This window comes from Herpailurus yagouaroundi, unplaced genomic scaffold (assembly GCF_014898765.1).
Source record: "Herpailurus yagouaroundi ecotype Mexico unplaced genomic scaffold, PumYag 197, whole genome shotgun sequence".
Classification (NCBI taxonomy): Eukaryota; Metazoa; Chordata; class Mammalia; order Carnivora; family Felidae; genus Herpailurus; species Herpailurus yagouaroundi.
In genome coordinates, this window is record NW_024412428.1 from 1952844 (window position 1) to 2024932 (window position 72089).

General features: G+C 44.6%; 1 long non-coding RNA gene across 1 annotated transcript; it reads left to right on the forward strand.

Annotated features, from left to right (window-relative positions):
• Nucleotides 1-17237: 17237 nt before the first annotated feature.
• On the forward strand, nt 17238-58323 carry LOC121012733 (uncharacterized). Its single transcript, XR_005782261.1, has 4 exons — nt 17238-17780; nt 47235-47334; nt 48203-48241; nt 57921-58323. It is a non-coding gene; the product is annotated as an uncharacterized LOC121012733 (long non-coding RNA).
• Nucleotides 58324-72089: the final 13766 nt, after the last annotated feature.

Below are 72089 nucleotides of genomic sequence, written 5' to 3' on the forward strand. Positions count from 1 at the left end.
ATTCTGTTTACCCCCTTTGTTGGCTTACGAGCTGTAAGTTTTGTTTATTATTTTGTGGTTGGTTTGGGATACATAGTCTACTTTCAAGTAATATACCATGTTGTGTGTAGGATAAGAACTTTATAACAATATATGTCCATTCTTCTCTTTTTGGTCTTTGTGTTATTGTTGTCATACATTTTACTTATGTTATCAGCTCCATAGTGCATTGTCATTATTTTTGTTTTGACCAGTTAGTTTTTAAAGAGATGTTAAAAATGAGAAAAAAATATCTTGTATTTCTCATATTTTATTTTTGGTGCTCTTAATTTTTTTGTTTAGGTTCATATTTCCATCTTCTATCATTTTCCTTTTGATTGAAGGACTTAAAATGTTTTTTACTGTGCAAGTCTGCTGGTGATGACTTATTTCAGCTTTTGTATATTTGAAAAATACTTTATTTCTCTTAATTTTTGGAACATCTTTTTGTTTGGTATAGAATTCCAGGTTGGTGGTCTTCTTTTCTCATATTTTCACTTTCAGAGGTTTGATGTGGATCTTTAAAAAAAAACTCCCATGTTGCTATTTAACATACAAATCTTTTAGTTTCCTGAACATATAGAATACAGCTAAGTCACTGTTTTAATGTCTGTACTAATCTGAACACTTCTAAGTTTGTTTCTACTGATCGTTTTCTAACCATGGGTTCTTGGCATGCCTGGTAATTTTTGATTAGATATTAGGCATTGTAAGTTTTATCCATTGGAATGATCAATATAGTTGTATTTCTATAAATATTCTTGAGATTCATTCTGGCTATGGAACAATTATGTAGAAGTGTCTTGATGTTTTTAGGGCTTGCTTTAAAAGTTTTTAAAACATGACTAGAGCCATCCTTCAATATAGGATTAGTTTTTCCCTCTGCTGAGGAAATGCTCCACTGAGTATGTGACCTGATAATTCATGAATTATGAGGTTTTCCATTCTGGCTAATGGGAACACAAATTATTTATGAGTCTGTGTAAGCCCCAGGGATGGTTCTCTCTGCTCCTTTTGGGTAGTTATTTCCTTAGTCAAGGTAGTTTGCTCACATGCATGTTATTTTTTTAATGTTTATTTATTTATTTTTGAGAGAGAGAGAGAGAGAGAGAGAGAGAGAGAGAGAACACAAGCAGGGAAGAGGCAGAGGAAGAGGGAGAGACAGAATCCTAAGCAGGCTCCATGACCAGTGCAGAGACCAATGTGGGGCTTGATCCCACCACCATGAGATCATAACTTGAGCTGAAATCAAGAGTTGGTTGCTTAACCAACCGAGTCACCAGGTGCCCCTCCTCATATGCATGTTCTTGTCAGAACTTAGCTGAACGAAGAAGGCTCCAGGGATTTCCCTCTGTTCAGCCCTCTCCTCTCCAGCACTTTGCTTGGCAAGCTCTAGCTGCCTTGGTTTTCCTGGACTTATAGCTCCATGTCCTCAGCTCAGGGAGACTTCATGGTGCTGCCTGCATTCCTTATCAGTGCATTGTGGCCTCGAAACCCTCTTGAGACAGTAAGCTTGCCTCATATTTCCTCTTTCAGGAATCACTGACTTGTGCTGTCTGATGTTTAATTTGTGAAGACTCTTTTTCATTTATTTTGTTTAGTTTTTAGTAGTTTCTGGTGGGAGGGTTAACCTGATCCTTGTTAGTCTATTTTTGCTAGTAATGGGATTTTTATTACCATATATTATTATGATTATTATTTATTTTTATTTTTATTTCAGCTTTTTTGACATATACTTGACATAAAGAATTGTAAGATATTTGAAGTGTATGCCATAGTGGTTAATATACATATATACATTGTGAAAGGATTTCCCTCCTTTTGTGAGAATATGTAAGCTCTACTCTTGTAGTAAATTTCAATTTTACGATACAGTGTTATCAACTAAACTCACCATGTTTACATTAGGTCCTCAGACCTTGTCTTATAGATGAAAGTTTGTATACTTTTACCAAACTCCCCTTATTTCCTCTACCCCCCAAACCCTTGCAGACACTTTTCTACTTTCTATTTCTATGGGTTTGACTTTTGTTTTATTTATTTTTTTTATTATTTTTTTAAAAACTTTTTTTTAATGTTTTTATTTATTTTTGAGAGAGAGAGAGAGAGACAGAATATGCGTGGGGTAGGGGCAGAGAGAGAGGGAGGCACAGAATCTGAAGCAGGCTCCAGGCTCTGAGCCGTCAGCACAGAGCCCAACGCGGGGCTCGAACTCATGAACCGTGAGATCATGACCTGAGCTGAAGTCGGACGCTCAACCGACTGAGCCACCCAGGCACCCCTTGACTTTTGTTTTAGATTCCACCTATGAGTGATACCACGCAGCATTTGTCTTTCTTTGGATTATTTTTCCTGGGATACTGCTCTCAAGGGACATTACTTAGGATAATGAGCTCAAGGATAAAGGCAAGATTTCCTTTTTTCCCCTCATGGCTGAAAGGTATTCCACTGTGTGTAGATGCCACATCTTTATCCACGCATCCATCAATTGATAGGCATTTAGGCTGTTCGATCTCTTGGCTATTATGAATAATGCTTCAGTGAATATGGGAGTGAAGATATCTGTTCAATATCCTGTTTTGCTTTCCTTTGGATATAAACCCAGACGTGGGACTGCTGGATCATACAGTAGTCCTAGTTTTAATTTTTTTTGAGAAACCACCATACTGTTCTCCAGAGTGGCTGCATCAGTTTGCATTCCCACCAACAATGCAAAAGAGATGCTCTTTCTCCGCATCCTTGCCAACACTTGTTATCTCTTTGTGATGATAGCTATGCTAACAGGTGTGAGGTGATATCTCATGGTTCTGATACACACTGATGATTAGTGATGCTGAGCCCCTTTTCTATTGTCTTTTTAGTTTTTTATTTCACTGGTAGATGCTATTCGCTTTGCTGTTTTTTTTCTTCTGCTAACTTCAGGCTTTGTTCTGTTTCTATTCCTTGAGTTGTAAAGTTAGAGATCTTGTTTGACATCTTTCTTTTTTTTTTTTTTAATATATGAAATTTATTGTCAAATTGGTTTCCATACAACACCCAGTGCTCATCCCAAAAGGTGCCCTCCTCAATACCCATCACCCACCCACCCCTCCCTCCCATCCCCCATCAACCCTCAATTTGTTCTCAGTTTTTAAGATTGAGATCTTTCTTAATGTAAATATTTATCACTATGAACCTTCCTCTTAGAACTGCTTTTGCTGCATCCAGTAAGTTTTGGAAGACTTTATTTCCATTTCCATTTGTCCCAAGAAATTTTTAAATTTCTTTTTTGATTCCTTCTTTGATCCATTGGCTGTTCAGTTGTTGTTTAATCTCCACATATTTGTGTTTTCTTCTTGTATTTGATGTCCAGTTTCATACTGTTGTGGTCAGAAAATATGCTTAATATGATTTCAGTCTTCTTAAACTTATTAAGACCTGTCTTGTGTCCTAACATAAGATCTATCGTGGAGAATGTTCCATGTGCATTTGAGAAGAATGTGTATTCTGCTGCTTTGGGATGGAATGTTCTGTGTATGTCTGCTAGGTCCATCTGGTCAAACATGCCAGTTAAGTACAATGTTTTCTTGTTGATTTTCTGTCTGGATGATCTATCCATTGATGAAAGTGGAGTATTGCAGTCTCCTACTATTACTGTATAGCTATCTATTTTCCCTTTAGGTCTGTTAATATTTGCTTTATGTATTTTGGTGCTTTTAAGTTACTAATGCTATATTTTCTTGTTAGATTGGTCCCTTTATCATTATAATGACCTTCTTTGTCTCTTATTATAGTCATTGTCTTTATTTATTTTTAATTTACTTAAGTTTAATTTAAACAGCATATGGTGCAATAATGTTTTCAGGAGTAGATACCAGTGATTCATCCCCTATGTATAACACCCAGTGCTCATCCTAACAAGTGTCTTCCTTAATGCCCCTTACCCATTTAGCCCATCCCCTCACCCACTGACCCTCCAGCAACCCTCACTTTGTTCTCTGTATTTGAGTCTCTTATATTTTGTCCCCTTCCACGTTTTTATATTCTTTTTGCTTCCCTTCCTTTATGTTCATCTGTTTTGTATCTTAAATTCCTCATATGAGTGAAGCCATATGATATTTGTCTTTCTCTGACTGACTTATTTTGCTTAGCATAATACCCTCCAGTTCCATCTATGTTGTTGCAAATGGCAAGATTTCATTCTTTTTGATTGCCGAGTAAGACTCCATTGTGTATATATATATATATATATATATATATATATATATATACACACCACATCTTCTTTATCCATGCATCTGTCAATGGACATTTGGGCTGTTTCCATACTCTGGCTATTGTGGATAGTGCTGCTATAAACATTGGGGTGCGTGTGCCCCATTGAAACAGCACACCTGTATCCCTTGGATATATACCTAGTCATGCAATTGCTGGGTTGTAGTGTAGTTCTATTTTTAACTTTTTGAGGAACCTCCATCCTGTTTTCCAGAGTGGCTGCACCAGCTTGCGTTCCCGCCAACAATGCAAAAGAGATCCTCTTTCTCCACATCCTCGCCAACATCTGTTGTTGCCCGAGTTGTTAATGTTAGCCATTCTGACAGGTGTGAGGTGGTATCTCATCGTGGTTTTTATTTGTATTTCCCTGATGATGAGTGATGGTGAGCATTTTTTTCACCTCTGTACTCTTTGTCTTAAAATCTATTTTATCTAATACAAGTTTAGCTATTCCTACTTTATTCTGGTTTCCATTTGTATAGAATGTTTTCCCATGCTTTTACTTTCAGTCTCTGTGCACCCTTAAAGCTGAGGTGAAAAGAAAGCTGAAGTAAGTCTCTCATAGGCAGCATATAGTTGAGTCTTCTAACTGCACAATTGACACCACACTTGCAGATTCCCTCAGGGCAAACAAGAAACTCTACCTTTGACCATAGAAGATTTTAGGTTTCCTTGGGTGCTACTAAAACACACACAGCTCTGTGAGGTTGATACTGACTGATTTTTCCAGTTGAGCTCCAGAGGCTGTTGGCAATATACCATGAATAAGTACGTCCCCGATACACTTGAGTCCTCCTGTTTCCTGGGTCCCTGAAAGCAAGGAACTGGTGCCTCTGTACATCCCATCACTCTGAGAAGTGGAGTCAACATTGATCTTCTCTTGATATGCCCTGCGATGTCACATCTGTCCTCTCACTTGAAATGCCTTCCCTATAGGCCTATTTTTCATCACTGAGTAGTCATTTGTTTATGTCATGAAAGCTTACTGTGTCTGTCCACTGTGTATTATGTCATCTTAAGATGGGATGGAAACATCCTGGGCCATGCTTCTGAAATCTCATGTACCTCTTTTAAAGCCAGCCTCTAGCTTCCTAATAGCTACATTTGAGACACAGTGAATTATGGCAGAGACGGCACAAGAATATGGGCTAAGAAAGCTGGATTCTAATTCTTGGTGCACTGTTAATATTCTGTGTGAGTCTCAGAAGTTATTTAGCTTTTCTGGGCTCCTAATTTTTCATTTGAAGTGAAAATTAACAATAAGAAGTATTGATAGCTTTCATTTATTGAATGTTTACTCTGTGCCAAACTCTGTATTAAGTGTTTTACATGTGTTTTGTTCTTTTGATCTTTAGAGGAACACTTTTTGAAGATTGTTTGTATTTCCATTATATGGCTGAAGAAATTGAAGCTCAGTGAGTTAACAATAAGCTTAGCTAATAAGTGAGAGAGCTGGGATCAAAACTCAGGTTATCCACTAAGTGATATAAATAGGTTACCTCTAAGTTTCTTTCGTTTTATAACTATTCCACCAACAGACCAGATTGTAGAAGATCTATGGCAATTTACGAGCTCGTGTGGTTTCTAGTGCTTGAGCTTCAGGGTTACATAAGTATAAGAACCAAACTCAAAATCATTACTATTTATTGGGGTCCTAAAATGTGTTCGGCACCTTCAGTTCCTGGTTTTCAGACAATGTCTCTTATTACCAGTCTCCGTTTCTTCTGGAGTTCCAGTTAGATATTTTTTGGACATTTTCATTTTATCCACCACATGTTTTTACCTCTTAAAAAGAGATGCTACATTCTGTGCAGTATCCTCAGGTTTATCTTCAGTTTACTAATTCTTCCTTCGGCTTTGTCTAATAGTCTGTTAAAACTCATCCACTGAGTTGTTTTCATTTCATCAGCTATAGTTTTTATTACTAGAAGCTCTATTTGTTTTTTAAGCCTGCCTATTCCTTTTTAAAATAGCATCTTATTCATTTTGTATATTTTTTATTATTTTTGCCCTAAATCTTTAAAAATTTTATTTTTTAGTGTCTATGCAGTTTCATGGTCAGAATTTATTAACAATCGAATCCTGCTGTGTATTTTGTCTGCTGAGTCTTACTGATGGCGGTTTCTTTCTCCATGTGCTGTACTCAGGTTTGTGAATCATGTCCCTTTAGAGGGGTTCTGTATTGGTTTTCTAGGTGACCCACGGTTTCATCTTGGATAGCATGATTTCTTCAAACTTGTGTGAGATCTGGCCTGAGGTTTTGAATTCCCAGGGGAGCTTTTTTTTTTTTTTTTTTAACCCAATCAGAAATAGAATGGCTTTCTCTTTTTCTGCCTATACTGGAGGTGAATTTTTTTTCCTAATTCATTGTTTTCCTGAGTTATCTTGGAGAGTTGTGTCTTTATATGGGACTTGCAGTTTCACCTCTTGGCTCCTCTGGCTAACTCCAATTTCTCCCCTCCCTGGGTTGTCACAGTGTGGGCTCACAAACTTTGCACTCTGGTTTTTGGTTTCTTCTTTATATCTGGCTTCTGGAAAGTTCCCCATTTTTGAGAACCCAACTAGGTATGTATGTATGTATGTATGTATGTATTTTTTAATATGTAATTTATCGTCAAATTGGTTTCCATACAACACCCAGTGCTCATCCCAAAAGGTGCCCTCCTCAATGCCCATACCCACCCTCCCCGCCCTCCCACCCCCGCCTCAACCCTCAGTTTATTCTCAGTTTTTAAGAGTCTCTTATGGTTTGGTTCCCTCCCTCTCTAACCTTTTTTTTTTCCCTTCCCCTCCCCCATGGTCTTCTGTGAAGTTTCTCAGGATCCACATAAGAGTGAAAACATATGGTATCTGTCTTTCCCTGTATGACTTATTTCATCTAGCATAACGCTATCCAGTTCCATCCACGTGGCTACAAAAAGCCAGATTTCCTTCCTTCTCATTGCCAACTAGTATACCGTTGTGTATATAAACCACAATTTCTTTATCCATTCATCAGTTGATGGACATTGAGGCTCTTTCTGTCATTTGGCTACTGTCGAGAGTGCTGCTATAAACATTGGGGTACAAGTGCCCCTATGCATCAGTACTCCTGTATCCCTTGGGTCAATTCCTAGCAGTGCTATTGCTGGGTCATAGGGTAGGTCTATTTTTAATTGTTTAAGGAGCCTCCACACTGTTTTCCAGAGCGGCTGCACCAGTTCGCATTCCCACCGACCCAGCTAGGCATTTACAAGGAATCCGATATTTTGTTTGGTGTTTCACATTGTATTACAGTGGGAGTTTTCAGGTAACTAAATCCTTAATATTGCTGGCAGTGACAGTTCTCTATTAATTAACTATAAATACCATAATAGTTTCTCTAGGCCAGCACGGTTATCTCCAGTTTGCAAATAATTACGTGCTCAGGAGGGATTTAATTCCTCGCCCAGAAGGACACAGTGGGCATGGGAAGTACACCTGTCTTACTTCCGCCAGTGCTCTTACTGGTACCTGCCGGCCAGGAGCTTGAGACAAGGAGTGAGCCCCGAGCAGGACGAGAGCGGCCGAAACGAGGAAGGGGGTCTTGTCTGTGGCATCCACTCCCTACTTCGCGGGTTTCCTAGGACCGGATCTGAAGCCTTAATCATTTTAGGGCTGTGGGGTTGGGGCACCAAAAACATGTCACCAGGTGATCAACGTGGATCTGCCCAGAAGAGAAGCTGGCTCATGGAGGCACAGAGACACGGTTCCTTCCTTAGCTTTTTATTAGCCGCATCTCATAGCTCTTGAGAAAGAAGACAGCGGGTACCCGAGCAGTGCCCTGACGAAGGGCACACCGAAGGGAAGTCTGACTGAAGGTCGCCTCAGCAAACAGGTGGTGGCCAAGGGCCAAGATGCAGTCAATGCGAGCTTCGAGGTGGATGCCGAGGTCTTCCGCGTGGCTTTCTTCCTTCAGGCGAGGCTCACTCACAAGAGACCCTTCAGATCTAGTACAACGCCGCTGAGGAAATTTAAAACCAGGGGCGTTGAAAATGAAATCCCTCGTCTCTATTTTCGCAATATCCTTATATTTCGATTTCCCAAGCACTGAAGCTCTGATTAAACCGTCAATGGGTAAAGGTGACAAGTTTAAGCAGCATGGCAGAGTGAACACCCACAGCTGGCTGTCGTCCCTCCTGTAGCACTGATGAAGGGACAATGAAACGATGCTGTTAGAAAGGTTACACCCACCAGGTCCAGAAAGAAAAGGCCAGGAGCGAGCACACGTTTGCATTTGAATGTATCGTGAGGAGCTTTCCCAAACTGGAGGAGAACTGAGAGATGGATTAATAAGAACATAGAGAAGTAAGTAAAAGAAAAGCAGATATGCCCCAAGGAAAGCAAATTATTGCGTCCGCAGGGAAGGGTAAATGCTGCGTCACGTGAATAATCTGTGAATAGCATTTACGTGGATATAACAGTGCAACCCGTGAATATGGGTCAAATGTAAATCACAGTTTAACTCCATCGGGAAGACGGTGGCTGCGCAATGGATGTGTGTGCGTGTGTGTGTGTGTGTGTGAGAGCCAACAGATAATACCTAAAATGGAAGAATTCAGGAGTAGCAATATGTGTAAGTGACTTACAGACGTGGATGCAAATATGCAAATGACGAGCTAAAAGATTTGAGAGCTTGGTTGGAGGTTCTAGAAGGGGAGTGCCGCTGCTCGTCCACCCCTGACTGAAGAATGGTCCTCTTCTCTCAGGGATGGCCCTCCTCCTCCACAGGGCACGGAGCTTCGGGACAGATGCCGATGAAGCGGTGAGGGAAAAAGGGGACACTTGCCTCGCCAGCCAGGTCAGCGGAATCCACCCTGGTGATCGGTGGGTGACAGATGTCATAGCCAGCTCAGCTTCCCATCCTAAAAGGTTCGAAAGCGGTTGCTTTCGGGGAGCGAAATATGGGGCAGGAGCTGTGACTGTTGTTTTCTCGACAAGCCTTACAGAACGGTTTGCCATTGGACTGAACACACGTGTCGTGTTGAGGACAGTAACACAAAACGAAAATCAATATGCGATTTCGTAACAGCAAGTACTTTATTTAAAAAAAAGAAACTCAAAAGGTAGGTCACTTGGGGCCTTCCCTGAAATCAGAGTGTCTAATGGCAATCCTGGTGGGAAACCTCAGGAAACCATGGGCACAGGCCATTCGTCTTAGCCCGTCCTGCCCCCAGCCCGACCTCTGGGCCCACGTGTCGATACCCGCAGGTGGCCTCAGGCTGCCTATGGCCTGAGATAGGTTTCTGACCAGACCCAGCTTTTGGTGCTGTCCTGTGCTACTCTGTTTTCTCTGCCCTGCCCCTTGCTTCCGGCCTCCTCTGGGTTCTGTGCCTCCCACCTGGTCTTTCGACGCGGGGCTTTTTCTTGCTTTTTAGCAAGCAGCTTCTCTTGTTTTACACTTGGCTGATTTAAAACAAAATTAAAGTGTAACTGGGGCACAACATTATATTAGTGTCAGGTATACAACAGAATAATCCAACGTTTGGGGGCGCCTGGGTGGTGCAGTCAGTTAAGCGTCTGACTTCAGCCAGGTCACGATCTCGCGGTCCGTGAGTTCGAGCCCCGCGTCGGGCTCTGGGCTGATGGCTCGGAGCCTGGAGCCTGTTTCCGATTCTGTGTCTCCCTCTCTCTGCCCCTCCCCCGTTCATGCTCTGTCTCTCTCTGTCGCAAAAATAAATAAACGTTGAAAAAAAAAATTAAAAAAAAAAAAAAAGAATAATCCAACGTTTGTATACATGGCCTATACATGTATACCACATTAAGCCCATTTTCCATCTGTCACCATGACATGTTACATTTTTTTCTCCTTGTGATGAGAATTTCTAGCAACTTTTGAAATTATAGTACAATATTATTACTATTATTTTTAAAGTTTGCTTATTTATTTTGAGAGAGAGAGAGAGAGAGAGAGAGAGAGCATGAGCAGGGAGGGGCAGAGAGGGAGAGAAAGAGAGAGAGATTCCCAAGCAGGCTCTGCACTGTCAGCACAGAGCCTGATGCAGGGCTCGAACTCAGGAACCGTGAGATCATGACCTGAGGCGAGATCAAGAGTCAGATGCTCAAGTGACTGAGCCACCCAGGCGCCCCTAAAGTACAGGATTATTAACTATAGTCCCCATGTTGTACATGACATCCCCATGATTTGGCTGCTTTGTTTTCAATTGAGTTTGGCCTGAAGGCGCCAGAGGGTCAAATCCTGCTGAAGATGTTTGGAGAGGCCAACGGAATGTTTTTTAAAGTCCTGGCTCCGAGTGCATTGGGCCTCTGACGCCTCCCTTATGCCACGAACTTCACATGGTCACCTCCCCTGTATTCCACTGTCGATGGTGACAGCTCAAAAGCAAATACAAACGATTTTCTCATTTTCTGTTCGTTTTCGTGGTCTGTAAACAAACGGATGTACCAACTCTACCAAACTGGAACGTGAGTATTTTCATCAGGTAAACCACAAAACAAGAGAGGGTTGGACTTACTCTCACCGAAAACTCATGCCAGTGGGGTGGGGTGATGGTGTGTTTCTCTTATGTATAGTCTAATCTAGCTGAGGTGTACTCCTGGTTCACAGCCCTGTGGCATTTATTCTAATTCCTCACCTAGCCATTAAATTAACTTTGAAGGCATTTGTTCCTACACGTTTTTTTGTGCCTGTACCAGAAAAATTCACCGTCTTGAGACTCTGTGTAAAGTTCTTCTCCATCTTGAAGATCTACCCCACCAGGTACTTTCTTCCATATGACCTTGATTTTGTTCTCTGGTTGTCTTAAATGTATCCGCATGTTTTGTCTCTCCAGTGTGATGGTAAAATTTTCTAGAACAGACTTTTTTGCCTCTTTGGTTTTCTCTTTCTTCCACGGAATATAGCCCTGTCTTAGGCACATAGTGGGCTCTGGGGAAAAATGGATGGTTTGCGATAGACTTCCATTTTTACTAAAAACGTAAGAAGACAAAGCTGTGAATAAGTTTTAACATGATGAATTTCCCAACTTTACACTTACTTAAAGGTTCGAGGTGAGAAAATTATTATATATCACCTTCATCACCATTGAGCGTTTAATGACGTTAGAACATAAGTTGGAATTTGTTTCTTCCAGGCCAGAAATACTGAGAGAACTCTTAACTCCGTCTGGTGAAAAAAATGAAGCAGTAAAAATAATCGCCTGGATTTGGAATCCAGAATTGGAAGCTCCAAGATGATGGATGATTTTCCTTCTTCGGGATAGTTTCAAACCTAAACAGTGCCATGAATAAAATGACTTTGGTCTTTATGACTTACAGTGTAAATATTGGATCAGTTTGTCAATTCAAAGGCCTTCATAACTATTGTCTGTTTTTCAGGCAAATATTCCGGTTATATTCACAGCCACCAGCAAAAGCCAGTATTTATTTCATAATTGTTATGTTTCTTTGTACTATTATTTGCTTTTCCTTCATATTCCTAGCTAGTTTTGATTACCTTAAAGGCAGCAGATGGTGTGTGACCCACAATCGTATTTAGTTTTTCCTTTTCTTTTCTCTCTTTATCAAACACTTGTCTGGGTCTCCTTTAAAAGCTGGACCAATGTTGTTTGTTTAATCTTCATAGCTTCCTGTGAGGTAGGTATTCTGTAATATCCCCACTTTGCAGACGAGAAAGCTGAGGCACAGAGATATTATGTAATCTGCCCAAGGACACACAGTTGGTAAGTTGTGTGGCCAGGATTCTGACTCAGGAGGTCTGGCTCCAGAATCCGTACTCCTAACCAATACGCTATGTTGCATCTCAAAACATCTTTGCTGGTAGTGATCTAAATTAAACAGAATTCTAACGTTGCACTGGGGGAGGGAGGAAGAAACTGTTCTTCTTTCCACTTTCAAATCTGGGCTGGAATATACGTATGGAATTATACACATTTGATCGGGACACTCATGGAATTTAGCTTGCGGTACACACGTATTTGGTTTCCAGCGCTTTGCAAAGTGCAAACAAACTTTGTGCTTGTTTGTCTTCGGGTTATGTCTTGGCAGACCCTCCCAGTTGGTCAGATGAGAACTTAGAAGTTGCAGAAGTAATAGTTTAATTGAGCGGCCATAAAATTAATAGAGCCTTTCTTTAGTGCCTTCTATCTTTCTATCTCTTTCTGGTTGAGTGAGGATTAGAAATTGGACTGAATATGAGAAAAACAGGAGTCTGTGAAGTGTTGTATCTGAACTGGCAGCGTCCCGCTCTGAATGGGGTCACTCGGATTGCATAACCAACAGAGAGCGGGTTTAGGAGAGCAAAGAGGAGATGAAAAAGAAATGCTAAGTTGAGGGACTGCGTGGAGGGTGGCGCTCATTTTGAACTTTGAAATATTCATGGTGATCGGTGAACATTTTTTGGCCTCTAGCCCCCAAGTACCAGAAGTACAGGTATCAAAACCCAAAGGAAACAACTGATTTTTTAAAAGTACAATGGACCGTGAGAATGTAATTTTTCCCGTATATGTCTGAGTATGTAGCTGTAGAGACAGTAAATTGTGATAACACACTAGATAGAAGAGGACACTGTTTGAAATAACTAACTGTTAACCTGCTGTTGAATTACGAGGACTGCATCTTTTTTTTTTTAATTTTTTTTTTCTACGTTTATTTTTGGGACAGAGAGAGACAGAGCATGAACGGGGGAGGGGCAGAGAGAGAGGGAGACACGGAATCGGAAACAGGCTCCAGGCTCCGAGCCACCAGCCCAGAGCCCGACGCGGGGCTCGAGCTCCCGGACCGCGAGATCGTGACCTGGCTGAAGTTGGACGCTCAACCGACTGCGCCACCCAGGCGCCCCACGAGGACTGCATCTTTGAAAATAGGAGCCAAGCACTTCATTTTGGAGCCAGATAGTCCCCTTTATCACAGTGGTGCAGGCGATTGTTTATTATTCTGTTTGCTTAAGGCATTAGCCGGAGAACTAGCAGACAACTTTGTGGTGGAACTAATCAACTCTCTGTGAAAAATCTCAATGTATTTTAGTTTTCGCTTTTGAATAGGAGGCCAGCGATTACAGAGTCAGATTCTAATCAGCTGGGTAGGATGTGGCTCAAGTATCCATGCCAGAGCGAGAAGGGCCAGCGGCGGTGAGATCTTCATTTAGATCTCATCCAAAAGAAGAGTTTTAAAAATTAACTTGGAGTCCCTTTTCCAGTGGGGCAGTGGGGAGATGCCACGGATGTGAGTCAGAGGCTCACTCCCCATGCTGTGTGTGTTTGTAGAGGACTTTACTCCACTTGTCGCCCGATTCCAGGTGATCTGGAGTTTCAGCAAGGTGACCAGGTGCCAAGGGCCCGAGACTGAAAAGCTGCAGATGGTCTTGGTAGGGGGTTTTAACCGTCAAGACCAACGGGGGTGCACACTTCCTACAGATCCAGCGTGAGGGAAGTTACGGTACGGTAATGTGGCGGTCACCACTTACCTAATGTTCTTCACGGTCCCTGAGGTTTTCTTGAATCGCTTCCATTCTCCTGGGCCATTCTCTACACCTTAGCCCCAAGGAAAGCTTCAGTTAAATGAAAGAGTGTGGAGTTTGGAGTCAGGCAGCTCTGAATATGAGTCTTGTCACAACCATTTCCATTAGCTGTGTGATTTGGGGGCAAATTGTTCTTTCTGGGCATCGATAGCTTCATACGGAAAACGCACTCAGAAAACTAGCACACGTAGTTAAAAAGAGGATGAGTAAGCTGATATGGGCATGGAGTCGGTGCTTCATGGGATTTGATAAGCCTCAGCACCCCCCAGCCCCTGACCCATCAATTCCCGATGCTCTCCTATGGACGTGAGTGCTCTGGCATAGGACACCAAGGACAGGCTGGACCGGGGAGGGACCTGACTTTTTCCTTTGGGTGGGTCCCATCCCACAGAGGTGAATGGCTGACCAGGGAGACTGAGTGGGCCTAGTCCAGGGTTGGTGCAAGGGCATCCTTTTCAAAGTGTTGCCTCTCTCCCTCATTAGTTTCACTTACCTTTTAAGTAAGATCCCTTCACCCTTAGAAAGATCATTGCGTTGAACACTAGGGACACATTTTTAAAAATACAATAGACACAAAAACATGGGGAGAAGCAGACCTTTCTCATGCCTCCGAGCCAGGACACCCACGGCACTGTATGTATGTGTAGCAAAGGTTGCAGTCGGAACCCAGGCTATATAGTTCACGCAGGGGTTTGGATGTGACTCGATTTCCCTGAGAGGCTGGCATGTGAGTCTGCCGGAGGGCTGTCCTTGAGAAGAACCCAGAAGACACCTGGAAACCATGCATGCTCAGGGCGGAAGGGAAGCTGACTTCAAGGCCAGTTAGGACAAAATATTTGCAATACACACTGGCCTGTCCCTGGGTTTGTGTCTGAGTCCTATAGCAATAGCGTGGGAGTAAATTCAGGAAAAGCTGCCTCGCTGGCGTCTGTACGATACCGGGCTGTGAGGGGGCACTCGCTGATGAGTTGCAGAACCAAGATAATTCAGGACAAATGTGGGGGAGAGAAATTGACTGCCCTTGGCAGAGACAGAAGCCAGTAGGTCCAGTGGCTTGGTAGCCATGAGGGTTGGCCTTCTGGAACCGACTCCTCTGTCCTCCGCAGGGACAGCTTTGGTACCGACAACTGGGAGCATCTCTTCTGTGGCACAGCCCGGGGTGGCCTCAGCAAGGGCACTGCTGTTATGGGCTCACACAGTCCTGGCTGCTACGTGCACTTCAGAGCCCTCAGTAGAAGCGAGGGACAGGGACAGACACTATGGAACACTCCTGGGGATTTCCTGAAAGGGGACGGGTTCGAAGAGAGACCGACATTCTGGGGTGGCGAGGGTGGGCAAAGCTTGAGAACTGCTGTGTGTGAATCTTCTTGAGACCCCAGACCTGCCTGCCGGCTGGGGTGGCCTAGGAAACCCAGACTGCATTTGTAAATTGTTGGGCATCTGTGTGTTGATTTATATTGAGGAAACCACTGACAAAGGGAGACTGACAGGCAGTTGACTATGAGGGCAAATGTGAATTTATAACCCAAGAACTCAGAACATTGAAAAACAAAAAACAGACAAAAACCACAACAGACCAAAGACAGGGCTGATATATTTAGTAGAAAAAGGCAAGCCAGGCTTCAGAGCTGGAAATCAACTTAGACCTGTGGCCTGAGGCGAAAGGCATTTGTCTGGAGACACGGTGGGTGCAGTTGGGGATAACCAGGTAGATCGGGACCTGTGGAAGCAGCAGAAGTAAGTGCCAACTGGATGCACCGTTCTATGTTGCTGGGTGGGGAAACTCAGGGCATACTGGGCCCGGACGTTGAGCTGTGGGCGTGCACGTGTGCATGCGCGTGCCTGGCCACGTGCACTTTTGGGCGCATCCACCGTGGCAGATATGGTACCCACAACTGTGAGATGAGATCAGTTGCTTAAGAAATAAGGGGTGGGAGAATCTGGATTGATAATCAGCTAGGTATGCTGGCATGAGCCAGAGTTTTCAAAATAAGAAAACTTCTAGTTGGATCCAGTGCAATTTGGGGGGAACTTCTGCCCATCTGTCCATGTACACATAATTGATTCTAGGATAACTCTTTATCCCTCACATCAGGGAGGAAGAGAGGGCTTTACAGACTTTTCTGTAGCTTGTTCTGTGGATAAAGTGTCTTGAGTTCAGTGTAAATTAAAATCAAAATAAACTATTGAAATGTTTTGACTGTGTCCTGATATCCTGAATGTTTGGCTGAAGTAGCAAGATGATTGGAGGTGTGCAGACAGGTAGAGCCTTTCTAAGATGAGCAACGTATGCTTCCCCCTGCAGGGGTTTTAGCAAAGGGAAGAATGCTAGAGGTCAATCAGAAAAGTCAGTGTGGATAGCTCGCCCATTCTAAGAAGATGGAATCTCCTTTTTTTTTTTTAAATGATTTGTTTAATATGTGTTTATTTTTGAGAGAGAGAGAGAGAGAGAGAGAGGGAGTGAATGAGGGAGGGGCAGAGAGAGAGACACACGCAGAATCTGAAGCAGGCTCCAGGCTCTGAGCCATCATCACAGAGCCCGATGCGGAGCTTGAACCCATGAACTGCAAGATCATGACCTGAGCCGAGGTTAGTCGCTTAACCCACTGAGCCATCCAGGCGCCCTGGAATCTCTTTCTTATAGAAGGTTGGTTGGTTGCTGTCTGAAGATAAATGCCACAAATATGTCTTCATCATATTCCCACATATCCTAATGTCTCCTCAAAGCCCAGAGGAGGAAGGAGGGCGAGAAAGAGGGAGGGAAGGAGAAAGGGAGTCTGAGAACATGAAGGTTACAAGGCGGAAGGATGTGGAAAGTGGATTCTCAGCGACTCGAGCCATCAGATAAGCAGCTTTGGGTTATAAACTTCGATTTCAATTATCCCTTCATCTGGGTTTCTGTTTGCTCCTGAATTTTTACCCACAGCACATTGATACTATTCCCGGACTGTGGGACTTTCCCAGACTTCACACCAAGCTCATAAAACTCCTTTTTATTGTTTTTGTTAAACAAATGTGAAGACAAAGAAACACACCTAGATAAATAGAGAAGTACACATTCTGTGACAGAGCGGCTCATCAGCACGTCGGTGAAGCAGCTTTCTCAATGAATATGTTGTGTATTAAAGCCTCGTTCTTAAAGGGAAGAAAATGGATCCGAAGAAGACGGTGACACTTGGAGAGTTCACAACCCCCTCTGATAACACAGAGGAATTTAAAAAGCAATTTTAAACATAGGAGGAAAGGAAACTATGCAAAGGATATTTGAAGCAGAGTCAAGCGCGCAATGCCTCGTGCCAAGAACAATTATTCACCGTCCCCCAGGGCACGTCCCCTAGAGCATGCCAACCGAGGGCCGGAAATGCCAGGGAGGACCTTTTGCACAATTGGCCATCAGCTTGGTTCTGAAAATGCGTTCTGGGCATTTTCCACAGGACGCGCTTTGAAGTGAGTGGATGTACAGAGCTTTGAGAGGCGTGGTTATCACCACCGACCTCACTGCCTCTTGCTCTTATGTTATGTCACTTCCTGTCCCGGTGCCTGAAGTTCAGGCCTCTCACGCAGCGTAGGAGGAAAATGTCCGCTTTTTACTTCCGGAGAAGCAAACTTTAAAGAGGATGTCCCTGCCTTGAGTCCCCAGGCCTCTCACGTGAAGAAGAATCCCTCATACACAGAGGACAGGATGCCTGTGTTTTCCCTCCCCACGTCCTTTCCTGGCTGGTCTCGGCTCCCGGTTTACCGGGAGTTCTTCAGACCTCCATGTGTGGCGTCAGGGAGCGCGCGCAGAGCTGTTAACGCAGAACAAAATGGCCGCCTCTTAGGGTTTGTGGAGCCTGATGAGGGAATTACTGCCAGTTTATACTCTGGGCCCTCACACATGTCTTTCGTTCCGACTGCTCCAGTGGTTTTTATTCCAACGGATCTGCAACCCATCCCGAAATTGTTTCAGTAAGGCTCGCTCGGTCGTTCTGTCGGCAACATTGCAAACTGCACGCCTGGGGGTGAGTGGAAGGTGAGTACCGCCTTCTAGAACCTTTGTCAAACCAGTCTGGTACATATCTATGCTTTTCATAAGTTAATTGCTAACTTCCCAGGAAAAAAATACCGTTTCTTGCTTTCTGGTCTCTTATCAAACATGCGAAGCACGGCTTGGTTAAGCAGTAACTCTTGCTCTGTAAGTAAACAGGATTTCCACCACCCCCCCCCCCCCCCACTCTCCAAAACTGATTAAATTGGGGGCCACATGAACCCCGGGGGGGGGGGGGAATAACCAGCAGCTGTTAATAACATGCCGCACTGGAAGTGATTCAGTTTCTTGAATACACCTTGAGAATGTTTACATCCGTAGAGGACAGAGTGTTTACAAGGGCCCAGTGCTTATTTATCTGAGGACGCTTTAATGGAAACACAGCTTTATGGGCCCTGGGGACACTCTCCTGCCAGCATTTCGACCTTCAGCAGCAGTGGCGATTACTCGGGTAAGAGCCTTCAGGTTACAGTGCAGTTGGCCCTTACTCTGACTTTTCAGAAGTTTTATAAGTGGCTAGCACCTCAAGAGCCAGAAGTGGTTTTGGGACTTGGTAGGGGGGTGAGGTTTGAACGCCATCCAGGCCTTGGATACAAAGAGAGTTGAGAAGCGATGGCCGTTCTATGGCTTTGTCCGCACAAGCAGGCGGAGGAATGGGGCCACCTATGTAGTGTGACTCGGAAGTTGCCAGAAAAGCAGCCCCCTGCCCAAGAAGGAGGCCTCTCTCCTCACAGACCTACCTCAGAGTCTGAAATTTAGACCAGAAGATTTCTGCCTTTTGGTCTGGGCATGGTCTCCAAAACATCTCCTTTAAAAGGCAAAAACTCTACTTAAAAGAGGAATGTGTTAAGGTATCGGCACCCGGACCACATACTGCGATTAAATAGATATCACCTGCAGGGGCTCGAGGGTGCGGGGACCTCAGGCAGTGCCTCCGTCACCCACCTGGCTTTGGACCGGGGACTCAGCCCTCCTTACCTTCCCAAGTTCACATTGCCAGAAGGTTCCCATAGCATCTGTAGAGAGAGCCATCACTTTTGTTTCCTGGAGCTTGGATTTCCCATGGCGGCTCTGAGATTGCGGTGGTAATGTTTACATTCAGGAGTGGAGTGAAATCTTCAGGGGCCCGAAATACTGAAAGCATTATGATAATCTTCCGCTTCCTGGCTGTGAAAAATTCAAATTTAAATCCATTCTAAATTGCAAAACATACCCAACGATGGCTTAAGTAAGTGCTGATTTTCCCCCACGAGGACTAGTTTCTTCCGCTTTTTGAAATAGAAAATGTGTAATTTCTTTCATAATCGTTTTTCTTTTCCTTTCTTTTCCTGTTTTGCTAATACGCTAAGGGCGTGCTTAGTCTGCCTACTGGGCAATCTGGCCCTTCCTTTACTCCCAGGACCCAACTACTGTCTGTGAGTCAGCCCAAACTTGCATCTGCCCCCCAGACCCTGTTTCTAAGCGCCAGACTCACCTCTTTAGTTGCCCAACAATTATTTCCACTCGTACGTCCCGTGGCCATCGGCATCTTACCAGGTCTGAAACAGAACCCAGGATCTTTTCCTCCAAATTCGTCTTCTGGTTTTCTCCATCACAAAAAATGTGTCCAGTCGCTCAGGTCAGACATCTGGGTGTCATCCCTAACACCTTCTTTTTTGGCGCTCCTGTATCCACAAACTCCGTGATTTTACTTCCTAAACATCTGTCGATTTCATGCACTGTTACTTTTACCCCTGCTGCCATTTTCCTACCCAAAGCACCATTTGCTCTTGCCTGGGGTATTGCAGGAGTCGTCTTAACTACTCCTGCCTCTGCTCTTCTCATGTGAAAGTTCTGTCCTGCAGAACTGAGCAATCGTTCCAATCTGATCATGTTCCACATCCCATGGCTCTGACAGCCTGAATGGTATCCCAAGGCTTAAACTCCCCTATGAGATTCACAAGGCTGCTGGCAATCCGGCTGTGCTTTCTGCCCCGGCCTGTCTCTGGCCGCTGTTCTACACCTCTGTGATAGTAAATGTCTATAACGTCCATGAATACAATAATCTGCTACACTTTGCGCCTTTGCACATGCTGCGTTTGCCTGACCAATTCCTATACATCCTTGGGCTCCAACACCTCTTCCTCCAGATCCTTTCCTGGGTACCCCCAAGGACCCCATACTGTACTCACCCCCCTGCAGAACGTTTTGGTCCGTCCCTTCCGTAACCTCTGAGCTCCAGGACGGCAGGCGTTGTGCGGCTCTTGTTGCATTTGTTTGCCCAGTCCCTGGCACGACACCTGCCACATAGCAAATGCTCAGTAAATGCTTGTTGATCAGATGACTCTCTTTTAATTCATAAGGTTTGAAGGATCCTTTTGGGCCAAGAGGCTTGCTTGCGGCTTTGGTTAAGGACTTAAAGTAGACGGGTGCCGCATCTAGCTTCTGAGTATCGGGTAGGTGGGGGTGGAGTACAAGTTTGAGACATCAAATGTGACAACAGCTGTCGCTTAATCAGGTTCTCTATCTATGGTTGTTCCCAACATGTAGAAGAGAAACCCGAGGTGCCGATAGGATGAGCAACATAGCCAAGGTCACTTGGTGGGTGTGCATGGTAGTGCTGAATGTGGAGGTCGAGTGAGACTAAGGATGAGTTTCACGTTCTCCTGTTGCCTGGGCTGTGTGGGCGTCTGACTGAATGCACGGAGGGCGTCTGACATTATCACAGTGGTTTTGTAAAATTGTCACTGACTTGTGGTCACTTCGCTCTAACGTTTCATTTGTGTTATCAGTAAGGTGTCCGTGGGATGTGTGTGTGTTCAGCGTGGAGAAAGCGAGGAAGTACGACGTCTAGAGCCACTGGGTTGATTAATAGAGGTGGTAGCGTTTGCTCTTTGGAATCACTTGGCCTGTTTTTCCAAATGATGACCTCAAAAAGACCAGTGAGTTAGTTCATTCCATCGCCAGATATTTATTAAGTAGAAAGCAAGATGCTGTTTTGTAGTCTGGATGAGAAAAAAAAGGAAGGTGTCAGATGGCCTTGATCTAGCAGGGAGAGCGGAGACCAGACACCCTCCACCCACACAAAGCAGGGCATGCTGGTACCACGTACACGGGACTGGCAAGCGTGGGGTGTTCTGAGACGGAAGGCCATTTCTTGCTGGGGTGACGGGAGAAGGTGCTATAAGGCTGGGCTGCCGTCAGTGTTGTTCAGTATTAACATGTCAATGAGCCTTTCATCTCATACAGAGTATAGAAAGCTCTAGATGGCGATTTGGATTTTCACGTACGTCTCAGGTACAGCAGACCGTCAGCACAACCGACTAGAGGAATCGCGTCTGTTATCGAGTCTCGCAGTGTATCTGATTAGTTTAGTGCACTTATGATCAAAAACAATTCAGATGCTATTTGCACCACTTCCAAAATGCTGTATTTCTTTATTGTAAGGCCAGGGTTCTTAACCGGGAGGTCCCAGATGCGTCTGACCTCCGGACCCAGATATTAAAAGCAACAATTTGTATATAGGTGTAAATAATTATTTTGCTGCCTGTCATTTTCACGTGATTCTTTAGGGCACATGTAGCAATTTTGTTGTTAAAAGACATATATTTCACAAAAAGCTAAAGCGGGTATTGTTTATTAATTTCTTACCTAAAATCCACAATTTTTTACAGTAAATACTAACAACAAAATGATTTACACGCTGTTAACTTTTTTAATGTTATGATTTGTAATAGACAATGGGTTTAAATATGCCATGGTGGCTTGGAATATGAGAAAAATCTAAGCGTTTAAGAAAAAAAAATTGGAAGGGGCACCTGGGTGCCCCTCAGGTGGGTAAGGGTCTGACTTTTGATTTTGGCTCAGGTCCTGATCTCACAGTTGGTGAGTTCAAACTCCTCATCTGGCTCTGCACTGACAATGCAGAGCCTGCTTGGGGTTCTCTCGCTCTCCCTCTCTCTCTGCCTCTCCCCTGATTGTGCATATTCTCTCTCTCTAAGTGAATAAATAAATAAACTTTAAAAAAAACAAAAAAAATCGGAAGTAAGTGATGTACTATCTAAATTGAATGATCGAGGCATATGCAAATCCTTAACTCTATTAATCTATCCATGCAGCAGAAGTATATAATCAACAAAGGACCTACCAGACTCTAGCTCTTGGGTTCTGGTGCGTCAACAAATATTTTGAACGAGTGTTGAAATGAAATGCTGTATTTGTGCAGTTGGCTGGGGCACTCATCCTGTTTAGGGGACCTGACAGCCAGTTTGAATGGGAAGCTGTCTAGGGTGGGATGCTGTCTTAGTTTGGGTTCTTCCAGAACTGGATGCGGAGATAAGGATTCCACTGCAAGTAGTTGACTTGGGAGGTGGTTCCAGGAGGCACAGGAAGGAGAGTCAGATAGGGACGTGAAGACAGTGAATAAACAGCACGTTCTCGCGCAAGTACCGCTGTGGGCATCCGGGTCTCCTCCCCGCCGAGGACTCTGAGGGCCAGTGTGCATCACGTGTCTCCAGACCATGCGCCGGTGGAAGGGAGTGGGGTAGTTCTCCACGGACTCCTCTTGGTCACCGGTTGAGAGCTGCCTTTGGGGGAGGCTGCTAACTGCCCAGCTTCTAAACTGCTCGGTGGGAGAGAAGAGTGGGATCCAGCTTGGATGAAGCCCTGACGGAAAGAGCTGAGGGAGTTGGCAGTTGGGAAGTTGGGCCAGCCTGTAGGGAAGTGGTAAATGCTGAGAATGCAGGGGCAGGGGCACCCACGGTTCCTGCGACAGACACCTTTTACCTTGCTGGCCAGGCTATTGAAGAGCGCTTAAGGTCAACAGCCCCCCGGATGCTCTCTAGCACCCACCCGCTTTGCACACTGTCAGGAGTACAGGTTGTCCCCCACAGGTACGTAGTGAGATGCCAGTGCCCTTGATAGACTAGTGAGTGCTTGAGGTTGTAGGAAATGCAGTTGTAGCCAAGTGTTTCCTGTGGGGATGGTAACTGGAGGGTAACTGTGATATCGGTATTGGCTCGATGTTAGAAATGATTAAGGCAAAGGAGTGGACTTTTTCCTCGGCGTTGAAGTGCTTCGGGCTAAAGTGGTTGGCTTATCAAAGTGCTTAGGGACTGTGGTCACGTATCACATAGACCTTTCCGTCCCTCCGTCCCTCCCCTCCTTTTCTCCTGCCATCCTTCTTCTTTCACTCATTCTTTTCCCTTTCCTTCTCTTTAGAAGCCCTTTTCCTCAGAAAGCCTTCTCTTCTGTAAATGTACAATTTCCCTCATCCTGTCCTTCCTGTTCTGAACCTTTGAGGACAGGGACCATATTGATCTTTGTATTCTTGATACTTAGCAGAGTTTCCGGAATAGGGTAGGTCTTGAGAAAACGGTTGTTGAATGAATGCACCTCTTCGATGTATTGAAATAGGCCAGTGTTGGGGGGACTGTCTGGGGCTCATGGTGGCCAGAGCAACCCCCCCTTCTGAGGCGGCCTCTTCTTACACCTTCCTTGCCACCCGACTCATGGGCCCTCCGCTCTGCGTGCAGAGGGAGACTCAGATTTCCAGAGCCCAGAGGCAGCTGATGTCTTCTTGGGGTTCGGCCAGCTAAAATAATCTCTCAAAATGCAAACTTCTCTTCCGAGCATTGGCAGAAAACACCGTGAAGTGAAAAACTCACGAGACAGCCTATAGTTGCCGTTTAAAGAAATGTCATGTCTTTGCAACCAACAACCGCAACAGAACAAAACCACCAAAAAAGGGACTTTTACCTGAATGTCATTTCCCCACTGCCGTCCCGCACTACCCCGGCAGCGTCTCCTTTGGGGCCTGCAACGGCCGCTAGGGTGACGGGTCTTTTTCTTTTCCCAGCGTCTATACACCCATGTTTAGTATTATCTTTTGAGCCTCTGGCACAGGCAACGCGTGTACTTCGTAAAGAAAATTTAGGAGCAAAAGGTACGGGAACATGAAAACAATTTTAGCATTCAGTGATAAAAATTACGGACGTAGTGGTGGCAGATCTCTTTACGGATGGAACGCAGGTCACGTTTTACTCTATAACCAGCCGAGAATGCTTGTTTCGGTTTTTATTCAGTTAAGAGGCAGGGATGTCTCTTTGGACATCGTATGGACGCCATTTCCCGGTGCAGCTGCTCTAAATCGGGAGCAGGATTTTAGAAGTTAAAGTGGCACGAGATACAGCTTGTTGACAGGAATCTTTTCACAATGCTTAAGGAAATTCACTCGTGTTGAAGAAGTATTTTCTTTTCCTCATGCCACCGAACTGCGGAAATTTGGGCTGATCGTTCCACTTCGGATTTGAAGCTGGCCCACAACGGGAATAGACGGCTCCCAAGAGGTGTTGCTTATTGCATTTATTTCCGCCAATTATGTTGACCGTAGTCTGCGAAAATATCATGTCACCGAACATTTTGGTTTATGCGGGGAGGTTCAGCCAACGGAAGGCATGAGTTGGAACGCAGCTGTACGTAAAGGTGGACCTAGAAGGATGGAAAAGAGCCTGTGAGTATTTTGAAAGAGCTTTTAGAGGACGTGGAACATTTATTCAAGTGGTGGGGGTAGCCGGTGGGCTGAGTGCTCTGAGCGGCCCATGAGCTGTCCGGTGGGGCCCGTGATTGCGTGAATACTCACTGCCGGATGTGTTACCACTGCCCTTGTTGGGTTACCGTGTCCTGGCCCCAAAGTAGGAGTACAGAAAGAGCCAGCTTGGGTTAGTTTACATTTACCGACACACGCAGCCTTCGTGAGCGGTCAGAGAGGTGGTCAATTGCGGCTAGATTTGAGGTATTTACACCCCAGACACGGGACGACACCTGGGGTTACAGAACAGCAGCAACCACCGCAACCTCAGCCACAGCCATCGCAAGACCATTCATCTGGAAATGAAAATAGGGCCAGTGTCAATACCATCTTCCCTGTTCTTGCTAACACATACATGAAATACATAAAGTATAAAATATAAATGCCGTGTGATCAATTAGAAACTCCTTCTCTGAAACCCACCCGACTCCTTCTTTCCCCCGAGAGAAAGACCTCTAGATTGACCTTCAAGGTCCTCTGTAAGAAGTTGCTAATAGCTGAGCACACCGTGTGTTTAGATGTCCGTTTCTAAATATTACGCACCACTAAGGTAAACCAACGCTCCTCAAAAAGATGGCTGATTTCGGAGCTGAAGGGGAGAAAGCGCAAGATGACTCTGGGGCATCTCGTTATGTCAGCAAGTAAGGAAGTGCTCACAGAACAGGAGGACGCCTCAAAAGGCCACAGGGACAGGCTTAAGAAGCTCTCACTGGCCACAGGGGACAATCTAAGCATCAAAAGGAACGATGGCAGCAATGGGTTGTAATTCATTGAATTGTATAAGAATCCCCAAGTCCATAGTGATGATAAATAAATAAATGGGGAATAGAAGGAGACCTCTTTCTTAAGGTGGAATGCCATCTGATAAATGTGGAAAGAACAGGTTTAGAAAAATCACCATTTTGTAACCATCAGAGTGAAGATGGAGTCAGAATCGTCAATGGATGCTAAAACTATTGGGTGACAGTTTAGAGAGGGACAGGATATCGACACGGTCTCATAGTCTTTCCCACACACGACTTATTAACCACAGTGGTAAAAATGGTAACTTTATAGTGAAGATACCTGGGGACCTCCTATTAACCAACCAAGCAATCAAAGTTTACAGCACCTATCACGGGAGCAACTAACACGCAGCTCCGGTCTGAGGTACTTAAAGCACCTCTTACCTTGAATCTCTGCCCGAAATGCATACTTGAATCTAATTCGTACTGAAAGACAACTGGCCTGAAGTCTTCAAAAGTGCCAATGTTGTGGAAGACCAGGAAAGCGGGACGAAGTGCTCCGGACTGAAGGAGATTAAAGAGACATGACAATTCAATGCAACACAGGGTCCTGGACTGCATTCTGGATCAGGGGGAAAACCGATGTGAAGACATTTATTGTGGCCACTGGTGAAATCTGAATACGGCCTGTAGATTAGATAGCCCTATCAAGTCAAAGTTAATTTCTCTGTATTTTTAATTCATTGTAATGGAAGGGACCATTCTTGTCTTCGGAAGATATATGCTGAAGGACCTTGGGGTGAAAAGGCAGGAGATCGTCAGCGAACTCTCAAGAGTTTCAGGAAAAAAAATCCAATATTATTTATTATATAGCATAGACTCTATATAAAGTATATAAAATGTGCTATGCATAGAAAGGGAATGATAAAGCAACTGTGGCAAAGCATTAAAATGGTGCATCTGAATAAAGGGTGTGGGAGTTCTTTGTCTCATTTTTGCAATCATTGCAAATGCAATGGTTTCAAAAGGAAAAGTTAAAAGGGAAACAAGTTACTAATATTGCCACAATTTTTGCTGGACGCAAGTGAGAAAGTCGAATCCAGATCTCATTCTGTTTTTTCTCTTCTCTGGTGTTCCATGTTTTCCTTCTGGAGCCCGCTAACACGTGCTTAAATGACCCCGTCTGCAGGCACGCTCCCACGGCAGGGCTGGGGGACTCCCGCAGACAGGCACCCACAGCCTCCCTGCCCTGCTGCCTCTGCAGACCAGCCACATGCTGTCACTTTGTCCTGCCACGTCTTCTCTTCCCTTATGTTGGTTCTTTCTACAGCTGTTGCTTTGGTGGCCCCTCCCACCTACCTGGCCAGTAACTCGCCCTTCTTCTGACTCCCTGTGATACAGGCAGTGCCTGCTTCCCTCCTCCCTGCCTGCTTGCCTTCCACCATATTGTTTCTTACCACAGGGCTTGTTACCTTCCCAGTGGGTGGGTGGCCATGGTTAGGCTGCATGGTGTCGCTTCGATGGCCCATCTCTTTCTTACCTGCTGCTTGAGTGGACGGGCCTTTTGTTTTCCCCTGGGAAACCGTGTCCTTTAGGTGGATCTGGAATGGCTCCTTCAGGAATTACCAGACAATCTCACCATATGCTTTCCTCTTCCTCAAAACTACGTCCTCAAAAATTGTCCTTTACGTTCGGGCACCTGGCAGGACTTAAAACTTCACAGGCCATCAGCACGTGTCTGCCCTTTTAGGTATGGCCCAACTGTCGACCTTAGCAAAGTTCTACCACCGAATCATCAGCTGGGTATGAGATCAACTAGCTAAAATAATACCGAAAGATTATCACGTGATTGGTAATGATCACTCTTTCACATTAAGGGAATTTGATCATCTTGGCATTAAGACCATTAGTGAAAATACTGGAACTAAGCAAGACTTGAACAATGCCAGATTTTGGTTTATGCAACTAATGGGCTATGGTTTTCATGCTAGGATTTCCTTGTCTTTTTTTTTTTTTTTTTTAAACGTGCTGGGAAGGGGAATTTGATGGAGCTTGTAGGCCCTTTAAGACTTGGTTAAATTATGGGACGCCTGGGTGGCTCAGTTGGTTAAACCTCTGACTCTTGATTTAGGCTCAGGTCATGATCTCATGGTTCATGGGGTCGAGCCCTGAGCCCTGCATCTGGCTCTGCACTGTCAGCAAAGAGCCTGCTTGGGATTCTCTCTCCTCCTCTCTCTGCCCCTCCTTGACTCATGTGCACGTGCACATGCCCTTTCTCTCTCTCAGAATAAACAAACTTAAAAAAATACTTTGTTACACTGGATTATTTTATCAGGAAGCAGGTGGTAGATATTGCTGTAAATTGCTTTTTTTCCCCCTACGGCAAAAGCATTCAGGACTTGATGATTATGCAGTAACCACTACAATTTCTCTTCATGACATGGGATGTTTAGTAGCATTACCAGAGTCTCTGTCTTCCACATACTTTCTTATTTACATCTACATCAGCAAACTGGTAGTTTGACCCACTGGCCAAAGATCATTTATCCAGACTTGCTGAGAATGAAGTGCACCTGTGTTTGTATCATGGGAAAAGCCCAAGGAAAGCAGCTAATGGGTCAGAGTACTTCTTGGTTTCCTCAAACCTCCCACAGGGTTCCCCTCCTTTTATTTAGAGTACTAATAAGTGAGTAGTTATTTTTCAGAGCATAAGAACTCTACTTCTTTCCTCCTTAATGAAAATATGGACCAGTCACTAAAAACTGTATTGGTATTTGGAAATATTTAGCTTTTAAAAACAGTGTTATGGTTAAAAGAAATGGGACAAACAGACCTTTAAACAATCATGACCACTGGAAGCTACTCAGCTTTGATAATTTCTTCTTTCTCTGTATAGCCTTGACCTTGGCTTAGACAATGTGATTTATAACATAAGTGAATGTTAAGAGGGCAGAAACTATGTCATACATGTTCTGAGCTTGCCACTTTCCATTTTAAGATATAAATCATAAAATATTTGTATTAAATAAATTAGAGTTTATGTAAAGTTTATGTAAACTTTACATAAACTTTATGTAAAGTTTACATAAAGTTTATGTAAATGATTTGTTGCTTTATGGAATTATTTTTTAGAATATGTTATAGAATGTCTATTTTCTATAGTATGATTTTAAAATTATCCTTTAAAAGTTCATTTAAAAATGAAAGTAATATATACATACAAAGTTAAAAAAAATAAAACAAAACACGGGATGCCTGGGTGGCCCAGTTGGTTAAGCATCTGACTTCAGCTCAGGTCATGATCTCACAGCTCATGGGTTTGAGCCCCACGTTGGGCTCTGTGCTGACAGCTCGGAGCCTGGAGCCTGCTTCCGATTCTGTGTCTCCCTCTCTCTCTGCCCCTCCCCACTCACACTCTGTCTGTCTGTCTCTCTCTCAAAAATAAATAAACATGAAAAAATTAAAAATAAAATAAAACCAAACATATTAGGGCCTATAATAAGAAGCAGTGGTGCCTGGGCCCATCTTTTCTCTCCCTCGTCCCTCTTCTCAGGGGCAACTACTTTTATCTCTTTTAGTTGTTTCTTATGTTAGTCATTGTCAATCCCTAAATACAGTCATTATTTCTTTATGTCTTTATTCTGATGGGTCAGATGAGGATTTAGTTAATGTACACATTCTTCTCACCATTTCTCCCAGTATCTCTATAAATATAGTTACTCTGTAACTCTAAGAAGTATAAGTAGACTGTGGCTTAGTCGGTTAAGCTTCTGACTCGGTTTTGGCTCAGGTCATGATCTCACAGTTTGTGAGTGCGAGCCCCTCATTGGGCTCTGTGCTGACAGTGCAGAGCCTGCTTGGCAACGTCTCTCTATCCTATCTCTGTTTCTCCCTTGCTCGTACTTTCTCTCCCTCAAAATAAATAAATAAGTTGAAAAAAAGAAGAATTGTAAGCAGACCTTTGTTTCCTGTTGCACTCAGTTTCAGGACTGTTTTTGTAATTTGTAGGGCCCAGTGGAATATAAAAATGCATGTTCCCTCATTTAAAAACTATCCTGAATATCAAGATGATGATACAGGATCATTAAACCCTGCATGGGGCCCTTCTAGGCATGAGCTGTGTGTGACTGCATAGGTTGTACATCCTGAAGCTGCCTCTGTTTGCACCCCATCTTATTCTTCAGCTCTCTTTCTTCTCTTTTGCTTCTACTGTCATTTCTTCTTACTTTTAAAATATAAAGATTATTAACATTGAAATTTTGTTCTATAACCATAAATATCTCATTCATTCATTTTCTGGAGGTTAAGTTGAAAATTAGTATATAGTTCATTATTGTGACTATGCAAGTATTATTCATTGCAGAACCAAATAAAGCCCTATATTTTCTTTCTTGTTTATCCTTTTGTTTTTCCTGGAGTTTCTAATTGCTTTTACTTTTGACTTTTCCTGTTGTTTTTATCACATTCTCAGTTTTAACCAACTTTGTCCAACCTATCTAATTATCTATTTAATATGATGTTCCCTAGAGGCCTCCCCCATCCCAAATGAAGAGTTCTGCTGTCTTGCCTCCTCCTTTTCCAATTTGGACTTAATTCTGTCCAGGCCTGCTGCCTGGTTGTGATTTGGGGACTTTTCTTTATTGCTTCTCTAGTTTGGTTTCACTGCTTCCTAGATCCTGAGATTTGATTCATCTTGGTTTAACCTTTGCATGCTCTAGCACCTCCTCAAATAACTTTTAGATGTAGTGAGTATGGGAATAAATTGCCAAGGCCTTCCATTTCTGAAGATGTTTACATTTTATTCTCATTTTTAATTCATAGTTATGAATAGAATTCTAGGTGGAAAGTAATTTTCCCTCAGAGTTTTGAGAATATTGCTCATTGTTGCTGGCATTCACTGTTATTGATTAGAAGGCAACTTGATGCCTTTTATTTTCTACTGAGCCTGATTTTTCTCCCTGTAGACAGTTTCCTCTTCTTTCGTGGCATTCTGAATTTCACAATGTTGCACGCAGGTGTGGCACAAGTGTGGATCCTTTCTCTAGGCATGTGGGAACATTTTAAATATGGAGATTGCTCCTCATCAAAATAAAAAGCTTCTGCACAGTGAAGGAAACAATCAGCCAAACTAAAAGGCAGCTGACGGAATGGGAGAAGAGATTTGTAAGTGGCATATCAGATAAAGGCTTACTATCCAAAATCTATAAGGAACTTATCAACCTCAACACCCAAAAAACAAATAATCCAGTGAAGAAATGGGCAAAAGACATGAATAGACACTTCTCCAAAGAAGACATTCAAGTGGCCAACCGACACATGAAAAAATGCTGAACATCACTCATCATCTGGGAAATACAAATCAAAACTGCAATGAGATACCACCTCACACCTGTCAGAATGGCTAACATTAACTACTCAGGCAACGACAGATGTTGGCGAGGATGTGGAAAGAGAGGATCTCTTTGCACTGTTGGTGGGAATGCAAACTGGTGCAGCCACCCTGGAAAACAGTATGGAGGTTCCTCAAAAAATTAAAAATAGAACTACCCTACAATCCAGCAATTGCCCTACTAGGTATTTATCCAAGGGATACAGGTGTGCTGTTTCAAAGGGGTACATGCACCTAATGTTTATAGTAGTGCTATAGACAATAGCCAAAGTATGGAAAAAGCCCAAATGTCCATCGATGGATGAATGGATAAAGAAGATATGGTATATATGTACAATGGAGTCTTACTTGGCAATCAAGAAGAATGAAATCTTGCCATTTGCAACTATGTGGATGGAACTAGAGGGTATTATGCTAAGTGAAATTAGTCAGTCAGAGAAGACAAATATCATATGACTTCACTCATATGAGGAATTTTAAGAGACAAAACAGATGAACATAAGGGAAGCAAAAATAATATAAACACAAGGAAGGGGACAAAACATAAGAGACTCTTAAATATAGACAACAGAGGGTTGCTGGAGGAGTTGTGGGAGGGGGGATGGGCTAAATGGGTAAGGGGCATTAAGGAATCTACTCCTGAAATCATTGTTGCACTATACGCTAACTTGGATGTAAATTAAAAAAAAAAAATTAAAAAATAAAATAAAATATGGAGATTGCTATCCTTCAATCTTTAGAAAATTCTTTTGAATACCTTTTTTGATAATTTTCTCCTCTCTGTTTTTTCCTCTTTTTGAATGACTCTTAAGTGGATCTTGGACCTTTGGGACTAATTCTATTCACTTATTATGTTATCTCAACTTTGCCTCTCTTTTAGTTATTTCTAGGAGGTTTTCCCAATTTACCTCCCAATATTTCTATTAATTTATTATGGTTTTTAATCTTGAAAAGTTTCATTTTTCTATGATTTTTCTATTTTTGCTTTATGAATACAAAACCTCTCTAATGAGTATACAAATGAGAGTGTTCAAATTATTCCCAAATACTTTATTGTATTTTTTAAACATTTATTTATTTATTTTGAGAGGGGGGGATGAGGGGCAGAGAGAGAGAGAGAAAGAGGGAGAGAGAGAGATAGAGAGAGAAAGAATCTCAAACAGGCTCCATGTTGGCAGCGTGGAGCCCAATGCAGAACTTGAACTCACGAACTGTGAGCTCATGACCTGAACTGAACTGAAGCATCAGATGCTTAACCAACTGAGCAACCGAGGTACCGCATGTTTTTAAAAAAAATTTATTTACCTTGGTCTCCCCTCCACTGCCCCGACCATAATGGAGGCTTATATGTTGGTGATCCTTGGCCAACCTTTCAATTTTGAGGTGGGGCACTAAAAGCCTGATGCTGATATTCATTATATATGAATGGGGTTTGTGAATTGGTGGGGCTTGCTTTAGGGTACTTGGTAGTCATGGAAGATTTTTAGTGGGGGGCTTCTATATACTAGAATCCAAAATTCTTCCTTCTGTAGTGGTCAGATGAAGTTCTAGATTTTTTTTTTTTTTTTTTGCCTGGAGGTATTTTCATGGTTGAAAATTAAAGGATGTGAAACTGACTCCTTCTTATAATAACTTTCAATTATTTCCTCCCTGGCCTCCCTAGAGCTTTCTCTTCTCCCTTCTCTGCTTTCCTGGTTTGGTCGCACTGTCTCCCCAATGCTGTCATTCATGGACCTGATATTTCTAGGTCCTGAGCCTCTGGGGTTCTGTCTGGAAGACTGCTCTCCTGAGCTCGATTGCTTCATATGTTTGCTTTGATTGGTCCCTTCTGTCCTGCTTCAGCACTTCCAGCTCCTTTAGAGCTTCTCATTCTCATAAATTCCCTGAACTCTCTTCTCTCTTTTCTTCTCTGCATCATTGTTGGCTTAGATTACTTTTTTTTTTTCTTTTTTTGCTGTCATTTAAGTGAGGTTTTAAAGGAGGGGGATGCCACCTACTATATTTTTGAGGAAATCCTTAATCTTTCTTTAAACTGCCCACAACATCTGAATGTGCTGAAGATGGTCTTATCCAGTACGTACCAACTCCTTTCCTGCAAATACGATTTCATTCTCATCACACCTCTCACTTGGTAGAGCTGGAGAAAAATCAGTGCAACTTTATATAGGAAAACCATAGTCTATATAGTATCTAGCTATGTTTCTTTGTATCTATCTGTCATCATACCCGTAGGAAAACCCATTTCTGCTAGATATGACAAAGGAAATGGTTCAAATGGGCAGAGCCTGTTAATAGAGTTTCAGAGAGAAGGTAAACATGGTCACCTTTGGAGTTTTCGTTGTTCTTTTTAATCAACAAAGTATTTAAAAAATGTTTAAATTTTGTTTTTTTAAAAAAAATTTTTTTCAACGTTTTTATTTATTTATGGGACAGACAGAGACAGAGCATGAACGGGGGAGGGGCAGAGAGAGAGGGAGACACAGAATCGGAAACAGGCTCCAGGCTCTGAGCCATCAGCCCAGAGCCTGACGCGGGGCTCGAACTCACGGACCGCGAGATCGTGACCTGGCTGAAGTCGGACGCTTAACCGACTGCGCCACCCAGGCGCCCCAAAAATGTTTAAATTTTAAAAAGGCTTTGGGCTAGTAGGTATTCTCCAAGCCACCAGGCCTCATATCTTTTTCTTATTTGAAAACATATTTCTGAGTTAGTTGACGTTTACTTCTATTCCAACGATAGATTGTTTAGTAAAGTACCTCCAGGGTTTGGGGCAAACACTGCAAAAATCATGCATAAAATGAGGGAATGTTAAACTGCCGGCACATGCTCATAGCACCTCTTACTTTATTACATTGGTGATTTACACCCGCTTAACCATAGCTCGCTCTTCTCACGGGACAGAGTCTTCCTAAGTGTGAGTTTGGACACTAGCCTAGGAGGCATCTCTAAGCTTTCAGAGACCTTGTTAACACCTCGCATACATTTCTGTCTGTAGCATTTCAGGAATTTCCACATACAGAATTTTACTTCCAAGGAAAGCAAAGTGGCTAGCCGCTCTTAAAGACCTCTCTCTCTCTCTCTGCTTCTCTTCCAGTCGCCCAGCGGACAGCGGTAATATCCAGCAAGGGTTACTGCACACTGAGGGCATATGCTGGGCCATTACTACTCTAGCCTCACAGCGGAACGATGAGGGGAATGGCTGTGAAATTTGGAAATAATGCTCGTGGGCGCTGGATCTGAATATTGCAGGTAGGGAATGCTCAACGGGAGAAAATGACATGAAGTTTGAGGAGTTTCATTTGGCTGCCTCAAAAAAATCTGTTAGGTAGTAGCATGGTTTAGTTATTTATCTTTGTCATTTTTATAAACAAACATACAGCACTACCAGGTGTCAGGCGGTATGCAGACATCTCATTGGGTCACTCGTGGGTGACACACCTATTATCACCTGTAATTTACAAATGAGGAGACCGAGGCTCAAGGAGGCTGTAAAACGAACATTCCACGCTTCACACGGGGAGAGCTGCCATTTGAGTCTGTTTGGCCTGACAGCCTAGCGCCTTTTCATGGCATCTTGCCTGCCCCACGTTGTCTCTGTTTGCAACCTGTGTTCTTTCGCCTGGAACACCCTCTTTCACTTTCTGAAATTGGATGCCTCTTCTCAGTCCTCGCATAAATCCCGGCCGGCATAGTGTCTGCATGGATGGTAGAATCTCAGTCAGTGGTGGTCACCCGCCTGGATTTTCCGTGCGAACTTCCCCGACGGCCGCCTTGCTGTTCATCTTGCTCTTCAGAGCTCTGCTCTACTTTGCTAACATTTGCACCGTTTATGTGCAGGTCAGTATCCTCCGTCAGAATGCAAGCCGTCTGAGGTCGCCAGGAGTGCTCCACTCTCTAACCCTCACGGGCTGACATGGTATCTTTCGTGGATTTGAACCGAATGGGTTCATGTGAAGGCAGGACCGGATCATCCTCGGTGTGGGGTTGATCTTCATGATGCCGTAGGATAAGCGGGGGGTCTAGCTGTACAGACAAAATCACTCAGTTTTAAGGAGGAAACAGAAGACTCCATAGCAGCTGCTCAGAAAAAATCCGTGTTTACTAGAGTCTGAGATATTTGAGGGCAGGGACCATTTTATGCTCATCATAATACCCCCCTCGGCACTCCACGCTGCCTCGCGCCTGCAGTTTGGGTTACAGACACCCTTCGTTTCATTGTGCTTTGCAGGTAGCGCTCTTTTAACGCATTGACGGTTTGTGGCAACCCGGAACCGAGCCAGCCTGGCGGCGCCATCTTGCCAACGTTCGCTCGCTTTGCGTCTGCGCGTCGCGTGTCGGCATCTCTCGCGATATTTCAGACCTTTTCATTATTATCTCATCTGGGTGCTCTGTGGTCAGTGATTGCAACTTGCCCAGAGCTCAGCTGCTGGTTAGCGTTCTTTTTTTAGCAATAAAGTATTTTCCATGAAGGTGTGTATGTTGCTTTCTGGGGCGTAATGCTGTGGCACACTTAATGGCCTACACCACGGTGTAAACGTAACTTTGCTATTCACCGGCAAACCAAAACATGCATTTGACTGGCTGCATTGTGATATTTGCTTTATTGCGGTGGCCTGGAACGTGTCCCACAGCATCTCCCAGGTATGCTTCCATTTGACAGTGTGTTGACTGGTAAGGCAAAGGCAAAAAGCTGTACTCCAAAACAAGGCTGAACCGTGCGGCGTGAAGCATGCCTTGAAATAAATTTCATCCCGCTGACACCACCTCACGCTGACCTCTTGAAAGTCTGGGAATTCCTAAGAGACTTTAAGTAGTATTCTTTTTTTTTGTTCCTTAAATGTTTGTGTGAATTCTCTTCAGTCTTTTATCCTTGCTTCCTGCAGCAATTTTCATTCTTATCCTTTGCTGTAATTGCTGGGTATTAAAAGTCTGTGTGAGTGTGTTATGAAACAAAATTGTATTGTACGAATATTCTTATCCCGGGGTTTTTCTTTTCTGTGATGCTGTGAGAAATCTCTCTCTCTCTCTCTGTCTCTTTTTTTTTTTTTTTTTTTTTACCTCCTGTCAAGTCTCTGAAGGGATTTTTGCAGCTAATTTGGGATAATAGAGGCATTCTTACTGTAATGCAGCTATTCATGTTAATATATATATATTTCAGTAGCTTGTATTTCAACCTGTCTGAACTGAATGAAATTTCCCACAGAATGTTTTCTAAAGAATGGGTGCATTTCATGCCTCTTGATGGTTCTGCCCACCACATACCCATTCTCTGAATGACCCTACAACTCGGCCTTGACTTCCTCACACAAAACAGCTCTTCCAGCACTTTCTGGTTTGTTCACTGGGAGAGAATTTACAGAGAGCGAGAAATTAGAGGTCAAAACATTGTCAAGGAAAATACAGAATTATTTGATTTGAGGGTCATCTTCTTTTTGAACAAAAGTGAACCGGCAATGGAAAATGGGAAGTTAATCAGTGTTTTGCGTTGATAATGCTTTGCTTGGCTGTTTCAAATAAATATCCATTAAGGCATGAAACGTGCCTGTTGACCTGCTAGACCCTAAGAAATCTGTTGACACTTTTGACTTCCTGCTTTGTTTTCTTTATGAAGGAAGTGTCTCCTCCCTGCCCCTCTTCACCTGCTTTGGCTCCTGATCCTGTACTCAGGAACACGCCCACCCCTAGGGATCTTCCTACCTTCTTAGGTCACTTGCCTTTAAAATTTTTTTTTTTTTTTTAACGTTTATTTATTTTTTTTGGGACAGAGAGAGACAGAGCATGAACGGGGGAGGGGCAGAGAGAGAGGGAGACACAGAATCAGAAACAGGCTCCAGGCTCTGAGCCATCCGCCCAGAGCCTGATGCGGGGCTCGAACTCACGGACCGCGAGATCGTGACCTGGCTGAAGTCGGCCGCTTAACCGACTGGGCCACCCAGGCGCCCCGGTCACTTGCCTTTTAAAGAAAACGATTGTGTCCCATGTAACGATTGATTCTGTGTCAACTTGGGTGGACTTTGGTGCCCAGGTGGCTGGTCAAAAACTAGTCCTTATATCGTCTGAAGGTATTTTATAGATGTGATTGACGTCTACAATCAGGTAACTTTAGTTTAAACGAGCTTATCTTTGATAACTTTGGTGGGCCTCATCCAATCAGTCGAAGGCCTGAAGAAAAGAACTGAGGTTCCTGGGAAGAATGAATGGTGTCTCAAGGCTGGACCATGAATGCTTGCCTAGGTTTCCAGATGTTGGGCTCCTTCAATTTCAAATTTGCTCCATAATCATGTAATTATATGAGTGAATTCTTTAAACAGAATCTATCCCCTCTGCTCTCTGAATATCTCTACATTTCCTATTTGTTCTGTTTCTCTGGAGTACCCTGATATACCATATTTAAACGTCTAAGGTGCAGCCACACTAACTTAGTGTAGCAGGAAAGTGATCTTCGTCAGTTTTGATTATCCTTCTTGTCGAAGAATAATTTGTAAAACTCTCAATCACCAGTGTATTCACTGCCCACATTGCTCACATAACTCCTCCCACTGGTGCTTTCCTGTAAACTTGCCCCGCTCACTTATTCTTTGGTGGTGGTTCTGAATGTCTACCACATGTATACTACTCTCTTGCTATTTATTGTTGACTTTTTCTTGGCTCTGTCATGGAGACCAGAAAATGGACGATCTTACAGTTAGGAGATGAGGAAGGGCAGTTGTGAGAACCATTTCTATTTTCTTGTTGCTTCTACTTTTTGCCTGAAGGTTGTTTATTGAACTAAATGTTTTTCAAGAGTGGAAGTTTGAAAAACACAAGGACGTGTTGTCTAGGTGTCCTTCCTTTTAAATGAGTATGTTTTAATAAAATACGAACCTTGCAGGATTTATCGGGTAGAATATGCAGTACAGTTCACCAGATTGGAAGTATGGACTGGAATAGTTCACGAGAAGTAGCTTTTCCTCCTTATTAAGGCTATGAAGCACTTAACTCAATGAGGGACCTTCTGCACACAGAAAGGACCAGAAGGGAACAGAATGACTGGAACTGGGAGGTGTGACATTGGTGTTCAGAGGTGATGTAAGAAATGGGTCAAGTGGAGACTCCCAGATAAAAAGGGGAGTCTTCTTCCTGGAAGAAGTCTAGCTGTTAGGATCTGGCCACTCTCCCATGAACAGGTGAAGGCAGAGCTGAAATACTCTGAGGCTCTCCTCTGGGAACCCTGAGGTTTGTCAGTGTTTCCATTGAACATCAAAGGACATTTGGGGTAAAATGGTTGTACTCTTATTTATTTTAAATGTTTATGTATTTTTATTTTTGAGAGAGAGAGAGAGTGAACTTGTGCAAAGGGGGAGAAGGCAGAGAGGGAGAGAGAGTCACAAGCAGGCTCCATACTGTCAGTGCAGAGCCTGACATGGGGCTCTATCTCTCGAACCGTAAGATCATGACCTGAGCCAAAATCAAGAGTTGGATGCTTAACCCACTGAGCCACTCTGGTGCCCCTAAAATAGCTGTACTTTTAAAACGAAATTAATGAAAAATAGGATTTTAGTTCAAGAAACTGTCTTTCCAGCTTCTCTGCTCTACACCTAGTCTATAAAGACACAGATACTTTTAGCCCTATCCAAGAATTCTAAGCTTGTACTGTTTATATTTTACTGTCACGTTACCTTTTAGTTATCTTCTTGGCCTGCTATCCAAACTTCTGAGCTTTAAACTTTCTTCCCCATTTTTTTCCCCCTCTAAACTTTCTTTCATTTGCTTACATTTCCCTAGCAATTGTGTGGCTGACCGAGTCTTCTCAAATTCCTGTCCAGACAAAAGGAGTGAAATTCATGTCTTACTTGACTTCTTCCTGAAGCTCGACCAATTTTTATGAAGTTGACTAAGTGTTGACTGTGCTGACACCGTTTACTAAATGGAATATCTTCATGGGCCTGGTAGGAGTTTTGGAGTCAGACAGCCTTTTAAATCTCAGCCCCACCCTTTACCAGCTTTGTGACCTTAAGAAAAACCAACGACTCAGCTTCTCGGTTTTCTTATCTGAAAAAACAGGACAAGTGTCTATCATGAAGATTGAATAGGAGAACAGATACAAAAGAGTGGATGTTTAATTATCAGACACTATTATGATTATTTATCAAAGGCCATTTGTTTGTTTTCCAGGAAAGAAAAACAAACCCATGTCCTATCTGTTTGAAAGAGTTTTTACCTAGTCCTTTTTTCTTTTTTTTAACTTTTCTTCTCCCTTTGATTTCCTAAGAATACAAGATGATAGACAACTAAAGTTGTTTTAGTCTTGCTATATTATCTAGTCTGAGGAGAAAAAATTATTTGGAACTTTACATAAAATTAAATTTAAAGGTCTTTACCATTTGTGAGTGTCACCATGGAGACAAAAAATGTGTGGTCACCATGGCGACCTTTATCAACTCTCCCTATCTGAAATTATTACCATATAAAATTAGACATGACTGTTGCTATGAAAAGACACAGTATAAATAAGTTGAACTATCTTGATGACAATGCCTGCTGCATTTGGTATCTTGGTGTAGTTCTAAAAGTGTTATTAAATCGTAAGTGGACACCCTTACGATTCTCGCATGACCAACTTTTGGCTCTGCCCTTTTACATCTGAACTGGTAGAACATTCTTAGATGGGGCTATTCCTTGTTTCCTCTTTCATACCCTGACTCATTCAAGGCAACTTTACTTTTTTTTACTTTACTTTGATTTTTGTGGCTGCTTTTGCTGCTACCTGTTGCTTCTGTGATGGATACTCTACGAATTCTGATGCTTTAGTGAAAAAAAAAAAAGTCACATGATTTTATAATAGCTCACATATGTAGGTAATAAATGTAATAGTACTAATTTTATTTTGAGTAGTAATTTTTGAGTAACAATTTTTTGTGAGAAGAGATGACCATTCTTGTATAACATGCTAAGATGCATCTCATAACTTACCACAAGTTATGTATTTACAATGAATCTATATTTAGAAATAAGTGATTTCTAAATGTGTGGTACGTCATTAAGTTATCTAAGTGGTATACACAATATCCACGATGTGTATATTAAAGTGAAAGCACCCAAGTTCATCAACTATTAGATTCCCTGGTACAGGATGGTCTCATGAAGACAGTGATGCCTTCCTTTGGACTAACTCTCAGGGAGAGTCAGTTGTGTTGGTGGAAGTGGGCCAGGATGGGAGAATAAGTGACAGCCAGAGTTGAAGGAAACAGGGAGGACATGGGGAGCAAGGGGCATGGAGGGACAGTGAATGCTTTTGGAGAGCTCTGAGGGACATAGCTTGTTTCCAGATTTTCCCTGGTTTCAAAATATACCCAAATTTTGAGTTAGATGGGAGCCTCAGAATGCTCTTAAGTAAAAACATTTTGTAGTTAGGTTTAAAATTTCAAAACAGAATGGGCATCTCTTCAAGTACATCTTTTCATACATTGTCTAGCAATGCTCAAAAGATGTTGTGTTTGAACAGAAAAATAAGCTCTGTATTATTGGTCTTGAGAGTGAAATGACTTTTGTTTCAAACCCAGTATTCCTCAAAGGAATGAATGTGAACTCTTTGTGGCATACCCCAAAGGTAATGGCAGGCTTCCCCACGTGGTGCATTGATCAGATTTTTGGGATTCTTCTGGTGGATGTGACATCTAGTTGGCTGAATTGAATGTCTTCTGCAAATTTAGGGACTTGAAATCTTAAGCCAGACCTGGTCCTTGGGGTCGAGGATTGTTTTTCCTGGGCAAAATGTTGACCTCTATTTCTAAGGAAAACATCTTTGAAGAACTCTTTGGACATTGAAATAGCTCTACAAAATAACATTATGGTACTTTAAAGCATAAACTAACCAGAAACACATGATTTCAGTTGCCCATAAGTCTCAGAGGGTTTTGCCTAAGAGAAAAATGCATGGCGAAACACATCATGGATAAACAGTTTAAGACAGTAATCTGGTTGTACAAGGAGGTCAAGGATTGGGGAAGGTGACAGGCCACTTTGCATTCAGGTGCAGCACGTGGGGGCACGTAGGCATCAGCTCACAGCTGTTGAAGACAGGACGCCAGCAATATTGTGTTAAGGTGAGAGTCGCCCTTGGTTTCTTTGTCCTTCAATAGATGCCTGAGCTGTCTAATGTGAACTTTTATTTGGAATAATTGTAGAGAAATAAGACCAAGTTATTAAAAATTCCAATTTTAGGATTTGTTACGGGAATGAATTTTTAGCGCTCTTCAAATAACCCATTGTTCACTCATCACTACCTGCATTAATGGATTGATAAGAGATTTACAATTAGTATATATGAACAGAGCTCCTGAACTGCATAAAGATATTGGAAGAAATTGCCAGGATTTAAAAATATCCTATATTTGATATTCTTGGCATTGTAGTTGGTATTATTTGTGAAACAAGTTTTTTTTTTTTCCTTAGGAAAGTCCTTGATGAAATGATCACAGCACGTGAATTCATGGGGTCCAAATGAATTTGGCTCTATTCTATGTATGAAACAGTCACTTGACTTGTATTCAGGTTGTGAAATTTGTTGAGAATTTCTTGACTCCTAGGTAAAGGCTCTTTTTGAGAATCTGGAGGTAAGGGAATGAAGGGGCAAGTACTGAGCGTTTTCTGTGTGTCATGCATTGTGCTTTTAAATGTGTCCTCTTTAAAATACTTGCAGAAGTCTTTTAGGAAAGCTCATTATCTTGCTTTTACAAGTGAGGAAACCAAGGCTGGAGAGAGTAAGGTCATTTTAACCAAGATCAAGAGCGACTATCATTTCCCCATTAGGAACTGAGCAGCACTGTCCAGCATTGGAAAAAAAAAAACAAAAAACAAAAAACAAAAAACTTTGGCTGGATCAATTTACAGTTTATCAGATTTGCAAGATTCTCTTGCTCTCTTCTCCAAGGCTGACAGCTGGGATGGAAACTGAAGATGCATAAATTAAAAGCCCAAAGGCCAATCTTCTTTTTTAATTTTAAAAAAATTCAGAGAAACGCAGGGACTTAAAAATTTTTTTTTTTTCCATCCTGTGAACCCCAGTGTTGGTACAAAGCATGAAGGGCGTCAGGAAGGCTGGCTTCTAACCCAACAGGCAAGTAATCAGTTTGCTGGTTTGTGAAAGAAGGAGTCCAAATACGGTCTTGCGGTAACAATAAAATAAGCAACATCAGAACAAATAATAACCAAATAAGTAGCAGCAAAATAAGTAAAATAAGAAACATAAACAAAAATTCAACCAAGGACAGAAGTCTCTGTACATTTCGCCACTTAGGGATACGTAGTTCCGAGAATAATCTATTATCATGTGGTCAATTACTGTTAGCGCACAGATGGTATCCTGAGTTCACACAACTTTTTAAATGTCCTAACCCTCAGAGGAAGCTGGTCCAGTTGTCCTTCTGGTGCCCGATGGTGAGCCTGGTGAGTGTGTTGCTAGAATCTGGCAGGAAAGATGCTGCAATCTGTGCTCAGTGATGGAAATTTCTCCCAAGTGCTCTTCTGAGAGTCACGGTGTATTCATCCATTTGGTCTGTGGTTGTTGGGCAATAAGTGATGTCTTTCCTTGCATGATGAAAGGTAGAGCATTTGTGTCTCTAACCAGAATGGGATTGGATAGGTGGGGTTTAGAAACTTGTGAAAAGTTTCTAGTCAAAACCGCGGTCTTCATCCACGTTCACGCGCACTGAGAACCAGTCCTCTAAAGATCGTGGCAAAAGAGAGAAGACAGGATGGAAGTCCCGTGGCCCTTGACAGCTGCTCTGATGCTTTATTATGGTACATGTCGCATCATATGCCAAAAATGATACTCCTGGGTGATCATCTTTTTCTTTTTTTTAACATTGAAATATTTGAGTTTTAATATTTTTTAGATGAATGTTAGGCTCTTTTTAAGAAATTTTTTCATGTTTATTTATTTTTGAGAGAAAATTCATTTTTGACAGAGTGTGGGTGGAGGAGGAGCAGAGAGAGAGGGAGACAGAGAGTCCGAAGCAGGTTACAGACTCTGAGCGGTCAGCACAGAGCCTGTTGCGGGGCTCGAACTCATGAACTGTGAGATCATGACCTGAGCCAGAGTTGGACGCTTAACCAACTGAGCCACCCAGGTGCCTCTGAATGCATACATTGGGTTCTTAAGGGTAATTGTCACATTTTTGGGTTTTTTGTTTTGTTTTGATTTGTTTTTTAGTACTAAGATTATTTGTCACAGCCTACATTCAAACCTGGGCCTTCTGTACTGGTTTTGAATAATCAATGGCTGGAGGAAACCAAAAAATAGTGGTTTCTGGACAGCGATGACATCTTTGGTTTATTTGGTGGCATTGGTCTCACCGTCTGTTGGACTGTGACCTGTTTTTTTTTTAACCTAATATTCTAGAGTATTTTGGTGCCCTGAAGTTGAGTGAAATTGTGGAAGGGACTTCCATCTTACTTTGCCAATCCTGCCCTGAATATTGTAGCTCTTGTACATTTAATTTACTCTCCCAGAGATGAAGCTTCTTAGTCTGTCCCCCCTACCTTCCCCTCCTAAAGCAAGTTACCTTCAAAGTGGGCTTAACTCTCAGGTGACAGAGTTCATTGAGACCTTTCCAGTGCTTCCCAGCACAAATGATCTCTCTCCCATTTCCACTATCTGTTCAGATTGCTCATTTGCACCTCAGGCACCCTGCCTTGTGATAGTGTAAATGATTTCATTCAGCAAATATTAATTGGGCGTGTGCTAAATGCCGGGCACGGTAGGGCGGTACATTGGCTCTGGGGTTAGTGGGCTGAACAAAGCAGAGTTCTCGTCGGTGGGAAAGGCAGACACGGAACATACAGTTCCAACTGCGGCAGCTGTCGGGATGGGAGGACAGGGTGCTGGAGGGACCTGCACAGGCCTCACTGGGGGAGATTGCCCAGGAAGAGACTATCCTCTGAGACCTAAGAAACCCTCTGGGTGGGAGAAGGCTGAAACGCAGTAGTGGTTTGGAGACTCTGGGATGGAGAGAGCAAGATGTCGCTGTGTAACTGGGAGAAAACAAAGACAGCTGAAGCAGAGAGAGGAGACGGGAGGGAGCCCCAAATGCATCTGAAGAGCTGGGTGGGCCCCAGGCGCGTGCTGGGGTTGTGCACTAGACAGTCGGCTCTTGTGAGGAGCAGCGTCCAGTACCTGCTTGTAAACAAGTGAGCTTTATTCAGGAAGTTTCCCCAATAGCTCATGGAATGGTTAGCTTCCAAAGACGTTTCCAATCCAGGCACCAGAAAATTCGACCTGAATTTTGTGAACCATTGTAATCCCAATCAGACAGTTCCTGGTTGAAGACAGTTGAGTGTAGAGGCTCAAAGTCTCAAGGGTTGAAAAGAGAACCTCAGGAGTTGGCACTCTGTCCACTTGATTGTAGCGTGGCAATCAGCATTCTTGGGGGGGGAGTGGCTTTCACAGGAAATCGTCAATGAGGGCAAATTTAGGGAAAACTGTTGATCAATAGAAAGTCATGGAAATGTTCTTGAGCCCCTCACCTTTATTCTCCAATGTTTTGCATGTGCCAAGCCAACCCCCAAGTCCAGTATCTTATAAATGGTTAGAAGAGAAAGCCACGCATCAGAGAGAACCTTATGGAATAGGTGATTCATTCTATCATCTATCTATCTATCTATCTATCTAATCTATCTGTTATCTGTCATTGAATCATCTATATATCAATCAATCTACTATGTATCTAGGTATCTATCTTCTAATCTATCATCATTTATGAAATAGGATTAAAAGACCAGAATTGAACAACTAATAAAAGTCTAGGGGATTTTAAGTACAGCTACTAAAAGTCTAGGAAAATTGTCTTCTGAAAAGAAAATGATTAAGAGACAAAGTTAATCAAGTTAATCTGCAAATCTGCTTAAAGATTTCCCTTTAAATTTAATCCAGATTTGCTGATCCCAACAGGAAATGGGCAGAGAACCATGTAAGGACAGATTTCCCCACAACCATCCACATTTTGTTTAGATTCACATTCTGCATGGCATATTGGGTTTATATATATTCTATTAGTCAAAACAATGAAAATTTCTGTATTCAATTAAATTTGATTATAAAATATTTGAAACATACAAAGAAGTGCAGGCACATGCAGAAGCACAACATTTGGCCATATCTTTTTCAAAGGAAATAAAAATAGAGATACAGTTGAATGCTCACCAGTCCTGGCCCATCCCTCTGGCAGTCTAATTTCTCACCTGTTCCTACAGAGGTAATTACTATCCAGAAGTAGGTCTCTATTATTTACATCTGTGTTTCAATACCTTCACTAGAAAGCAAATACCACATTCTTCTTTGCATCTCCACTATGTAAGTATGCATACAATTAAAATAATATATATGGTATTATTTTGAGTATTTAAAAACTTACACAAATAGCATCCTACTGTACAGTTTTTACATTTTTGTTCTATTTTTGTGTCTCATTATGTTTTTGGGACCTAGCCATGTAGATACATGTAGATCTAGTTAATTCATTTTAAGTGTTCTTCATTATGCCATTGTAAGAACATGCCAGAATTTATCCGCTCCCAATTGATTTTCAAATGTGTCAAGCGATGCTTAAGTTGTTTCTAATATTTTCCTTAGTAAAATAGTGCAAAGAACACTCTTACCCATGTCTCCTTGTGCACCTGTCTGGAACTTCCTTGGGGTCACACCTAGAAGTGGAATCGTGAGGTCTTAGGTAACATCGCCTTTAGCTCTAGTAGGTTTTGCCAAATTGTTGTCAAATGTGGTTATACCAACTGGTGCTCCCGTCATCCTATAAATGGGGTGCAAAGTTTTCACTTCTCCACATTCTAGCCCTCATTTGGTATTTCCAGACTTTAGATATTTGCTTATCTTCTGAGTGCGAAATTGTGTTTTGCTTCATTTTTCATTTTTCTGATTACTACTGAGGTGGAGCCCCTTTTCATACGCTTTTCGACAGTTTACATTTCCTCTTCTGTGCATCGCCTGTTGACATCTTTTGCCTAGTTGTATTTTCTCTTTTGACTTTTCCTTATTGGCTCATGGGGGATATTTATATATTGTAGATACCAAGTGTGATTTTCTTTCTTTTGTTTTTTTTTAATGTTTATTTTTGAGAGAGAGCGTGATCAGGGGAGAGGCAGAGAGAGAGGGAGACACAGAATCTGAAGCAGGCTCCAGGCTCTGAGCTGTCAGCACAGAGCCCAATGTGGGGCTCGAACCCACAAACCTGAGATCATGACCTGAGCCGAAGTCAGTTGCTTAACCGACTGAGCCACCCAGGTGCCCCATGTGAGTGTGGTTTTCTAACAGAGGACAAAGAAAGCAGAGTATGTGGAGAGAAGCCTTTTGGCTCATCGGGAGACCTGAGTTTTTGTTCCGGTTTTGCTACCAACTTGCTATTTGACCTTGGGCAGGTCATTTAATTTTCCTGGACCTTAGGATCCTTAGCTTTAAAGGGGTATATTTTGATGCCAGAATAATAAAACATCTTTTAGATATATAATCTTATTAAAGTTAAACAAAATTAATTGGAGAGAAAGTTCCATTGAAATTAAGGAAAAGTCTATTCCATTGTGTATATAAACCACAATTTCTTTATCCATTCGTCAGTTGATGGACATTTAGGCTCTTTCCATAATTTGGCTGTTGGTGAAAGTGCTGCTATAAACATTGGGGTACGTGTGCCCCTGTGCATCAGCACTCCTGTATCCCCTGGGTCAATTCCTAGCAGTGCTATTGCTGGGTCATAGGGTAGATCTATTTTTAATTTTTTGAGGAACCTCCACACTGTCTTCCAGAGTGGCTGCATCAGTTCGCATTCCCACCAACAGTGCAAGAGGGTTCCCGTTTCTTCACATCCTCGCCAGCATCTGTAGTCTCCTGTGTTGTTCATTTTAGCCACTCTGATCGGCGTGAGGTGGTATCTCAGTGTGGTTTCGATTTGTATTTCCCTGATGAGGAGTGACGTTGAGCACTCGTTTCATGTGTCAGTTGGCCATCTGGATGTCTTCTTTGGAAACGTGTCTATTCATGTCTTCTGCCCATTTCTTCACTGGATTATTTGTTTTTTCGGATGTGGGGTGGGAGGGCGGGGAGGGTGGGTGATGGGCATTGAGGAGGGCACCTGTTGGGATGAGCACTGGGTGTTGTATGGAAACCAATTTGACAATAAATTTCATATTAAAAAAATAAAAAAAAAATGGTCAAAAAAAAAATAAAAACCTTTATTATTTGTAAGAAAAAAATAATAAAATGGATATTAGGGAGAAGTCTAAATGTCAGAGTATCTTAGAAGCAGACTGGACTCTTGCTGCTTTAAGAACATCGATAATTAGGATTATGTGAACAGAGTTGGCTGCCCCTGGAATAACAGTTAACCGTTTTCAAAAATGCTTCCTGGATACAATTTGTTTCGTACATTTGGCTTGTAGGATCTCGTTTTAGTAGTCCAACAGGATTTCTTAATTTCTTGTTTTAGTATCAAGGATGACTTTACATTTGAAGTTGGGGGGTGGCGTGGTCAGGGGCAGACTCTATCTCTGTTTGCTCGGCTGGAAATCTGGCTCCTTTTATATTTTCTAGACGGGATGAATGGATCGCAATGATCAACAAAACCACTTGCTACTTTTCTTCTTGTTGCCCCAGCAAGTAACTGGAGACACACACTCAAACTTTTCAGTGAGAAGATCCCTCTTATCTCGAGGCTGTGGCATCAGCTTCATTTTAGGAAAGTGAATTTGGTTTTATTTCATCTCATCAGGGCTGCTCTGGTCTGTGAACTGGAATGGAAGCTGGCTGTCACCTTGAGCCTCAACTCCCTTGTTTAGGCAGCTCTGTCAGAACTTTCCGCCAGGACTCAGGTTTGTGAAACGGTGCCCAATCTTCTGTCCCTCTATGCTGGGACTTAGCGTTGTCCCTTGGGGGTCCTTCCGCTAATAAGTTCTATTGTCCCTTCACAAGGTATTCGAGGGGAGTGGATGACAGAGCCTCAGCTCATTCTTTCAGTCATGTCTTCTTCATCTAAATGCTTTATGACCACCTTGCTTAGTTCTGCCTTGTCTGTGCAGAGTCATGCCTGGTTGTCCAGAAATAGCCATTCCCTGATGCCTGATGCAGTTCCCCAGACAGGGTGGGAGGTTTCCTTCTCCACTGTTATGTGAGAAAAGTAATTTTTTTTTTCCCCAGGAAAGAGGAAAAGTTGCTTGTTTTCTTCCCCACTTCTAGATTCTCTTTCCTTTGGACTTTAACCATGGAAGGAAGACTCTGCATGGAGAACTGAGGGAATGTGCTGTAGGTGTTAGGAGTGGGGCACCTTGGGCTGTTTCTTTCCCAACAGCCGGTACTGGGGTAGTTGGAGTCAGGGACAAACCACGGTCAGAAATGCCCAAACAAAGTGGGAAATTGAAGGTGCTGCCAGGATGCTGAATCGAGATCCCTACTTAGGAGATCGAGAGATGGAGATTTTATTCTGAGGTCAAGTCAGGGTAGCGGTTAGAAAACGGAAGCAGAGGAAGCCCTCTGCTCAGTCTCCCAGGCCAGAATGGGGCAGAGTAGGGACCCGGGACCCCGAGTTCCTGGCTGCACCTGCTGTGACGCACAGAGGCCTTTTGCGATGTCACCCTCTTTGGGAGTCCTGAGTCATGGTTTCTTAGCAATGGCCAACTCTACCTACACATGGCTAAGAGCATGTTTTTACAGTTTCTCTTTTTTTTTTTGTCTCCTTTCCAGACCCCATCCCTGGCCATCCAGTCATGGTAGGGAGGGCAGGTATGTACATTGTTAAATAAAACATGTTGCTTTGCGTTTTTAAAGAAGAGACACATTAAAAAATCATACTCAGGGCGCCTGGGGGGCTCAGTCAGTTAAGCATCTGACTTTGGCTCAGGTCATGATCTCGCAGTTTGCGGGCTCGAGCCCCACGTTGGGCTCTGTGCTGACAGCTCGGAGCCTGGAGCCTGCTTCGGATTCTGTGTCTCCCTCTCTCTCTGCTCCTCCCCTGCTCATGCTCTGTTCTCTCTCTCTCTCTCTCTCTCTCTCAAAAAGAAACTAAAAAATCATACTCAAGTATGGCTACATTATTATAATTCCAAGCACATTTCAGAAAGCCGTCTCTATAGAGAATATTTTCCCACAAACATGATCATTGCTAATAAGAATATTTGACATTGGTTAGAAATACCAGGAGCTCTGGCTTTAAAGGGCAATTTCTAAGGTTTATGAAAAGTTAAACTGAGTGGGGGAAATGACCATGGGGTTTCATGCTGATCATTGGTTTCATGTAATTTTATGGCTTTCCTCTGGTATATTCAAGCTGTTAGTACAAATGGGCTGGCTGGGATGCGGGAACTCAGAGGGGCAAACTGAGCCCTTTCCTCCGTCAGGTTGTAAGGCAGCTAGCCGGCTTCTTGCCAGAGAGAGGACGAGGACTAGAGAGAAAGAGCAAACACCCGCAGGTGTCCTCACAGCTGGCCAAGGTCTGGCGTGGGCGCTTGGACTGGAAGAGAGGCTGGTTCACGTGGGCTGGTTCCGTCCAAGGTCCGGGCAGAGCCAGTAGAATGGGCCTGGCTCCCAGCGGTCCACGTGATTCCCTTCTCCTCTCCACCCTGCCCGTCCTCTTCCTCCGTGACTTCACATCCTCTCCGAAAACTCTCCTGCCTCACCTCCACTCCCCCTGTGCTGTGCCAGGCTGCCCGATGCAGCGCCTTCAGTGATCTCAGAGACAGAGCAGACGAAGCAGAAGTCTTGATGTCCCTTCATTGCCCTTGAAGGCCACTCCTTCTCATCTCGCAATGTCACTTGGCAACTCCAGGCTCACCTGTCACTTACATCTCTCATTGATGGTGTCCCTGGAGCACCTCCCCCCCATTAGTGACTGTCACCTGGATCACAGCAGTGTTTTCCTGACCAGTCTCTGTGATTCCTGGCCTCCCCTCTCTCCAGCCCGTGTACTACTGCCTGCCCAATCGCCCTTCACTTACCTTTGACCTTGGAATTCCTCTGATCCAGAAATCTCCCAACTGCCCAGTGAGTAAAGTCCAATCATCCTAACATGCACCCTCTTAGAGTTTTGTGAGGGGCCCCGGTCACTCTTCCAGCCTGGATCTCTAGCCAACTGCTCTGTTCTAGGCCCTTCAGGCCTCCAGAGCTCTGTCCACACCGTACCCTTCCCCAGAGGGCCCTTTCTCCTCGACTCGATTCTTCTGTTGAGATACTACTCATCCTCTAGGGCTCAGATAAAGGAACACTCCTCCATAGAAGTTGCATTTGCCATCCTGAAACTCTGAAAATGACCTCACGCCTTCTGTTTTCTATAACACTTCATCCTCCTCTGACCGACTTCATCATGTGTGTTCTGTGGGATCGTGTCTGGTTTGCCCCCCTAGATTGTAATTTCCTGAGGCCGCACAGAGTACTTTAGTCAATGTGATTTCAACCACACCTCATCGCCCACGTGAAGGCAGTCATAGTTTCATTTGATTGATTGATTGATTGATTGGTTTTCCAAGTTTTTATTCATAGCAATCACGTCTTTCAAGGCTTGAAGGCCAGAGCGAACGAATTAATGAAGTTAAGTTCCAGCGTGTACCTCCAAAAAATAATTTTTGTGAACATTACCATATAGATATATTCTGTTTAAACACAACAAGGATACTTGCACCCTTTGATATTTACGTTCTGTCATTTAAACAATTTCATTTATAAGGAAAACACGGAGAAAAATGATTACTTTTTCACTTATTATTAGCTACACTTAGGAGACACTGGGCATTTGGGATGAGAAGACTGTTCTTATTCAAAACGTTTTTATAAACGCCTCCAGTGCCAGGTTATGAATCACGCAAGAGGGTTTACTTGCTTTATAACTACATCTCATTTTTAACAATGAAAACAGTGGTGTCCCTCTCGACGGCACTCTCGTTACAGTTGCATAGTCTGAATGATTTTTGCGGCCGTCGAAGGGGCAAAATTATGTGCTGCGGGTTCTGCAGGCGGGGCCCGGGGGGAGCGGGGTGCGGGTGGGGGTGATGGCCGCGTGGTGGGAATAGCAAAGTGCGGCCGCCTTGGGGAGCGGCCGGGAGGGCCCTGGTCCTGAAGAGCAGTCCCCCGGCTCGGGCTCACGTGGCCTACCGTGGAGCAGCCAGCGTGGCCCGGGTTCGTGAGGATCCAGCCGGTTCCATTTTCTACTTATCAGCGAGGATGGTTCTGCAGGGGAAAAGCCAACAGGAGCTTGACTCTCACCAGAGGGAGAATAAACATGTCAGGGGAGGCCAGCTTCCTCTGCAGGAATAAACAAACCCCCATCTCAGCTGCCTGCCACAGGGTTTATTTCTAGCCGGTGTTGAGGCTGCTTTTTAGGGCAGCTGTCCCCTGTGCGGGACGCTGGCGCAGGCTGATCTGATCTTGTCCTTTCGGCAGAAGTGGCCGTCCCTGCAGCAGGGGAAGCCGAGGCAGAAGCCTGGCCCGAAAGCAACGCGTGTTTGGCGAGGACTGGCCCCGTGGCCCTGCCTACCTCTGCGGGGCTGGGAGCGGAGTCTTCTGTGGGCCCCGAAGCGGGGCAGAGCTGAATGCTGGTGAGCACTGGTGATTCCAGCCACACCTGCTGAGCTGGGCCCAAGCGGCCACTTTTATTTTTCAGTTCAGTGGATATTTGCTGAGCCAATACTTTAGGATTAGTATTTTCTAGGCATTCGGGGGAGAATAAAACGTAGCCTACGTTCTCAAGGAATTGAGCGCTTTCTGCAAAAGCGAGCTTCTTGAAGGAATTTAGTAACGAGATGAGGCCTTCCATGAGAACTTCTAAGTTGGTTTCTGGGGAAGAGTGGTCAGGAGAAGGGGGAGAGAGAGGGGCGACCCAGGTGGGCACGTGTATGCGGCAGCCAGCTTGGTGGTCATCCCTGGGAGGAGAGGGGACGACAAAGGGAGAGAGAGAAAGCTGGAGAAGCAGAGGAGAGGGGGGGAAAGAGCTGGGGAGGGAGACAGGGAGAGAGAGTGAGGTCAGCCTCTCTAGACGAGCTTGGACGAGCTTTGGACTCAGAATGCATGGGTTCGCTCTCTCGCTCTGGTTCTCCCGCTTACTTGCTCTGTGACGATGGGCACGTGGGTTCACCTCCTTGGGCTTGTCTGCCTCTCTGTAAAGTGGGCGGTGAGCATTATACTCCCCCCAAGGTTGTTCTCCAGATGAAGTGGGGGTGATGCGCTCCGGCACTCAGAAAGCCCCTGACACAGTGCGCAGGTCTCAATATCGTACGGGCAAGGGTGCAAGCCACAGACTGCACAAGACTTTGGCCTTGATTCCGCGCAGAAGGGAAACCCTGGCCCCAAGAGTACTTCCGAGACTCTGCTAAAAACTTCGCTTCGTAGGACAGACCTCCGCCTTCCCTTCTGTTTGCTAACCTCAAAGGCAGCTCTCGATCCCATCCCGCGTGATGAACGTGAGTCGTGCAGCCGGAACTTGCACGGGAACAGGCCGCGTGTGAGCGACCCGTCCCCCCTCTGCCCACGTCGGCCTTTGGCTCCTCAGCTGGCCGCTGGCTGTTACTGCTTCTCCCGCTCAGTCCTGTTTCCTGACACTGTTTTCTGTCCCTGTCACTCTGTCTGTGGTGGACCCCACGAGCTCTAAGGCACGGGTCCTGCTCTCAAGGAGCTTACCAAATGGTTGCAGCAGAACTTAGCTCTGCCGACTCCATTTTTAGAACCTTTTGTTTCAATGGAATGAGAAAAAGTAAAAATAGCCCTAGCGGGCCTTTCAAAGGTGTCTTAAATTATTCTTCACTCATTTTTCTTCTGCTGCTGTGAATATCTTTAGCTCCTATAGAAGGACAAAGAGGAGAAAACAAAATTCTTGGCAGCCGTGAATTCTATTTATACTCCGTGGCACATTATATTTCTATAGAAATAGCTCGAGAGGCTGGAAGAGCCTGTTTCATGGAAACCCAACGCTTTTTTGTGGTTATTGACTGTCTTTCCGCACATTCCAACGTCAGTTAGAGAGTGTGGAAGGAGGGACGTGTGCACTTAAAGTGCATCCTCCAGGAGCAGGTGCTCAGCCCCTACGTCAAATACCAGACACAGATCCTGCCAACCTGGCCCCTCTCCCGCTGTCATGTTCTCAGATAAATGACAGGGCTTAGGCCTTTGACAGATAACTCGCCTGGGAAGCCCAGGAAGCTGGAGATACGGCGTGTCTGTTGATAGGGCTTTGAGAAATGACATTGGCGTCGGCCACGACAAACGGGGTGTGGGAGCCCCTCTTACAGCTGTGCCCACTTCTGGCCGTGTGAGCCCGACAGGATTTGAAAGCTTAGGGCTCTGCTGTCTCATGAACGCCTGCCCCCCTCCCGCCCCGTTTGTTCGATGATCTTGCTGCGGGACAACAAAATGTGAGATACCCACTGACCACATTGAAGAAACACTTTTCTAATTAGGGTGGTAGTGAGAGTTCCTGTTGGGTGGGGGAGGGGAATCGGGGCTACAAGACCCATCTGTTGTTGTTTGGACCTCGCTTGGAGGGAGTCGTAGAACGCAAGCTGTGCAGATAGGCACTCCACAGGGCCGCTCCTGCGGGCAGTTAGAGTTCTGTGTCCGCGGTAGTTTCCACGGAGCTGTGTGCTCTTCAGGGCGCGTGCAGAGGGCGGGGTGGTCGAACCGCACGGTCTTCTCTCTCCTGCACACCGACCGACTGGGATGCTGGGGTGCAGTCCCTCTTGGTCCACACTCTAGTTGTTAGTTGCGGGCACCGTCCCAGGACGTTCTTCCCGAATACCTCCTTGTGTGGACCGGGAGGGGGCATCCTGCCAGGGGCTGCAGGGCGTCTTCAGATCCTTCTCCCGCCGTGCCTCTGTATGTAGAACCACCCATTCCTTGCAGGAGCCACTGTTCTTGGACGCTTACCCTGTGCCAGGGGCTCATCACTTCCCATTTTATTCCTGCTACAGTACAGACGTAGGATAGGGGCCAACGCTGAGGGATACCAGTCCTGGCCAACACTTTGGATTATTTCACTCTATGCTCGGAGTAACCGTAAGAAGCAAGTATAGGGGCATCTGGGTGGCTCAGCTGGTTAAGCGTCTGATGCTTGACCCTGGCTCAGGTCACGATCTTGCGGTCATGGGATTGAGTCCCACGTCGGGCTCCGCACTGAGAGTGGAGCCTGTCTGGGATTCTCTCTCTCTCCTCTCTCTCCCTCTCTCCCACTCATGCTCTCTCTCTCTCAAAATAAATAAGCAAACTTTCTTTTTGATAAAAGAAGCAAGTATAATAGCATTATCACACCATCTTACTGTTGAAACAACTGAGGCTCAGTGAGATTAAGCAACTTGACCAAAGGCACCTGGCTAGTAAATTAGAAAACTGGGGTTTGAATCTCAGCTGGAGGGGCCCCGAGTCCCAGGCTCCACCCACCGCTCCCCACCGTGCAGTAAGTTCCTCTCTGACACAGATGGTCGTTTCCTGGTTCCCTCCTGGAGAGCAGAGAGGCTACTGGAGGTGTTCTAGGAACAAGTCACAGTTTGGTCCTGGATGCAAGTTTTAGGGACTTTTCTGCACCTTCACTTACCTCGCTTAACATGCTTTATGCCAATTGACCACTTGCTTTTCATCCAAAAGAATGATTTATTTTCAATGCATACAGCAATTTATTCAAAATATAATTGTCCCAATTAAGCCAAGAAATACATATACTTAACAGATATGGCATATTATCAAATATTTCGCAATTCTTATCAACATGTTTATAATTTACACGATAGAAATTTCTTACCTTCTTTATGATAAAAATACTCAGGCCAAGTATTACATTTACTTACACCTAACATATTAAAAGCCCCTGGAAACTTGAACGGATGTAGTGAATGTACGTATCCCTTCTTTTTTTTTCTCTTGATGACACTGGGTTTAATCGTCGCTGAAACGAATTTGGTAGCTATCAACCTGCCTTGAATGTCCCAAATCCCCTGTTTCATTGCCTTGTCCCACAGCTGTGAGTCTCGGGTAGAGGTGAGGGCGGGAGAGCAGGGAGACAGGTGACCTGTCGTCTCTGGGGTGCCTCTTGCTTCCTGAAATGCACCCTCTCCTAGCCAACGTAAAGAGGAGGTCCCGATATTCAGAGGCTGCACCCATGATCCCACATTCTCCTTCCCGCCCTCTCTTTTTATTTCTTCTTTGTCCCATCCTCTGACCCTCCACCAGGAGTAGCTCCTGTGCAGGGGTGTGTAAACATCCAGGCACAGGACCACCGTGCGTGCGTGCGCAGGATGCGTCCTTATGGAGAAGTCTGGGGGCCAAACCCCCATGAGGGTGGACGCCCTTCTCATTGCCCTACCATACACCTTGGCCTCATCAGGGAGGAGAGCCCAGCAAGAGACCTTTACTTACGGGCTAGAAAACTAGTGATCCAACCCAGCGTCTCCGTTTCAGATTGCTGTGAGTGATCAGGGTCCTTTCAATACCTTGTTTAGCATCAGGAATATAGCCAAGCGCTGTAATAGCCTTGTAGGGTGACAGATGGTAATAGAGAGCTGTCGAATCACTGTGCCGTACCCCTGAAACGAATGCCACGTTGGGTGTCAACTGTATTCCAACTGAAACAAAATAAATCAAAACAGAACAAAACCCCAAACCTCTTGATCCCCTCACTGGCACATAGTAGGTGTTCAAAAGTGTTGAACGACCGTTCCACATTGCAAAGAACAGTCTGTGGTTTAAAAACGAGTACCCTGTGGCTTAAATAAATTTTCTCAAGTTTCAACAGGCACACAAACCTTGTTTGAAGTGTGCAGCGCCAATATCTGCTTTGGCAGCTGCCGGCTCTGGGGCCCGGAGCCCGTTGGGTGGCACCGGGCTGGCCCGGTACATGGGACCCTGCTCCCCCAGCCCTTGCCCCCTCCCTTGACAGTGACAAAGTGACACTTCTCCTCCCACCTTTGTCTCCAAGCCCTACATGTTAAGTCCACCTCTCAGATGTGCCCATTCCTCTTTCTCAGTGTCTTACTTTTCTATTTAAAAAGCCCTTTTATTTTATTTTATCTAATTTATTCGAAAACATTTTTAATGTTTATTTATTTTTGAGACAGAGAGACCAGAGCATGAGCCTGGGAGGGGCAGAGAGAGGCGGAGACACACAATCCGAAGCGGGCTCCAGGCTCCGAGCTGTCGGCCCAGAGCCCGACACGGGGCTCGAACTCACGAACTGCGAGATCATGACCTGAACCGAAGTCGGAAGCTTAGACGACTGAGCCACCCAGGCGCCCCTAAAAAGCCCGTTTATTTCAGTCAGGTTTCCCTTTTAGTCTCCTAGTACGTGGGGTGCCCGGGAGTCTGTGCCCTCCCCAGAAACTGAGCTAGGCTCCATTTTCCTTCTTTTGGGGAACACCTCATTTTCCACTTGCTTTGCATCCTTCTGTAGCGGGACATCCCATCACCAATTTCATTACTGCCTACGACCCTGGATTTTCATAACAACCCTTGCAAATATTGGTTTTTCTGTAAACATTGTTACAATTAATGGTCTAGTGGAGAGGGGTACAGGGACTCGGTCTAAATAAGAAAAATATTACTTTGGTTTGGAGACTGGAAGATTTTCCAGTTGCTTTCCTGAGAGCCCATCAGGTAAGTTCTGACATTAACTAGGAAATAGAAAATAAAAATCTGTCTGAGCGCTCAGATTACAGAATGTCGGGCTGGATGATCTAGACTGGGGTCAAAGTTTTCTATAAAAGACCAGGTAGTAAATATCTTAGGCTTTGCAATTACGCAGGTCTGTCACGGGAGTATTAAGACAGCCAGCGACAATATGTAAATGAGTGGGCAAGGCAGTTTCCCAGTAAAACTTTAATTACAAAAACAGGCGATGGGCTGGATTTTGCCCTGGGTGGTTGTCTTCAGACCGCCGATCTAGACTAAAGCCCTGTTCTTACACAGAGGAACCGAGTTCCGGAGAGGGGAAATGAAAAGCTTAGAGTCAGATAGCTTGTCTTTGGAAGAGATAAAGACAAGCTTCTCTGGAGCAAGAGTGGCAGCCAGTGCTCACGCTGGGGCAGGAGGGAATGGGGGAACACCGTGAGTCCAATGGTTTTGCCAAAGGCCGCAACTTAGCTGTACATTGGGGACTAGTCTAAATTATGGGGTTTGAGGACACTTATGGAGAGCTAACCACCGGCTGTTTGGAATCAGCGAGTCCAGAACTCATTAAAAATTGGACAAAGGTGTTTTGAGCATCGAGTTGCTGTTTTCAGTAGAAAACCAATAGTAGGCTTCTAATTATGGTTTTAGGCTCTCAGCTACTTGTTAGTGCCATAAAACACACGACATATCCAAAAAGGAAAGAAAAGGGAGAGGAACTGTTTTTGTTGAAGGGTTTATGAGCCCAAAATTTATAGTGAAGTTAGCATAGAGGCTCACACATTGCACAGAAAGGAGCAGAAGCAAAATGCATCAATGCTTCTGGAAAGAGAAGACTTCTCCTTTCTCCCGTACCCATTAAATTATTCACCAGAATATGTACTGAGAGACTACTGTGTGTAGGCACCCTTCTAGGTCCTGGACACCCAGTAGTGATCAAGACAAAAAGACCTCTCCGTCCCTACATTCCAGTAGATGAACAGGGTTGCACGGTGAGGGGCGAGATCTCATTATGTCTTTGGAGTGAGATCGTCTGTGGTTGGATGGATGTGTTCTCCTGCGTGCCAATCCGTTCTCCCTACAGTTGGTCAGAATAGGGCTGGGAAATCCGGACTACCTGGTAAATAGATTCTGCAGGGATTTCCAGGTGGAGGGTGCAGAGGCGTGGTAGTGGGTTATCCATGGGTCAGACTGGACTCTGTGGATAAGGGAGAAGTGGGTGATGAACTCAGTGAAAAAAGTTCTCCCCATGGACGATGAGTGGCACAGTGTCAAGAATTACAGCTTACTTTGAGTGAAGATCAAGCATAACATGTAGATATTTAGAGCTATAAGATTATTTAGCCCCTGCAGGTAAGGTGGTGGAGAACTTGGGAGAGAGAATGAGTGAGACTAGCTAGTTGCATTGAGAAAAGACCTCTTCAATTACTCACTTAAAAAATTCTGTGGGAGGGGAACATTATGGTGGTGGTGGTCAGGTGCAGACGAAGAGATTTGTAGCGGGATATGAGAACAGCTGGAAATAAAGAGAAAGGGAATTATGGTAAAAGGTATGGTCAGAGCTGTGTGTAGGGGCCAGTAGCTCATGCGTGCCTTGCAGACCAGGCTGAGATCGCCCTAATACCTGTCTGTAAGTATAAATTGAGGAACCGGGACAGTTGATGGGTTAAAAGTGTCTATTCCCAAGAGGATTTAAAACACGTGTTTGCATAAAAACATGTACATGGATGTTCATAGCAGCATTGTCATTCGTAACAGCCCAATGTGGAAACAATTCAAGTGCCCATCCACTGACGCACGGATAACAAAATGTGGTCTCTCCATACAGTGGGATATTATTCAGCTAGAAAAAGGGATGGAATTCTGACACGTGCTGCAACATGGACGAACCTTGAAGACCGTGTGATAAGTGAAGAAAAGCCGACACAAAGACTATGTATTGTATGATTCTACTTGGAGGAGAGATCCAGAACAGGCAACTTCTGTAGATATAGAAAATGGATCACGGTTGCCAGGACTGACGACGCGGGAAGGGGAATGACTGCTAGTGAGTACAGGGTTTCTTTTGGGGCTGATGAAAGTGTTCTGGTTTTACAACCTTGAGAATATGTTAAAGACCACTGAGTATGCACTTTCAAATGGTGAATCTTATAGTATGTGAGTTACATCTCAATAAAATGGTGTCTACTTTAAAGGTAAAAAAGCGCTAATAAATATTCCAGTTTTTCCAATCGCTCATGCTGTCTGATAATCTATTAAAAGACTCACGACTAAGTGTCATCCCATAGGATGACAATGGAAACCGACCAGAAACCTGGGAAAGTATGAAGGTCAGTTCATGGTCTGATGTCTGTTTTGTTTTCTGTATGAAACGTGTGCCCTAAACTGATGACAGAGATTGTGTTAGAAATTGTCCTATGTGGCGTTTAGATTTTGAAACAAAAGCAAGTCGTTTTGGCCAATTTTTAAAATGGCTGTGGCCACATTGGTCCCTTAGAGCACGTGACATTTCCCCTACCCAGTACAGTTACTATAATGCAAAAACCCAGCGGTCATGAAGTAGCTATGTAGACTTGTTGGCGGACTGCAGCCTTTTTTTACAAAGCCCTATGAAAGCTGAGGAACTTTCTAGACCAGGAAGTTGACCTTCTTTGGTCAGGGTCAGACGGAAGCCTGCACAGTCACCGTGGTAGATTCTAGGGACAGGGGAAGAGCTCAAAACTTCAACGACGCATCCCCAGAGGTGCTTTGGTTTTGTTTTGTTTTTGGAGGAGAAAAAAGTACTACTTTCTAAAAAAGAAGTACAGGTAATATTTGGGGCCCTTAAAAAAAATTTGAATGAGCCTCCAAAAAAAAAAAAAAATGAAGAGAAAAAAGAAGGGAAAACTTATTTACAACGTAGTTGTGTCTTGCCGTTGGACCTGCTCTTTGACACTGGCCCACAGTGAATTATTAGTTTCTACGTTGTCCTCCACGGCTTTTGAATATGTTCAGAAACTGATTATGCAAAAGAAGGAAGAACAAAGTTTAGGGGGAAAAAATTATTTTGGTGATGACATCACCAGACATCAACATCTGTTCTCTTGTTCATGTCTCCGACCACATTAAAATATTTGATGTCCCATTGGAAAAAAAAAAAAAGGACTCTTCTACGGGTGAGCTGAGGACTTTAATGACAAATGTGTTTCACCTTTGACCTGGAAGTAAATGAATGTCATGCTGTCCCTTACATACAGAGGCCAAGCGCTGTCCACAGTGGGCTGCTGGACCCAGAGCTGGCAGGCAGGAGACGGGAATGTCTGCTTGTACTTGAAACGGCTTTGAAAGACACGTGTGCGTTTGCCGAGTGGGAAACATTTTCAAAGGGAGACCGTTTGACGCTAAAAGGACCATTTGATCTCTTTTTACTCTCCTGGTTTTATTCAGCTCATTTCATTACTTTCTGTTCCTAGCACCTTGCCAAGGGGAAAGTATGCCTGGAGCTTGCATGGAGAAAGAATATTTCATATTTTTAGCCATATTTGCATTTTACAAGTTTATTTGAGAGTAATTTGTACACCGGATCTTTTTTTTTTTTTTCTACTCAAACTATTTGCAAGTAGTATTTTGAAAATACAAAAAAATACTTTTAAGCTTTTAAATGAATATCAAAGTGCCCATTAAAAAAGTTTTTTCTTCGGTTCCGTGAGAGAGTTTAATAGCAATGCAAACCAAGCTGAGATGATGTCTATAAATTAGCCTGAGAAAATTCCTATGATTCCTGGCTATGAGGTTGTTTCTAAGGGAGGCTGATTTCTGCTCCTTCTGTGTTTGCTCAGTACCACCCTGCCCCAAGAGTAGAAAGCATTGATTACACCGTTGTTTGTGGGCTAAGACCCCACGGTCCTTCAGAATGATCTCAATTCTGGTGAATGTTTAGGTCCATGAAAAGGAAACTATGAAGTGTTGAAATTGAGCCTACAACTTAGTCCCCATGACGTGACTTTGGTTTGGGTGCCTTCATGACACGTTCTCCAAAACATGACTTACGTTTGGTTTTTGTTCTTGTGTGAGCAGTAGGACAGCAGAAGTGAGTGCCCATTAGCTCCTGTTCCAGGAGCAGGGGTGACGGGGGCTTCCCCAGTTTCAGCTTTCTTGGAGTGCTCAGCTTTGCCATCACTCCTACCATGAAACACAGTTACTTCTTTTCATTTTACAGTTATTTTACTCTTTCTTCCTTTCAGCAACCTGGATCATTCCTGGGGCAAGAGTAGAAAATCTGAGAGAGAGCAAAATGGCACTGGGGACCTCATCACCAGCTTCTGTGTTTTAAAATAAAGGGGAGCCATACAATGCTGTTCGGTTTAACTGTTTCTTGTGCAGGATGTAATGATAGGCTCTGTAAATGATAAAAAATGAGCAAGGCAGTGCATGATTTCAAGTGGGACAAATACGGTAAAAAAGGGAATTCTGTGCTTGTTTCCAAAGAGAGTCTAGAAAAATGTTGTAGGAGTTCAGAAGAAGGAGACAACAGCTGAGAGTAGCAGAGGATCAGAATAGGCTTCCTCTTCTGATCCAGGAAGGGCCATACCTGAGGTGATCCTCGACTGGGATAAAGAAAGGGGACAGGGATGCCAGGAAGGAATTATTTCACCAAAAAGGAAGCAAAAGAAGCAAGGCATGGGGACAGAAAAGGATGACTATGTTCAGCGAAGACCGATATAATGGGGATTTTACGTAGGAGAGCTCGATTGCAGCGTTCAGTTTATATAAGCAATAGGCGAGAGACGTCAGACTCCACCTTTGAACAACTTGCTGCGGGTAACCTTGTACTCATGCTGAGGCCAGGCTTCAGTTCTCCCCCTCACCCAGAGACATAAGGAGATGTTTTCTAAGGTCCAATTCTACGTTAGTATTTTGGAGGAAAAAAGATGGGGATCCATTAGGGGTCTATCTGGCGGTGTAGGCAAGCCATAGAAGAGTCTGGAATGTGCAGTGGGAAAAGAGAGAGGGCAAAGCTATGAGAGAAAGAAATGCACGTTGCCTGGAAACCACTGGATGTGGGAATCGTGGGCGACCAGGTTGTTGGGTTTCAAGCCCATTTGCCTGGAGAAGGGGTGATGCACCAAGAGAAAGAAGGAAAGTGGCAGGAGCTGGTTTCGTGGCGAGGATGAACTCGGTCTCCGACCTGCCGACTCCGAGGTGTCGGACAAGTCCTGGTGGACACATCCCACAAGTTACAGAAAGACACTTCGGGAGGATGTGCGGGCTGAAGGAGAAGATTCGAGAGTCTACATGGCGGGGGGCGGTTCAGTGCTTTGGGATGGGTGAGAACACAGAGGGAAGAGGGAGGAAGGAAATGCTGTGGGCAAAGGGAGGGGTCTGGGCGAAGTGGGTAGAAAAGCCGGGACAGGAGGGAGGAGCAGCCAGGGCTGCCCTGGGGATGCGGGCGAGCAGGGAGTTTGGAGGGGATGAGAAAAAACCCTAGAAAGTGAAGAGGGGTGGGCTACAGAAAGTCCCTTTCTATCTGACCTGGGTTCACTGATATTCAAGGAAAGCCAAGAGAAAGAGAGAGAAGGGAGGTCAGTGTTGTGAGATGTAGGAAAAGACACGTTTCGGAAACCTTCGAGAGAATTACTTGTTTTCATTTTATAATTTTCTACACACCTTCCCCCTCCTTTTTCTTGTTGCAAAGCTTGGGGGTGCTCCTGGTGTCCCCCCTCCCCCCGCTGTGACCTAGGGCTCCACTAGGGTATGCTTTACCGGGGTCCGACTGGACGAGATTTGAAAGTGACACTAACTTGCTTTCCCCCCAGACAGACAGACCTAGAGTTCAATGCTGCCTGCGGGAGGGGGTCGGGCGCTTGGGAGAAGAAAGCCCCAAACTCAGGAAACCCAAAGGCAAACTTTGACCGCTTGACAACAAAACCCAACTGCTGATAAAAGTGTCCCAGGGTGTTTTCTTTTCCTTTCAGGGCTAAGACTCGGGAAACCACAGAACAAAGTCAAAAGGTGAGGGCGGCAAAGCCACCTGGCGCGGGCACCTGAGCAGGCTCCGTGTGGCCCCGCCACTGGGCGCGATTCAAGAGGCGCGGGTTTTGGTTTCTAAGCCTCTTGGCTCTGCGTCGGGTCCGGTAACCTGAGCCCTGTGTCTCCCCGCGGTGCCAGCGCGTGATCAGGAGGGCTCCTGGGCTAATGGTCCCCAGGTTTGGGTTTCAGGGGGTGGGGACTTCAGGCGGGGCGGCTTTGGCAGGCGGCCCAGATTTCTGGAATGTGTGTGCGCTGCCTGGTGGGCTGAGCAGTTTGGCATCAGGTTCCTGCCTGCGAACTCAGGAGAACAATAGGCATGTGGTTCCAGGGCTAATTAGCTGTGTGAAAGCCTCGGGGGGCCCCAGCTCTTCTCCCGGATGGCTGTGTGCTTGGCTGGGCCCCCAATCTAGGGGCCACTGCCTCTGGGGAGCCTGCTTGGACACTCCCGGCTTTGGGGACCCGCAGGCAGAGCGGTGCCTGAGGAATTGGAGTCAGAGGGTGGGAATCAGACTTGGGACTCGCGTTGGTGACATTAGATCAGGAAGTGGTCCTGTGCAAAGCCATCGTGTTCTCTTTGGCACATTTACGTGCTCGCTCACGAATAGGTGTGGGTGGAGAGACTCGTTCCCTGCCCGGCCCCTGCCGTATTTGGCTGTGACCACCTCAGAGCACTGTGGTCATCTCATTTTCTTACAGAAGGAAAAGTGTTCTTCTCTATCATTCACATTCAGCGTGTGTAATATCTCAGGGAGGCGTAGGCTGAAATGAAGGCCAGGCTGTGGAAGGCTCCAGGGGTCATGGGACACCAGCCAAATTCTTGGGGGAATGTACTGTCTGGATTAGTAGAATCTTGGGCTTGAGAGAGTCAAAAGGTCTTGAATACTCGACAGAAGAAACAAGTGTGAGTTTTCATTCAAGATCGTCTAACTCAACGTGGGACAATTCGGCTTGACATAAAGCTAAATTAAGAATGTTCGTGATTTAACAGAAATGTTTGTGACAGGGATCTTCCTGACAGGAGGACTTTTCCAGAGGCTGTGAAACCCGAGGAGAGCTTTAACTTACAGCTTTGAACGTGTTCATCGAGCTTAGCAAATGGGGGCCATCCTTATTCTCACGGTCAGCACCCTCTTTAGTCTGAATGGAGAACACGGGGAGAAGCCTCACAAAGTGTGAATGGAAGGAAAAGCGTTTCTTCATTACTTTCAACCCAAAACGCAACTGCTTTCCTCAGACAGTGCTCCTGCACCTATCCGTCTTTCGGTAAGCGGCTCGGTCAAGATAGAACACTTGGGCCCCGCTTTAGACAGCCTCGGTGCGGCTGTGGTCGAAGAAACACACGACAATAGCTCCCCCACAGCTCTTCCAAATCCAAAAAGAACCGGGTGAAGTTGATTCTCACCTTTTTGTAAATTTTTTTTTATCTTTTACTTTTTTTTAACGTTTATTCATATCTTGAGAGACAGAGCGCGAGCAGGGGAGGGGCAGAGAGAGAGAGGGAGACAGAATCTGAAGCAGGCTCCGGGCTCTGAGCCGTCAGCACAGAGCCCGACGCAGGGCTCGAACTCGCAGACCGTGAGATCATGACCCGAGCCGAAGTCGGACGCTCAGCTCACTGCGCCACCCAGGCGCCCCCGGATTCTTACTTTTTAAAGGGATGACAGACTCGGTGCCTGTTAACGCATGTGACAAGTTCCGCCCGGTGCTGACCGTGGCTGTTCTACCCAATAGCGAGGTGGCCATCGGATCTACGGCACGGGCACCAGGAGGCAGCGTGTTCCAGAGGCAGCGGCTCGGGTCCCACCCAGGCTCCGCTCACACAGACTCTGCCTTTTGGCAAGATCCGCAGGGGATTTGCAAACTCCGGAGGACACAATAAGCAGGTGCCGCTGTATCTCGAGTGGAAAGTTCTCTCTTCTTTGTTCTCCTGTGAACTCTGCTCTCTCCCCTCTCCCTTCTCCCGTGTCTCCCCCTGTTTGGACTGTTAATCCACAGAGGCGCACCGGACCACCCTTGGGACACCTAGACTTTTCTCTGTATGAAGCCCGTGAGGTGATTTGACAGCTGGAGACCTTCCTGTTAACAGCCATTATAATAAAACATTCCCCCAAACCAAATTCGACAATTATTAACATGTTTAAACAGAAAACGATGTTTACTAAGGCATTCTTCCTGAGGCTTAACATATCCTGTGAAGAGGGTGGGGTGGGGGTGAGGGGAACAGACGGAAAGGTTAGCTCTACCTGTAGTTCAAGGTAATGTCAGAGCTAGAGGTTTAAGTAAGAAAAAAAAAACCACCCCCTCTTTCTTAGAAGCTGGAAACGGAGATCCTTTTACAGGTACAATCAGTCAAGGAAAAACCCGTGTTATTAAAGTGACTCGGTTCAAGTAACTGGAGGATGTGCTCAGTAGCCGCGGCTCCCCTAACTCGGTTCTGTGCCGAGTGCACCTGTGGAACACCTTTTTGTCAAGAATGTGAAAGCACTTGGATGGGGGGGGGGGGGGGGGGACGGGGCCCCAGCTGCATTTCAGCTCCACGGCAGGTGGGACCCCGGGGGCTTTGTTGCCACCACCCTATTCTCGACGCCTGGCACAAAGCAGGTGCCCGATCAGTACCTCCTTGACGAAGGGTAGCAGTAACTTCCACTTGTGTCTGGGGCCAAAATACCCAAGTCCTTTTTTAAAGTTGATGTATTTATTTTGAGAGAGAGAGAGAGAGAGCAGAAGGGCCCGTGCAGAAGGGGCAGAGAAAGAGGGAGGGAGAGAGAATCCCATCCGGGCTCCGTGCTACTGGTGTGGAGCCCGACGCGGGGCTCGAACTCCCCAGCTGTGAGATCATGACCTGAGCCGAAGTCGGACGCTTAACGGACTGAGCCACCCAGGCGCCCCCGAAATACCCACATCTTTTAAGGATATGAAGGTTCCTAATTTGTAAGCCCTTGGAAGCGTGTGCTTTCTGTTCCTGGCATGCCACCGACGTGCAGAGGTGATTTGCAGGTGTATGTGGACAGAGGAAATCTGGGACCCCCAGGCCTCAGGGGCGTCTACTTCAGCCCTGCACCCCACGTGGGGATGCTCCTCACAAGGCGGACTCCGCTGTTCGCCAAACGTGTGCCCACCATTTACGAGGCGCGTGCCCCCCTGGGGCTGCACATGGCCCTCGGCTAGGAGATAAAATGCAGCTCCTCATGGTTCGATAGGAGAGGCACCCATTTAAGCAAATAGTAACACTACGTACTTCTTTAAAAACATATGACATTTCTACTCAGGAGCGCAGAGGAAGGGGTGCCCAGCTATTCCCAAGATGAGGGTGGGAAGGCACGGGTGGCTTCCCAGGCTCGATCCCGTCGTGGACGTGGCTTCTCGAGGATCGGACGATGTTCTCGGGGCAACAAGCGGTCGTTTCTTAAGGGTTTGCTGTGTGCCAGGCACAGCTCTGACTGTTTGGCACGTGCCAGTTCATTTAATCTTTGTAACCACTGCGAGTGTATCGTGCCCAGTCTGCAGATTGGGAAACTGAGGATTGAAAGGCAAGGTACAGGTGCGGCTGGTAAGTGACAGAGTAGGGAGCCGCTGTGGGCTGTGCGATGCCAGAGCCCTTGTTCTCCGGCACAAGGCTACACTCTTGTCCAGCAAGAAGAACAAGTTGCTGGCAGGAGGAAGAGGTGTGTCCAGACCTCCTATGGAGGAGTGAAGGAGCACGGCATATTCTGGAAGTCATTTGGTGTGACCTCTGCACAGAGCTTGGAAGAGAAAGTAGGGGCTGGGCCGTGAGTTTAGACTTTAACCTTAGGACTCTTTTCTAGGTGATAGTTACGGAAGGATTTCCTTCTTGTTGTGGTTACATATGCATAGCAGAAAATGTAACCATCTGAAGCATTTTTGTGTGTAGTTCGGTGGCATTCAGGGCCTTCACGTTGTTGTGCCACCCTCACCACCATCCGTCCCTGGGACGTGTTCACCTTCCCAAGCTGAAACTCTGTCCTCATTAACCAATAGCCCCCATGACCCCTCCCCTGGCCCTTGGCACCCACCATCCCACTTTTGGTCTCTGTGGATTTGACTGGTCTAGAACCTCACGTAAGCGGGATCCCACAGCATTGTCCTTTTGTGACCGGCTGATTTCGCCTGGCATCACATCCTTAAGGCTCAGCACGTGGTAACGTGTGTCAGAATTTCCTCCCCTTTCAAGGCCGAATGACATTCCACTGGAGGTGTAGACCGCATTCTGTTTTATCCACTTGTCGGTTGGAGGGACACTTGGGTTGCTTCCCGCTTTTGGCTGTGGCGAATCGAGGGCTTTTAATCCGGGGAACGACACAATCAGATTCCCATCTTGCAGGTAGGGAGGGGAAAATAAGCCTCTGGCTGCCAGTGCGAAGTTGACAAAGCCGAAGACCGTGTCCCCCTCACGTTTCCAGCGCCAGGCACAGTGCCCAGCGTGTAGTAATTACTCATTGAATGAATGAATGAGTCCGCCTATGTTTTCTTTTTTTTTTTTGAATAGCAGAAATCTCTATAAAAGGTGGAAGATCATCTTTACACTTCAAAATTGAGGCAAAGGAGAGGAAAAGAAGATATCATAAAATGAGGTCCCTGAAAATACATTTAAGCCGCCAAGCACTAGCTGCATGCTGTGCTTGCATGCATTATTTTCTCTAGGTTTCTGGTGTCCCTGGCGAATTGCGGTTGAGGTCAAAGGCCAGCCTTCATCAGTATCACACAGCTTCACTACAGTGTTGCTGTTCCTTCTTCGCAGCCCCCGCAGCCCAGGTATCTGGGCAGCTATCCCGACTATTCAAGTGAGTTTATGTGAAGTATTTAGAAGCTCAGTTTGCGTAGAGGGCGCCTCTTTCTCCAGCTTAAAAAGTCCCTGTGTGTCTCCGGGGGATCTGTGTCCGAGTTTGCGTTCGTATTTTACTGGAGTGTAGACAGATTAGAAACCCTGACTCCATTAGGATATCGATTGTACGGCGACAAATTTCAAACACACGGATGTAGGGGAATAAAGAACACGGCGAGCGCTGACTCAGATTTGACGGTTGCCGCTTTGCTTAATGGATCCATTTGTAAAATTCTGGATATTTAAAAAAAATATCTCTTCCATCATTTCGTTTTACTCCCACGAACCTCAGATTGCGTCTCTAAAAAAGCATAATCTTCCTCCGTAATCACAATGCTACTTGCGTGCTTAAAAATTCGTATTGCTTGCATCACCAAGTTTTCTTGATTGACTCCAAAATGCTTTCTTACACTTGGTTGGTTCAGGGGAGGCCTGCAGGTGTTGGTTCGTTAGGGCTGCTTCAGCAGAATACCATTGAGCGGGTGGCTTACACGATAAACACTTCTCACGGGTCTGGAAGTCGGGAGGTCCAAGATCAAGGTGCTGCAAATTTGGTATCTGGGACCAGGGTCCTCTTCCTGGTTTGCAGACAGCAATCTGCCTTCTTGCTGTGTAATTAATGTGGCAGAGAGAAAGCTCTGGTCTCTCTGTTTTTCTAATAAGGGCACTAATCCCATCATGGGGGCCCTGTACTCATGACTTCATCTAAACTTAATTACTTCCCAAAGACTTCAGCTCCTACCACCCTGGGGATTAGGGCTGCAACATGTAAATTTGGGGTGGGGGGGGCACAAATTGGCAGTCTGTAACGCCCCATGAATAATTGCACCTATTTATAATGTCTCTTGAGACCCTTTTATTACAAAGCAGACCACTCGCCTTCACATCGTTGTTGCAGGAACTGGGTCATATGTCCTCTAGAATGTTCCACATTTGGGATTCGGCCATTGGTTTCCTTGTTCTGTCCTTGAACTTGGTCTTCTGCCTGCCATATTTCCTGTAAGAGGAGGTTACCTCTGGAGAATTGGTCAGGGTTAGCCTCCTCATTTTTGGCAAGAATATTTTACACATGATTCGGTTGCTCTCTCTGGCCTGCGTTGGGAGGCCCACAACATCTGGTCATCCCACCTCAGGGCTGCTAAGAATCATTACGGACTCAGAGTGATCTTTAAAAATATACAGTAAAAAATGGTTTTTCTTCTTACTCCAAAAGTAAGACATATTAATTGTAGAAGATTTACAACATAGAGATAAGCAAAAGAAATAAAACTGTCTTAAAATCCCAACCCTAGGTAACCGCCATCCACATTTTGATGTAGATCCTTCCAGTATTTCTTCATAATATATATTATATCATAATCATCTCTTTCCACTTACTGTGGCTATCTTTTAAGGTACTGAAATATTCTTTTACAGTGTCGTTGGCTGTCTAGTCCTTGTATATTGGAATCAGAATTTATTTAATTAACCCACCACTTTTGTAGAATTCGTGAAAATCGTGAATCTACCGTCCCAAAGCTCCTTCAGAAATGGCCCCAGACCCGTCTGAGAGCAAATGACTACTGCGTGTCTACCTGTTTTCTGGATGGCTGCCCCTCACTTCTGGGAGGGTTGGGGTGAGGTTAGAGGTGCTTAAGGGCAGGAGTGGGGGTGGGGGTGGGGGCTGGGTGCCATTTGAGAGTTTTCCTGAAGCGTTGAACTCTATCTTCTGTGTCTTACCAAATAGCCTACCTTGTTCTGGTGTTAGAGACCCCCTTTCCAGTCTAATGGGCAGATTTCTTGCACTCGCCCCACCCCTGCTCCTCAAAATGTCGTCACTGGCCAGTAGCATCAGCTTCTCGGAGCTTCTTGGAAATGCAGTCTCAGGCCCTGCCCTAGACGGGCTGAGCCGGAACCTGCATTTTAACCAGCGCCCCGGGAGGGACGTGGGAGATTCACTGTTAGAAAGTGTGTCTGCTCAATTAATGGCTGGAGAAGCTGGTGCAGTGCGCGATTCACGTGCCGAATTCAGCCATGGAAAAAATCTTCGCAAGGGCCCAACTCAACTGGCTTTCTTTGTAAGGACGGAGGAAAAAGCCAGGGGTGCGTTTTGGAGAGGTAAACCTGGCGGTGGCCAGGAGCCTGGGATTTGCTGTTCAGACTCAGTCTTGATAACTGTGTGATGTTAATAAGTTATAAGTGGCCCAATCTTGGCTTTCCACCCCAGTATAACAGACTATATTTCTTATTTCATAGGAATGGTCTGAGGTTTAAACTTTTAAAAAAAAGTTTATTTATTTGTTTTTGACAGAAAGAGAGAGAGAGAGAGAGAGAGCACAAGCAGGGGAGGGGCGGAGAGAGAGGGAGGCGTGGAATCTGAACCAGGCTCTAGGCTCTGAGCTGTCATCGCAGAGCCTGATGCAGGGCTTGAACTCACAAATCATGAGATCATGACCAGAGCTGAAGACAGACGCCCAACGGACTGAGCCACCCAAGTGCCCCTTGGGATGGTCTGAGGTTAAATAATACCATGGGCATGAAATACTTAGCACAGGGCCTGGCACATCCTAAGTGCTGAGTCAGCTATTTCATTCATGATCGGAAAATGCTGTTTTAGGAAGTGGCGTTGACAGCAAAGGTTAATTGGTAAATATCACTTTGGGGAATACCAAGATGCTGAACTTTTTCCTTCTAACTTCAGCGGTGAAAGAAGTCAACCACCAAGTTTAGCCGCTGGTCCCATGAACAGGAAGCGATAAACCATTTTAGGTTGAACGTCCATGTTGTGTTTGGAACAACTGCTCACTACATCCCATAAGCTGTCTTATTCTTTTGCCCAATGAGAAGGAAAAAAAACCCCACAAAAAACCCCAAATTCCCTTCACTCTTCTTGTAAAGGTCTTTCTCTTCAGTACAGGTTGAGGCTTAAATACACTTTGATTCCAAAGAGATTGTATTTACAAAGAACCTTCGTCTTTAAAAAGACCCGTCTAGTTCAATTCTGTAGCGTTCTAAGAGAGTAACTCAACAAAGAACGTTGCAATGAATCACACAGCGGACTATTCTTTTTGAAGTGAGTGAAATAAAACTACTACCAAATGTGGTGTGGACTTTTTCCAACCCCTAAAATAAATATTTGTAAAGCGAGCCTCACTGGCATGAAGGCCATGGTGATAGAGGATTGATCCATGATAACATGTTTCTTAAAGATGGATCTCCTGACAATTAGAGGTGGAATTCTTATCCTGGAATTGAGCCAGAATGAGTAAAATCCTTTTAGGAGTTAAGTACTCCCCTCTGTGAAGGAAACACACTCTCTTGGGGGGCACTACTTAGTTCCAGCGGAAGGCATTGACCCTGTTGCTGGTTGGAGAAATAAGTTTACCTTGTAGGAATCACCCCTAAATTCTTAGGATTCTTTGAAGTAGGCGAAGTGTCGTCCTAAATAATTTTACCTTCAGACAGCACGAGCTATCCTCGCTATCCCTGTAACTATTCTCATCCTAGGATACTTTCTTGCTTCCGGTCGCTCCTGAGAATCTGGTGTTCCCCTTGTGAATTCGTATTATCGAGTGGATTTGCTAAGTACCGTAGGATGAACTCTGTTCAGGGTCCACTCTGCCTACGGGTTTCCTGCGGTCACTGAGGGGACAAGGACAGTCTATGTCACCGTGGAGATGGCATTCCCAACCTGTAATCCGGGTTAATGAGCCTCATCCTGTGGCAGAATCAATAAATATGCACATTTCTAGAACATAGGTGTGGTTTATTTGTATATAATCGGTTGCAGAATTTATGTCCGTCAAAAGGCTTATCAGTAAGCTAAGCATAGTAACGTAACTAATTATACTTGTGTCCTACTTGGGTACTTTTATAGTTTCAAATATTATTAAGCCCACACAAACCCACAAAATGGGTATTTTTTCCATTCTTAGTTTACCATGATCACTGCTGCCTAATGATTTTGCGTCTTTTTAGAGTTTTCTGTGCCTGCGGGCCAAAGATCCAAACTAATCTGCTTATAGCAACATTCTGTTCTTTCACATCCTGTGAATCTCCTGCCACCCCTCCCTCCTGTGCCACCCAAAAAGACAGCACATATCCAATTAAACTCATTGTTTGATTTTCATTAGCGTTGTACACGTTCCTCCTAACTTGCCGACCCAGGAGCCAATGTTTATTTCCTAGGAAAGGCTTGCGTTAGTCCTTCATTTCTCTTCTTCGAGTGAATGTATTTTCAAAGTTAATTCGTGTTCTTCATTGTCACAAACTTAGAAATATTTAGAAAGGACTTTGTAAAAACATCTGCCTAACCCTCAGGAAAACAAGCGAGGAAAGGCTACGCCGGACAGAATGTCTTTAGAGCCAAGTCTAACGCAAAATGGTGATGCTTCCTGCCTTTCTCCAGAGTCTGACTTACTAGAAGGTCCTGATTGTTGTTTAACTGGAACTTGGTCTGAGGAACCCTGAGGATAAATTGTCTTGTGAATATCACTCAGCCGCAAACATTTTGGCTTTGGGTTTTGTAGCGAAAGCCATGAGTTGGGGAAAGTCACCATTTCATTTTGAGGCTACCTACTCAAGGAACTAGACCACTTTAGCTCTGCTGGCTGTTCGGTTGCTGTGTTAGTGATAATCCTGCATGAACATGGTTCACCCCAAGGTCCTCTGGCATGATGGGCCCTTTGCTCTTCACCGTCCTACTTTCTGTCTCTATGGATCTGACTCCTCTACGGACCTCATAGAAGTGGAGTCACGCTGTCTGTCCTTCTGCGACAGGCTCGTTTCAGCCTGGCGTGGTGTCCTTAAGCTTCACATATGTTTAGGATGAGAGAAGATTTAAGGCTAAATTCCATTGTGTGTAAATTCTGTTCACTCGTTCATCAGTAGGTAGACGCTTGGGTTGCTTCCCCCATTTGGCTTTCGTGGACAGGGCTGCTAGGAACATGAGCGTGCAAAGACATGTTCAGGTCCCTGCCTTCGCTTCTTTTAGGTATAGGCGCAGAAGTGCGATTCCTGGGATACGGCAATTACATTATTGTATTTTTGAGGAATCCTCTGTACTGTTCCCACAGCGGCTGCATCATTTTATATTCCCACCAACAGCGCACAAGGATTCCAATTTCTCCACAGACTTACCGACATTTTGTTTTCTGTATTTTTGTT